The sequence below is a fragment of the Cucumis sativus genome, chromosome 7 (genome assembly GCF_000004075.3).
Source record: "Cucumis sativus cultivar 9930 chromosome 7, Cucumber_9930_V3, whole genome shotgun sequence".
In the NCBI taxonomy this organism is placed as follows: Eukaryota; Viridiplantae; Streptophyta; class Magnoliopsida; order Cucurbitales; family Cucurbitaceae; genus Cucumis; species Cucumis sativus.
In genome coordinates this window covers 16956254-17028342 of record NC_026661.2, presented here as the reverse complement: position 1 = coordinate 17028342, position 72089 = coordinate 16956254, and the positions used below count along the sequence as shown (strand labels likewise).

The following is a 72089-nucleotide window of genomic DNA, read 5'->3' as shown; positions in this document are numbered from 1 at the left end:
GACAATATGTATACACTTGGTAGAAAATCATTTTAAAATTCTAAATGTAATAAAATGGAAAATAAAAATGTTGTTTCCAATGTTATATGATGTATTTAAATGATATGTCATAAAAATATAAAAAACAATATTAAACTACTTTAAAGAAGAAGGAACAAAGGGCAGGATGGCGATGACATGATTGTTCATTGTTATTGTGTTATTTGTTATTGTTGGATGATGACTTACTAAAATTAGCTGATTCGTCATATGTGTATATATATTTTTTATTTGGTAGAGAGAAAGAGAGATTAGGATTTTTGGTATGGGTCCTAATGGGCAAAAATATATATTACGAACCTTAAATAAAACTTACTTTCTTCGTTTTGGTTAGCATAATATTAACTCTTTATTAATAGAATGATGACATGACTTTACGTAGGTTGACGATTAAGTTCGGTTCATCGTATTAATTAAATTGATAAATAACTTAGAAGTGTTGCTAATTCTTTTTATATCTTTTTATGCCAACATTGAAATACAATCAATGGTTTTTAATTAAACCTAAATTAAAAACTAGTTTGATTTTTTTTCTTCAAAACTTAAATCTTGTTTGACATCTCGTTTTGACTCTCCACCTTTTATTATTAGTTTTTCAAATAGAAATACGTTTTGACTCTCCACCTTTTATTATTAGTTTTTCAAATAGAAATATATTTTGAAGCAAATAAGAAGATCCACATTGAGTAAAATAAAAAATAAAATAAGTACAACAACAATTTTTTAAAATAAACTCTACAAATTTGTAAGCAAATACTTCCACAACGAATCATAAAACCCAAAAAAATAAAGAAACATAACGGTAAGGAAGAGGAAAAAAAATACTTGAATGAAAATCACAAAATATATCCCAATCACGAGACTCTCAAACATTTATATAAGAACGACAGATGTGTCAAGATGGCAACGATCAAAATTTAAAAGACACCGAATTTTTTTAGTTATATGATAAAACATCAATTTACCATGTTGACCAAGTAAAAACTAAAATTGTTGATGGTTAAAAGTGAATTATTTTATTTGATATCAAATTAACTTACCAAATAATATATTTAAAGGATCATAAATATACTATAAGCAAAGTGATTGGATGAAGTATTATAGATAAGTGTGCGTCCCATGACATTAATTTGAAATAGACATCCAACCGGCCATGTCTCCTTCAAACTAGCCACTGCCATTTTCTCATGAACCGTCCAGGCCGCTCCCCATTCGGTGTGTGCTCAATTTCTCCATCTTTAAACTATGTTCCTCCCTTTCTCTTTAGCTACTTTTTTATTTCTCTTCTTCTTGGATACATCATTTTATATACATCTCTCCCATAATTCTCTCCTTCAAGTTTTTAAACCCTTCAAATGATAAACTATTTTTCTGTTACAGAGATTCTCAGCCGAACTTTCTGACTTTAGGAGATTAGATTAGATTGGTATGTGTACAGTCAACTAATTAGATTTTAGGCTCTGGTTGGCCTTTTAGGTTATATTTTTTAGCTCATATCAAATATATTTTTTTTATTAATATTAAAACGGTTACAATGAAATGGTTACAATGAAAACATCTATGTCTTTATTTTTAATTTGAGACTACGTCAACTTCTAACTTTGTTTGGTTTAATTTTTTTTTGATAGTACAATTTTTTTAGAATTTTTTTAATTAATAAACGTTAGAATTTGTTACCCATTTCCTTTTGGCTTTCATTTTCTTTTTTAAAACATTGATGGGATAGAAAGAAAAGCCAATTATAGTCATCCTAATTAAAATGCATGGAGGATGTGTACGTAAAACATTAACATCTATGCAATTAATTTGATAGTTTAAAGTTTCTTTCAATTTAATTATTGTTTTTATTTTTATGTTATTTCTTTAACAATTGATATCCTGATAGTGATAAGGTTTCTCTCAAAGTTTTTTTTTTTTTTTTAAATGAAATTTAATCGAAAGTAAACTTTGATGATATATACCACATCACAAATTTGTTTGTTTGTTTTTAATCTTTTTCTATGCAGGATAAAATATCCTATAAAATTAAAGTACCAGTAAACCTTTTAGAAAAATAACTTCCTATTGACTCAACAAACCTACAATAATTCTCATTAATGGTAAGAGGACATGCATCTAGAGTAGATGAGGTAAGACAAACCAATTTGGTTTTGTGATCTGTTATTGCAAAATTATATTTTATTTAAGGAAAGTTTTTAAAATATTGTAAATTTTATCCTTTATCCATCCATATCAATATTTGTTATTATAAAATTTGTAATTTTGCTATTTTTTTAGTTTATTATGCTATATTTAAAAAGGTCTCTAATAAAATTTTTACAAGTTGGCTAGGTTGTTTGTTTGGAATTAATACATAACCCAAATATATATGTCAATTTGTTCTCTTCTTTTTTGAAAAATCACCTATTTGGCATGAACAAAAAATGGAGTAGCTTGATAAGGGAAATCAAATGTTGACAAATGAGAGTATTGTGAAGATAAAGATGAGACAAGAAGAAAAAGAAAAGACAGAAAGAGAAATAGATATTTCCTCCTTGCTATCCCTATCTCTATCCCTTTCTTCTTCTTCTTATTATTCTTATTATTTTGACATAATATTTTTCTCCTTATCCCTTATTCTAAAATCACAAAAAAGACACATACATCTTTTTACATTGGTGGTTGAGTTTCTTTCCCTCACCAACTCTCTTTATAATATAGAACATATACCTATACTCTTAATTTCCCCCTATTCTATATTTATATATACCTATATATAGAATATATTCAATTTGCCAAAATCCAAGTTGACATCATTTTGAATTGGATTTAGTTCTAGTTAGCTTATATAGAATGTTTTCATTTAGTTTTGTTTAATAAAATTTTGGCGCAAATCTAACACAATTTGATTGGTCGAACAAAAAGTGTTTGATGGTGTGAAAGAGAGAGGAAGTAACCTACAAGTTAGAGATTTGGGTAGCGCAAATAGTTTATTTGTAAGTTAACTCATTTGACTGATAGGTTAGAGTTTTGAATTGTGATATTAACCCATGTTTGATGGAATGATTTACAATTAAGCTGAGACATAAATATCTCGCATCTTTAAAAGAAATTCAAGTCCTTTGCCATGTGTATTGGATTTCTTTATATGAAACGCATTGATGTAACAAACCTTTTTTTGGCTGGTAGGATTTAACAACTCAACAAAATCATTATGTAGCTGAAACGATCCTATGTTTAGAAAGGTTTAGCTCAAAGCTCCACAACGAAAATATATTGTTTTTCTGGTTAATTGCTTTAATAGAGCTAATGAGAGAAAGGAAGAGAAAATGATATCTAGAGTATCGATTGGTACGTTGAATTGACGTTATTGGATAAACATAGATATTTATACTAAACTTAAAATCTAGATATTTACGTAATTAATGAAATTTTATCTAACCTTTCTTTACTTTAATAATGAAAATCTCTTTTTAACTTTTTGAACTTTTCTCTTTTATGAATCAAAACTCATAAATTCTTAAAAATATAACACCGACTACATCTTTTATGGTAATTTTTTTTCTTGAAATATTAAAGAAAGAAGATAGGAACAAAGGATTCTTTTGGTCTTTTTCATAGATTCAAAGAACATGTGTATGATTGGATCGAACAACTTTAGGCATGAATAATATTGGAAGAAAAAGACCCATGAAAGAGTAACTTACACTTTTAAGGAAGAAATGATTGAAGAGGGAGGAAAAAAAAAGTCCCTTTCTGTTATTATACATTTAAGGAACAAGTGGAAAAAAAAGAAGTAAATTCCATTTATTGCAAAAATAAATATCAATGATGGTATATTCAAACAAAATTTCCATTTGAATTCTAGAAATTTATTTTCATGTGAATATTGAATACGACACTTGCTTAATGTTGACATGATAGTTCAGTAAACCATAGAATAAGACAGTTAGATAAATTAAGATGAATTAAAAGAAAAAGTTTACAACATTAACCTATAGTTATTGTGATCATATTCCATGCATTTATTAATATTTGAGATTAGAGTTCATATTCTATCTCCACAAATTTGTTGTATCAAAAGACAATTAAGGGATCTGTACATGTTTAATTAGTAATTTGGATATGGTTTTTATGGATGAGTTGAAATTAAAAAAAAAACCACTCATACACATGTGCTTCTGATCATTTCCTTTTTCCAATTTTCCAATTATGATTGAGAATTTCACAAATTAATTACAACTTTTTTTAGAGAATTTTCCCTCATGGGTAAGACCAATGGACAGTTTTTTTTTTTTTCTTCCAAAATTTTCCATTAAAAGAACAACAAACCTACCCAAACAAAATGAAACATTGAAGTATAAGGCTTAAAATTGATGTTAGATTCGAAAAGTTGTATTAAGATATTGGTTAAATTGAAGACACACTTGAACTAGGGATGAAATGAGTCTCATTATATATGGAGCATTTCACTCACTTTCTAAGAGTGTTAGTAAAAATAATTCTAAGAACAAAGGATAATTACTTAAAACAATTTTTTCCGTTAATCTTAAATCAAAATAACATTATTTAGAATCTAGCCTAAGTTAAACCATTTTTGTAATTTTTTTGGACTAAATTTAAAAGTTACATCATTGTGCTTTCTGATAGCTATTACAAACTTAAGTTATGAGTCTGTTCATTTTTTGTTTATTCTTATACATATGAATGCTCTTTGTAAAGTCGAATTTGGTTTGTATAAATTAAAAGTAGTGAACCTGAAGCTAGAAGTGGTAGTTGAAGAGGAATACAACAACAGACGCGTGGGGTATAGAATCGCTTGTGAAAGCTCCTTTGATCACTCTTTTTCTATGAAAAAACTTTTTGCATCACCAGCATCATGGTATAGATTTTTATTAAATAATGTTCGTCGTTAAATATATAGTCAACGTTTCTTCATAGTCAAAGTCACGATTTTATTTTGAATGTGATAATTAGGGTTTATTATGATAAAACCTGAAAAACGGAGCATACTAAGATTAATTGGTTCTGTCACGTGAATTATGTATAAATTATTATTTTAATATATTAAAAGAAGTTTTTAAATTATATTTTACTTAATCTTTCTGTCTCTCAATTAGTGTTGTGGTTATGTTCAATGAATTAGCATTGATTTCATTAAAAAAATAAAAATAGAACAATAAATGATATAAGAATGTCAAATTAGATCCAAAGTTTTGAAAAAGAAGATAAAATTAATCCTTTTGTATCGATAACTTCAAACACGTAATCAATTAACCGACTCCACTATACAAACTAGTTTTTATTTTCCCCAATAAATAATAACAATATTCTTTTCCATTGGCCCAAATAAATAAATATATATGTTATTTTTTACACATAAATTTAAATTGGAAGTTAATTTTTCCACCAAATCATCCCATCCACTACATGAATTGATTTAATAAATACTCAAACTAAGTAAAATTTAGTAGATCGATTTAACTTTTCAAAATAATTTTGACATTTTTTATTTGAATTTTCTTCAAATAGATAATAATAAACTTATTTTTTGTTTGATCAATTTAGTTCAATTTGGTGATGATTTAGAAGTGTATATATTAATATATAGATATATTTTTATTTAAAAAAGTTGCGCCGAAAACTTTTAACAAAGACTTGGGCATATTTTATTATTGTTTGTTTCCAAATAAATAATAATAAAGTTTTTTTTGTTCTTATGGAGATAACAAAGTTTAAGTCAAAGTCTTCATTCAATATATAATAAAATTTAATAAACATGAGCTCCAATTATTGTTTGGTCCCTGTGAGTTTTGTTTCAACTTCAATTTATTAGAATCTTATACAAATATTTGTTCAAATCTACTTTATCACTTATTATTTTTTCACTCACATCTTCAACTACTCCTCTAATTTGTAGAAATAAACTTAACTAACAGGATTTGAATTACAGAGATTAATACTAAAGTAGATGATTACTTAAAAATTTCTCGAGTTTTGCACCCATTTAAACAACATAAGCAGATGTGAAATAAAGAAAATGAGATATTAAGGCAAGTTGCAAAGTTTTGGAGTTTGTAATAATATAAGTCTTCTGTTGCAGCTAGCAAGTTGCATTTTCTATATTTAATGCCATGAAGAAAAAAAGGGAACAATTCAACTAAAACAAGAAACCTCACTACTATATAAAGGAGCTTGAGTTCTTTCAATATTGGACATTATCATATCATCCATTGACACCAAAATCTTAACATCAACTAGATAGCCACTACCCAAATTAAACATGCTGCAGGGAGGTGCTAAGTTTGTATCCAATTGGGAAACTGTTGAATCGGTACCCGAAAGTTATGTGTATCCGCCGGAGAAGAGGCCCGGTAACATTGTTGTTCCGATGGCGAAAGCCATTCCAGTAATTGATCTATCTATCCGTGATCGAACCCTTCTCGTTCGTAAAATCCTTGATGCTTCGAAAGAGTTCGGATTTTTTCAGGTTTGGAAGCTTAATTTTTTTTTATTGAAATGTTTTGTTTCCCCCTCTAAACTCTCTTGTAAAATAAGTGAGTTAAAATGTTATTTCATCATATTATTTTCAAATATATTTAAAATTTTAGTTTGGTATAAAGGTTTATGATAAATAATATATACTATATGTGAATATTGACAAAATTCAAGGATCCTCAAAAGGTAAAGAGAGAAAGAAAGTAGAATTGGATTTTTCTTTCCTTTTTGTTTCTTCTTGATTGAGAATATATCCTATTTCCCATTTGGGTTTCAAGTGTTTGGTATGAATATCCTTTGGAAGCTATTTTGTATAATTTTTTATGATTTGATTTTTTTTCTGTAATCAATTTACTTTTTTTAGGCAAGAGAAATATTTAAATTATTAGTCACTTCAGAAAACAAAAACATGACTTTAAAAACTAATTTTCAGGATCGTGATCATGATTTCAGCTTTGGTTTTCTGATTTTTTTTTCAATTTATGCATATTTTCTACTATATATTTTTTAATTGTGGTTTTTATTTTGTTAAAAAGTTGAATTTCCAGTCAACTTCTCAATATAATAACATGTCTTTAAAAAGTATTTTATATTTACAAGCTTAGCTTTAAAAAACAAATAGTTATCTAAACGAAATTAATTTCTTTTATACTTTTTGATTTTTTTTCAAGCAAAGAAAACTTGTAGGTATGAAACGAATTTTAATATTAAATTGAGTAAACAAATAATGGCAAAATATATAACCAATTAAAAGACATAGCTTGAAACATGAGTGATCACCATTTTTACTCTCTTTCTTTTTAAATTAGCTTTTGGAAGACAAAGAAAAACTTGTACCAATTAATTTTGAATTATATATCATCCACTTTTATAATAATCTAAATTACTTCGTGATGATATATATATATATAAAAGAAAAACTGTCAAAACTTTAAAAATTATTTACATATTCTATGAACTATAAATAATTATTTTCTATTTCTAAAATTCTCTTATCTTCGACATATCTTCGTTTTTAACTATTTTGAAGATTTTAAATATTTTTGGTGAAAAGATGTAACATGAATATAATTTAATGCAACGAAAGAGTATGAATTAACTAAACATGAGCATTAAAAAGAGACATTAATAATGACAATAAATCAAAATGTCAACTCTATTTAAGATTTAAAAGTTGTCAATGTCATTGAATACATAATTTAGATCATAATTCATAAATCCAAAGTGTTGAAAATCTGTCATATTGATTAGTTCATTTAGTCAAAGATATGATTGACTAATTTAGAATTAAAGTATACTGATGGTATATCAATAAGCTCCACTCGTTTATCCTAATGCTTATATTGGAATACCTTCTATATATTTAATGATATTCTCTCTAATTAATAAAGAAATCTTCCTATTATCATATGTGTAGTTATCGTATGCGTAGTTAGTTTATTAACGTTATCAGTAAATTACCAAGTAAATATGTTTGTCAATTTCTTTATTGCTTATGTATTCTCACTTACTTTCGTGGTCAAATCTCTTAACATATTCTCATTTACTTTCATTGTCAAATCTCTTAACATACTCTTTTAGATAATAAACCATGGAGTGTCGAAAAAGGTATCGGAGGAAACAATGAGGATATTCAAGGAATTTCACGCGATGTCGGGGCCAGAGAAGGCGAAGGAATGCTCTAAAGACCCAAACAGAAGTTGTAGAGTTTATACAAGCAGTGAGAATTATACGAAGGAACAAGTTCACTGTTGGAGAGATGCTTTGATTTTCAATTGTCATCCATTGGAGAAATATGTTCATTTTTGGCCTCAAAAACCCCCCAAATACAGGTAAATTTTTCACAAAACCTACTCCTTAGTTAATTAACTAACTAAAATTTAAAGAAGAAGTTTTGAATTATTTATCAATATTAAAAAAAAAATTCATTTTATAAAAATGTAAGTGATCATTTGTAAATGTGTTTATGTACAAATTTTTACATGGACCTTTCCAATATGCATATCTTTATCCTTTTCCCTTATAAATTGACTTTTACTATATGTCACTTTCTTAGAATGAAAATGACTCCAATTATTTATTATTTATAGATATTTGTGTACTTCATTTTAGAAAAATAATTGGGTGGTTGGATAAGTGTTATAATAATTATGGTAGTATGATTTATTGTAGCTCTATAGTAAAGATATAGTTAGTTAGATGTACTTTTTGGTCTATTATATAGTTCATAATTGATGTCGTTCATTGGCCTGAATTGTAATTAATTTTAGCAAACACGATTCAAGTCAACCGACATATTTCAAACATTATCTTTTTCTTTTAAAAAAAGAAAATTATTAATAGACTAATTAAAAGTTATTACTATCAACTTGATTTGAAAAAAAGTTCTCTCTGTATAGATTTGCCCATTGACTAATATTATTTGTGGGCAGAAGTTTGTTAGCAAAGCTTTTGCCAACAATTTTAGCACTATGTCGATACTTTTTTTTTGCATATAAAAATAAGAAACGTAGAAAGAAATACATTTTAACGGTTAAACTGAGCTTGTTTGTAGCTTGAAAATACTTACATTTTAATAATATTGTATGCCTCTACTTGTTTTCAAGCTTATGACAGACTACTTATAGACTACTTATGTAATATTTTTGAACTTGTACTCAGGGAAGTGGTTGGAGCGTATTGTATGGCAATGAGAAAGTTAGTTTTGGAGATATTAGAGTTGATGAGTGAAGGGTTGGGACTTGGAAAAGGGTACTTTGGAGGTGAAATGAGTGAAAATCCATTGTTGTTGGTAAACCATTACCCACCTTGCCCAAACCCTAGCTTGACTTTGGGATTGAGCCAACATTGTGATCCAAGCCTTATCACTATTTTGTTTCAAGATGTCAATGGCCTTCAAGTCCTCAAGGATGGTCAATGGATTGGTGTTCAACCTATCGATAACGCCTTTGTGGTTAACATTGGCTTCGTTTTACAGGTACATTCTTCCATTTCCTCTTAATTATTAAATATGTGAAACATTTGAAGTGCATTTGATATGACTTTTAAAATAGTATAATATAACATGACCCAAAGAATTACCAAATAATAACACAAGAAAAGTGTTCTTCCCTAACTATACATTGCTAAAATAACATTACTATTGGAAGCATTACCAAGTATTTGATGGTTTTATGTAGATAATTACCAATGGGAAGCTACAAGCAGCAGAACACCGAGCAGTGACGAATTCGAAAACATCTCGACAAAGCTTAACATATCTAGTTTATCCAAAAGATGAAGCAATGATGGAACCAGCAAAATGTATGATAAACGAAGCCAACCCTCCACGTTATCGCTCCCTTAACTTCAAAGACTTTCAAAGAAATTACCTGCCCAGAGCTGTTGATACTAAGGCAGTGATGCAGTATATTGAAACCAATCAGTCTTAAACTTCTTTCATTTTCTTTCTTTTTTTTCTCTGTTACAAGAAATAACATATATATATATATATATATAGTATCATCAAATAACACTTTACTACAAAAAGACGACTAGAGATGTACACTATTACAGTTACACTTTTCCTATGTGACCATTAGTGTGTAGGCCCTTTTTTACATCATATAACAATGTACTCACATTTCGATGTCGAAAATCTAACTGTACTTTTATACTTAATAGGTAGTTGCTATGGAAGTTTTTGAATCTATTCTCTCCAAAAACACTTGTACCTATTCACTTGGTTCCAATCTAGGGTAGTTCTTCTGGTTTTTATATTCTTGTCCATTTGTCAACTTACTTTTGTTACTGGCAAACACTACAAGAAAAATGGTTTACGACGATGGTTAAAATCTGTTATTTAAAGCTTTTAACTAATTTTTCAGTCATTGTATCGCTTGTCAAGGAAAAACTATCTATGACAGTTTGGAAAAACGGTCACAACAAATGTTTTTATGACTGAAAATATAAACGTCACATATTCAGTATTATTGATAGATAATAATTGTCATTATTTTATATTTTATGACAATAACTAACTATCTGTCATTATTTGCATATTGATAACAATTATAAAATGTCACAAATTCATAATTTTTGACATTCTTTTTATCTATAAAAAATACAGACCTTGACAGGATTTTTAAAAAATCAAATGTCATATACTCCTTTATTACTACATTTTTTTCTTGTCACCTTGCAATTGCACAGACCAGTTCAATCACAAAGTACTATACAACGTACCCATATAGAAACAAACATTCAACCCTTTAATATATATACATTATCATACACTTTGTAATATTTATACAACTGTTGGTAAAAGTTTATACATCTTGTTGCTCCAATATGGATACACTTTGTAATATTTGTACATAATAGTTATCATACACTTGGTAAAAGGGTTTACAACGATAGAATAAACCTAAACATCTTTTGGTATCAACAAGCTTAAAATAAGTACAATGAAACCAAAATTTTGTTATAAATCAATTAGTTGCTCCAATATGGTTTCACTGCTCCAATGGACTTCTTTAAGGATTGAAAAATGATCATTCAGATTATGTGGAAAACACAAATTATCCAAAAAAACCGTAAGGGCAATTTCCAACAAGATGTACCTAAGCCAAAAACATGATCATATGAACAATCTAGTATATTTTAAAGCCTCTTCTAATTTGTATTTCTTTTATATGGAGGGAAGAATACAATCAAGCAAAGTTAAAGAATAAAAGAGCATCCAAAAAGTCAAGCCCAGAAAATTAAATGAATCCCACCAAAGAAAGAGACTCCAAACAAACAAAATAAGCCATGAAAAATAATTACAAAAAGATTTTGATACCGACACCCAAAGAAACATAGAACCTGACAAAATGGTTTTGTCCAAACTCACTTTCTTGTCAAAATCACTTTTAAACTACAATAGAGAGTTTTGAAGTACAATATCATATAACAAGTGTCAAAGAAAATCCAAAACTTTGCATTGAGAGTTTTGAGCTACAGTAGAAACCACAATAGGGGGAGAACACGTTAATCAAGAGAAAGCTAATAAATTAACCAAATCCTTATAAAAAAAAACGTTTAGGAACAAATGATCATTTAAGCACACATAAAATAAAATTAAAAAAATAAGACGACTATAGCTACAGAATAGTCATAACACTTCAACACACATAAACTAATCAAATCCAATAACTTTAACAAACTAGAGTTGTAAGAATACTTTCAAATAAATATTACTGTTAATTATATAGTTAGATTGTTCTAAACTTTTTTCTTTGTTAGAGGTATATTCTTGAGTTGTTAGTCTTCGTAAGACAAGCATAAAGCCCTATGAATCACATTCAGAACTCTCAAACGAAACTTAAAATAAGCATGTAACACACACAATTAGGAGGGAAATAACATAAAAATAAGCAAATACACACGATGGAGATGATGTTCTACTTCAAATCAAATCACTTACATTCACTAGAATAAGTCAACTTCCATGCACAACAAAAGCAATCAAGTTCCATTTTGAGGGAAATAACATAAAAACTTTATTTATGATTTTGGGGATATCATATTACAGCACCAACTTCAAGCATGAATCTTGGTACCCTTTTACTAACAATTGTACAAAGATTGCAAATTATATGATAACGTGTATATACTAAAGTGTTGTATAGTACTTTGTTATTGAATTTGTCTATGTAATGACAAGGCGACAAAAAAAAAAAAAAAATGTCAAGAAAAATAGGACAAAAAAAAAAGTAGTAATAGAGGAGTCTATAAACATTTGATTTTTTAAAAATAACTGACAAGGTTAAGGTATACTTGATAGTCATGCTACGTGTTTTTTGACATTTAATAATCATCATGATTGACATATTCTTGATAGGAAAAAAATCAAAATACATGAATTATTGACATTTTATAACTATCGTCAATATGCAAATAATGACAGATAATTATTCTAATATGTGTGAACTAGTGACAAATAGTTATGGTCATAAAATATAAAATAATAACATTTATTATCTGTCATGAAAACACTTATTTTGACAGTTTTTTCAAAATGTCATAGATAGTCTTTCGTTGACAGATGATATAATGACTGCAAAAACTGTGAAGAATTTTGAATATGACAGATTTTAACTGTCAACATAGGTCATTTTTCTTGTAGTGCTAGGTTAATTCATGTATGTCTCAACTAATCTCATTAGATAACAAGTTTGACTCTATGACGTTCGAGTGTAGAAGAAACTTGTAGGATATTTAATCCTAGGTAAGTGACCGCTATATACTGAATTCATTCAACCCACGGTCATTTTTGAACTGCAAAAATTTTTCACAGCAAAATGCATTCTAAAATCTCATTAAGCTCGAGGCAAAGGGAATGAAAAAAAAAATCCTTATTCCAATACATGTTACATTGGTGAAACCAAACCCCCGAGCATAGAGTAGGTTTGACATCACATGACATGATGCAAGGATAAATTTCTCTCACATAAAACTTATGCAGCTAATAGCAAACTACAAAGTACAAACTCATTTTCACTATGAATACAGATAATTTTGAAGAAACAGATTAAAAGTCACACATAAACTTATCATTATTTGAATTCAAACGAAATGATTTTGACAGAAATTTTAAAGAAACATTACCCCAAATATCAGAGCTTTTCAAGGATAGAACTTACTGAGAAGTGTCATCAGGTTCGACCACTTGTCTGGAGAGTAAAATAGCTCAAAGGACATAACTACATCAGCAGAAAATAACACAAGGATCAAATTCATGAATTCAAGAATGGCTCTTAATCGTGAACTTGTCGTTCAGTAAATGAACTCATATGGATGCAATGAGGGGTTTTCATCATGAAAATTTGATAGAAAAGCAAAACTTTTCTACAATATTTTTGCTGCCATTCAATAGAAAATGATAAGCTACCAAAGAAAATATAGAGGAAGAACAAATGATATTGGATTTCTCAATTAATATTATTGTTCATAGCCCATAACTAAGTACGCAGATGCGAAAAGTTTCTCTTGGTTATTTCAACAAAAGATCTATATTACTATGAGGAAACAAACGCAATTTTGGAAAACAGAAACAAACAAATGAAATCATTATTAAACAAAGCTTTAAGTTATTCCAAAAAATATTTTCGAGGCGCAAAGATCGTGGCCCAATTATAAGAGATCCAGATGTGCCATAAGACAGGTCTGAAGGCTAGACAGGTTAATATGGATAGTCCTTCGGACGAAAATTTGAGTGCAAGCATTCATCATATTTTCTAGGTTAATATGGATATAAAGAAGTGCAAAATATCCTCTTTTTTTAAACTAGACACTAACAAAAGATCTATGCCCTCCCATAATCTGTTCAAAATACTCAGTGACAAAATATTGATCACTTCTGTCTAATGATTCAAAGGACATTTCATTCCAAGATCCATCGCCAGCACTCACAAACTCATTATGTTGGCTTAGTCCAAATATTGTTTGACCCCCGTGAAAACTCAAGTTCTTTGACAAAAACTACTTCAATATAGTTATGGTCACGTAGGATTGGCAGAGCATCAACACATGTTTAAGCGAACAAAGTTGACTTTTCTTTATGCAGTTAAGCTAACAAAATTTCCAAATGCCGCTGAGCTGTTTTGTTTTGTTTTCCACCTTTTTATAGGAAACACTTTCATTGATATATGAAATATACGAGAGAAGAAAACTGTTGAGTAGAGATAGTACAAAGTTGTTTTTAGGTCATCATATAAATTATTAATCACATTGATTAGTTTTCTTCATTGCCATTCTAAACTACACATACACACCTTTTAAATCAGTGAAAGTCCATAAATTTCTCCTAACCTTTACCTTAAGCCATGATGGAAGAAAATATATACAAAACAACATGAGAACAACATAACCACCCATGTTAGTAGTGACAGGGAAAAGCTTGAAAGTAACCATACCTTTCTTTTGCACTATATTGTTTCAAAAATATTGTAGCATGCGCGCTTCAAATGAATCTTCATGATAGGAACCAAATGAAACCTCTACGAAGTCCTTTGTTACTGCAAACATCTGCACAACCGATTCTCTCTCAAGCTCCAGATATTCCAGGAGAAGGCCTACCTTTTGACTGTTGCTCTTCTGGAAGCTTATCAAGCAAAGCTACAAACCTTTTCAATAAATAAAGTACACTTTCAAACTCGTTCGTTGGCTTGTTTTGTATTAATATAATCATATATCCCTCTAACGCCACCATGGAAAAAATTATATATTTCCTGACAAAAATTTACTAGCAATCTCCCATCATCTCTTTCCATCCGTGTTTGTTTCCTCGAGTTTAGAGTACAATTGTGTAAATTGGAGTTAAGACCGTAGTTCTTCAATTCAAAGCTCTTTTTGAGACAATTCAATCTGCCCAATGCATTTTCATGAACTTCCAATCCAACATTAAAGATTAAACCACCCCTCAAAAGCCTCGTACTATTGGCAACTTCAACTGAATTACGTCCCAATTCAATCTCATGTATTTTCAATGCGTTAATACAAAAGGGTATCACATTCTTATATTAAAATTTGGTTTTCCCAATTCTCTACTATTCTTCTCCAAGGTTAACTCCTTAATCTCTAAACACTTTGTTTCTAACATTAGAAAAAGTTCTTAACATAGCACAACATAAATCCTCAGCACTAAAACCCTTCATATGTAATAACACTATTCAGAATCGCTGAATTGTCAACAGAACCTATGAATTGCAATGCCATGACAGGGGTTCAAAGCTCAATTTAGCATATAAAAGAGATTATTTATTTATTTAATTTATTTTCTAGGGCACTCACCATCACAATCAATTATCAGACCAATCTTCAAGGAAGACAATTCAAGACCCTTCTCCACAAAATCGGATTATCTATCTTTAAACAGCTTAAGAATTTCATCGACAGTCTTTGCAAAGCTATAGGCCTCCACCAGCTCGGATTTCCCTTTGAGTTTTCCGTCTATGGAAGAAATTTGAGTGAGTTTGTCCATAAATTCGGACATGGGTTTGGTTGAAACTGACTGAATTTGAGAAACGAGCTACGGTTTTGGTAAAGGAGAGATGATTGTTAGTGACCGGAGATGGTTGATGTGTTTGGTAACCATTTTCTTTTCTTATTTATCTTATCATATCATGTCATGACATGACATGTAATAATTTGTATTATTTTTAAGTCTGATAGATTGAATTTCTTGCCACTAAAAGTAAAAACAAAATATTTTTTTTCCTTCAAAAAATTAGCTTGAAAAAATGAAAACTCTAAAATTCAAGTGCTTAACTAATGCTTTTAAATATTTTTTTCAAATATATACTTTGGATAATTTTTTTAAACTAACAAAATAAATTAAAAAACATGATTTTAGTATTTTAAAAATAATTTTTTATTGAAATTGATTAAATAATTATTATAGTTATTATAGTGTACTTGATTTAAAATTTTATAGAAAACTTCATTAGTTACAACAACTGATGCACGAGGATTCGTTCCACACATCTTATGGTTATTAGAACAATTTTTTTTAAAAAAAAAGATAATGAATAGATCAGTATGTGCACCCAAACATTCTCACTAAATGAGCACCCTCTTAACACCCTCATCATCTCCAATAATTATATTCAATGTAGAATCAGAAAAAGAGCTGAAGCTTACCGAAATGCTAGAGATAAGCCAAAACTATAAACCATACAAAATACTAGCAAAAAAAACACTTAAGTGTTGTACAACTATAGAAGCTGAATAAATTTTAAAAAGTTTGTTTTTGGTGGACCATTAGACTGGACACTACATATGTTCTTCCATAAATAGGTATTAAAACAATCGAACTAAGTTGAGTTAAACATGTTGTAAATGATTTTATTAATAATTTATTAATGCTAATAAGCACTAAAGAAGTTTTGAAGGAGAAAAAAAGATTAGTAGAGCTATTGAAAATGCACATAAACATAAAGTAAAATTAAACAAATATGGGATAGATATAGAGCACACTAATGTTTTAGCCTAACATTTATAGAAAGTGTATATGGGTAGGCTCAAGTCTTAGCTTCATTTAACAAGTAGTCTAAAAATTCACATCTTTACCTCAGTAGTATGATTTTAGTTAGTGCACCATTTTCCTTTTTAATTTGGGATTTACTTGCACGTAGCAATTCATGTGCCCTACATCAAAATTATTGATTCAAATTGCACAATCCAAAGGTTTTGGTCCAATTTAGAAAACTAAACAATTATCATTATTATAAAAAATATATATATCATTTACGTTGAAAGGATTAGGAGTGAGCATTGATCGATCAGTCTCACTTTTAATTTATTTTTTAAAAAAGAATTGTCAATTTGGAGTGAGCAACGTCACTACTCCCTCTCATTTTCTGCGATCGTCGATTTCATTTTTGATATATTGTTATCTCATTAAAAAAAGTTACGATAATTTATTCTATAAATTAGGAAATTATCTACTCGTAATTTGTTTCAACTTTGTAATTAAATGTATGTGAATTTTTTTCCAAACAACTTAGGTTGGGATTGAGCTATTTTGTGATTTATTGTTGTGCTTTTTTTTTTTCTCTTCTTTCAATTATTTTCTCTTCTTCCTTTTTGGAATTACATTTTCGTAGAGTTTATTTTATACATGTGTTATACTTATTTTAATTTTCTTGTTTATTTCACGTTGTCATGGGTGTTAACATGAATATGTTAGTTCTATTTTATTTTAATTTTTATTATACTTAATTTTCTTCTGACTTGCTTCAAGATTCCAGTTTGAAATATAATAAATAATAGGTGAGGGGTTTAAAGGGTATATGTGAGATAATCGAGTTTTAGAGAGAAAAAAAGAACAAAATTAATTTATGGGTTTGTTTGATTCAAGTAAGTTGATTATGTTTTTAAGTTGACATAAAAGATTTGTAAAATAAATTAGCAAGAATTTTTGGTTGTTTATCAATTTAATTATTATGATGAATATAGAATCTAAACTTCTAAATATAGAAGCAACATCATCATTAATTTCATTAATGAGTTAACGAAATTATACCTTTAGAGATCAAGAGGAAGCTCTTTCAAATAGTGCGAGAACCAAAACACACATTTTTTAAAAGTTTAAAAGTCACGATAGAACAACATACACAATTTAGGGACTAAAATATGATTTGAACATAAATTTTACCTTCGACCCATAACAAATGTCCATAAACTAAAACTCATATTTATTGATATGGGTAATGACTTTCAAATATTTTAAGTTTTTCTTAATAATACTTTGATGTATTCAGTATCCTTCTTATTGGAATGTGATTTTGGTTCATTCACGTCTTTCTTCTAAACTTGAATTCCGTTACAATAACTATATAGTTTCTTTTTTAAATCTACTTTCTAATTAACTTATACCTTTATAATCATACTTCGTCCATCTTTGAATGTTATAATGAAAAAAGTCATAGTATGTTTACATTGATCTACGAACTTATAGAAAATTGAATGTAGATGTCAGACAAAAATTTAAAACAATCAATAGCACTAAGAATAAGAAGGTTATGTTCATACATAATGGATGAAAGACGAGCTTTATTAATGGAAGATAGAGAAACATATAGGGTTAGACTTCATTGATATAGGAGAAGGTCAAGAAAAGGCATTTAATGAATGTGAGTGAGAATTAAAGTGGGAGATGGAGAATTAATATTAGTATTTAATTATTTGATGGGAAGGTAGCAGTTGATCCAATGGTAAAGATAAAAGATAGAGATTAGAGAGGTTTAGTTAAATAAGAAAAATGAAACAGTTTTTAGTTTTAAATTTAGTTCCTAATTAATTACTTGGTGATTCTTCCAAGTTTAGTATCTTTTGTTTGAAATTTCTAAAATTTAGCTCTTAATATTTGTTTTTATTTAATTTTTTCTGAATTACAATTTAGTCAATTTAGACCTTCCATTTCAAAATTTGGAAAACATGCCACATCTTGCCTTTTTTTCTAATAAAAGGGTGTAGGTTTTTATCTTGACATCTTATCTAGATTTTAACCCTAATGTTTCAAATTTTAAAAATTTATTGTAGAGTACTAAATTTAACTCAAACAATGGCCTAGGCACCATATCGTGTCATGATAAAGTTTTATTTAATTTGGAAGTAATATTCTCAACGATTCTTTCCTTATCTAGTTATATGAAAATGTATGCATATTCATGATCATGTTTGTCAATGGTGTTTTGGCTCTCCTAGGGATTGTGTGTGTAGTGGTAGAGTTGAGTCTAAAGACCATTTATTCTTTGAATAAGCTTTTAGAAAGGCTATTTTGAAAAGAACATCCTAAACCCTAAATCCAGTAGAATTTTTGCATTGGGATACGAAGTTCACTTTGATATACCAGTTTAGCTATGAAAAAATCAGTTGAGGTGTATGATAAGATCATAAGAATTACTTAGGCTGTTGTTAGGAATCATATTTGGCGCGAGTGTAATTTGCACGTCTATATGGACCACTATGCATCTATTCCAAGTGACTAGCCAGATTCTGTGTTTTAGTACTCTTTAGTCATCGTATGCATTGTTTTCGTTATGTTCTTTATCTGTAAATTAACAAAGCACTTAGCCATGCATTTTCTAAAGTTGGAATACTTAATAAATTTGAGTCCTTTTTCTTGGTGATAACTAATGTATTGTTATGATAGAAAATTGGTCCACATGATAAAAGGAAAAACGGTTATTAGGGAACTATAGAGAACATGAAAATGATCAAAACAAAGCAAGGCTATAGGTCATTGTCAAACACATGCCTCATAAATCTCTTCTTTCTTGTACTTATGTTCTCTATAAGTACAAGTGTACTCGTCATAGTTATATGATCACAATGCATTCTTTTTCTTCTTTGTTTTGAAATAATTATTGTTGCTATTCCACGACGTGGGGCAACATAAATCTTTTAAATAAATAAATTTATTTTATAAAAGAGATTTGGACTAATAACTATCTTGTAATTACAGTATAACTAATCATTCAATCAAATGAGATTGAATTTGTAAGAAAAGAATTTTATTAGAAAGTGTCTCGTGTATGTTGTTGTCACATGTGTTTGAGACGACGCAAAACGGTCGACGTTATAAAAAAGGGTTAGTTGCCACCAATCTTTTTTTACAGTGGGATTGAACACCAAAATAAAGTAAACATTTTAAAATTAAAAAAAAAAAAATTGTATGCAAAAACTAAAGTTGACTTCAGGAATCATTTCTGTAAAAGGAAGTTGCTACCCCTCCATAACACCCGTTTAGAAAACGGTGGCAAAAAATTTCAAATCTCGAATTGAAAACATTCTTTAATTTTTAAAAATTAATGTCTTCTTTTATTCCTCGTTACTTTAATATTTAAAACAATGACTTCACAAAATAAGTGAAGAGCATCTCATCAATTAGATTATATTGAAGAAAAATTTCTCACCTCAATTATGTGAGAAATTGAAATGACTAAAACTTCATGAATAGTTTTCTAATAAAGATATTTTTTTAAAAAAAACTATTAATTAAAATAATTTTTTCTCCCAATCTCAAATTTTCTAGATTCTGTAGTAAGATTTTGTTGAAGAAAAACCGTACAAGTTATTAAAAAGATCGATTAAAAATTCTTATGAAATTATAGATTAAATTGTAAATGTTTGGAAAAACACGCAGATAATTAGAGGCAAATTTTCTAAATGATTAAAATATAATTTTTATTTTAAAACATAGAGAATTCTAAATTATATTAAAAGGATATTAAAGCATCCAAAGTTTTAGTTAGAAAGAGTTAAAATTTTAAAGAGAAAAGAAAATGAGACTTAATAGAAAAGTTATATAAGTAAAAACACGAGTAAAGAAACATCGCAATAAATTATGAAAACATAAAATAACGTACTAAGATTTTAATAAAAATTTATTGGAGATCTAACTTCGAAAGACTTAATTTCCACGACTAAAAAATCTTGAAAATCGGACTCTCAAATTTTGTGAATTTGTTGTAAATATTTTAGCGTTTTGTTATATTTTTGAAAATACACTTTTATAATTTTACAATTTAAAAAAAAATGATTTTGGTGAATGTTTTACCCTTTCGTTATAACTTTTTTTAGTCTTGCTTTAGTAGCAATTTTGTCATTCACATAAATTTAATGTTTGTAGTCTTTTTCACATTCAACAAAGATAGAAGTTACCCTTCATATAAAAAAAATGTTTTGATTTCATAATCGATATTAACTAATGCTCTATGTTATTAGGACTATAATGTAACTTTTCTATATTCCATAATTGATATTATATAATGCTATATGTTATTACACCACTAATAAACTTTCTATCTTCCCCTTTATAATTTGGATAATATAGATTAGATTAAAAGAAAAAGTAGTTTCAAGGTTGGTTTGTGTATATTTATTTTTTTAATAAAAATATAAAAAAATCCTTCGTGATAATGTATGATTGAAATTTAAATTAATTATGTATATAACAAACATTTGACTATTTATTAAATATGATTATACATTAATTAAGTTGTTCAAGTACTAATTATTATTAGTGACATTTTTTAGAAAAAAGGTTATGATATTTATTTTATTGAATCCTTTGTTTTGATAGTAATGAGGCATGCCTACATAGTTGAATATTCAATTTCACATTTTGGATTAGAAAAAGTGCAATTTCATTCCAAATTATAATTAAAATAAAAATAAAATTTAAAAAGTATATCATGATATTTCTAAATTTACTATTCATTTTTCACTGTAAAAAGATATAAATATGAAATATTAAAATGATTGTTCGAATTTTATAAAGTTAGGTTAAAATTATAATTTTTTTGTTTATGATTTTCACATGAATTACGTTGTTTACTAGTTTGTATGTATATATATATATATATAAAACCCTTAAGAACAATTAAAGTTATTATCAAACAAGAATTGATTTGAAAATAGAATGAAACGGAAAATATTTACACCGTGTATAGAACAATTTTGAAAAAGAAAAAAATTCACAAGTCCACAACGTGAAATAACAAAATACTCGAGATTAATCAATCATACACGCATACGAAAAGCTTTTAATTTAAATGATCGTATAATATAAGTCTAAAAGATCGTTTATATATTGGTACACGATCGTTCAGATCTTGGTAAATGATCGTTTGATTCTATTACTTATCTATCTGCGATATACAGTAATATTGCTATATCTGTCTATTTGGTATAGTTGAATGATCGTTTAGATTTTAGTACACAATCATGTAGTGAAAAAAGAATAAAAATAAAAAAGAAGCTAAGAAATGATGACCAAGAAGGAAGAAATGATGAAAGAGGAAACAATGAAGAAATTGTGAACGGGAACAAAAGTGAGTATAAAGAAGGAGAAACAATAATATGAAGAAGATGCGTAGAAATTTAATACTCGTTTCGAGAAATTCAAAACCAACAAAGAGTAAATTTGAAATTTATGAAAAAAACACAATAGTGAAACTTGATGAGTTTTTCTTTTTGTTACATGAACAGTAAATATTTTCGTTCCGTACATATAATTTAACCAATATCTAAAACCAATATGAACTATGATTTAGCTATTAGCTCACATTAATGTGGCTACTCTCTCTCCACGGAAGAATAATTACTATCAGTATGCCCATACTTTCTTTAAATTTCATGGACCTTGGGTCCATCTCTACCCATTATTACAGTGGTATTAAATTTCGTTGAAAGGTGAATATTTTAGTGGACATCATAAATTCATCGTTGATATCAAGACTGAATCTATATACTTCTATTATGTTTTAATCTTTTTTTTATCAAATGTAAAAAATAAAAAATAAACAACATATTAATTAACTTATCTTATTCATTGTAAAAATTGAATTAATTTTCTTTTTAAAAATTTAATCAATATACTTATGATTTGTTGATATTTTGATTGATATTTTTGTGAAATTTGAGAGTTCTGATAGTTTTTATTGACATCCACATTATCTACCAAAAAGAATTTTAATATTCTTTTAAAAAAATATGAAAAGGGGTAGGGGGAGAATGAGAGATTAAATTGATGGAACATTAATTGACATGAGAATAATGGAATATATAATGCACTAATACACTAGACTATTATTATGAATGGGAGGAGTGCTATAGTAATTAACTATGAGGATGAATTTAGACTAAAAGTAATATTACATATATAAAGGAGTGGAAATACCTATCTTCTTAATACATATTGAACTATGAATTTTTATACAATGAATTTATAAGTTGATCATCGCCAACAAACTTAAATCAATTAAAAATTTATGAATGTAATTAAAAAAAAGTTTTCTTATTATTTAAAGGGTAATTGATCAAATTAAAAATATTCATGCATCTACTCATAATTTTCGGATAAGAAAGAAAAAAAAAAAAGAAATTTAACAATGATTCTCCATCTCCATATGGCAATAGAAACAACATTAAATCTTTCTCATATAACCTTATCACTTTATCTTCTTTAAATTTGGTCCAACAAACTCTTTTGATTATCTAAATTAAAGTTTCTTTTTGAAGAAGTTTCTCAATGGGTATAGTCAAGTTGTTGCAGATGCAACATCTATCTTTTTCTTTCTTCTCTACTCATCGTATAGCAACCATTTCCATTCCCATCCTCAACATATGTTCATGAATCCTTTTCTTCATACCACTAATGCATTCTATTCCAATTTTCTTTTATAAACAAATTCATACACAAATATATCCAAGGAAAACAATAAACTTTTAATTAAAATAACTCAATAGGTTTAAGATGTGGGTTACCCTTTTAAATAAGGTTGATAATTCAATGCTATGTTAAATAAATGATAAAACGAATAAAATAAATTAACTATTAATTATTGAAAATTTTTATGCATGATCTTAGACATAAGACACAATTTAGTATAAGAGTAAAGGGTTTGCGTAACTGAATATAAATAGTTAATTGATCAAGCAGATCTTGTTGTCTAAATTCAAATCAAATAATAATATGAATCACAGACCAAGAATTAGTCTTATAGTGGTAAGTTTGAGTCGAACACAATGACACGTAGATTTCTCGAGTAAATAGCTTCCAACCCAAAGAGTAAATGTTAGGTAGCCAAAGAGTAAAAGTTTGAGTCGAATACATGTTAGGTTTATGCAATTGTTAGGTAGCCAACATTTACACAACAATCAAAGTTATCATCCTACCATTCGCAAGTGTCCACAACATAATTAGAACCATTAAAAAAAGAATTGAATTCCAAAGTTACGATTACTTAGTTCAAGTTCTTGCAAATATCATAAAATAAATTGAAACACTTATAAATCCAATTTAGAAAAAGTACTTTAGTCTCTTGTCAAGATGCTTGATGATGTGAGGGAATGCTTGAGTACCTAACAAAACTGAAAAGAGAAGAAAATTAACGAGAAATCGTATTTTGGTTGCCAAAAATAAAAAATCGAAGATCACATGACCTATATATAGGCAACGAACAAATATTTAAGTAAATCGTAATTGGTGTCAAGGTGCTAGGAACAACATTGTAGCGCTGATGGAAGTCCACGTGAGAGCAAGGCATGTAGTGTCGTAGGGAGCTCTAAGGCAACATCGCATGCCACTACGTGCATTTCACGGACAATAAGACTTAAATTGTGTTTTCTTCCCTCTTGGCCTCTAGTTGATGCAACTTGACTTTATATTCGCCTAATTAAGCTCCAAATCTACACCAATACCAAGTTCTACCTTTGAATAGCTCAAAACCTACAAAATAGTCAAATAAAATCGTAAAATCATAAAATGGTTTCGAATTAGACGGAATTACGTAGAACATTATGAGTGCATTCATTAATCCTAGTCCTTAGTGAGAGATCATTGCAGTTGTAATGAGTAAGTTGTTTTTATAAAAGCTGAAGTTTTAATTGAATCCCATATGTTTGCTATCATTCTTTAAATGAACAAAAAAAACATATCTATAAAATACACGAAAATAGTTTCGTTTGCATTGCAAGATTTTGAAAACAACTCATCTTAATATCCAATAAATTTATGTTAGCTAGTTTTTTATTACATTTTTGTTTCATCGTGAAAAACTATATGTTAGATAGAACAAATTACACTAAGATGTGAATGGACACTTTGATCATATTACTCGACAAATAAATTATAATGTTTAGAAAAATAATAGTAATTGTATATGATGTGAATTTGGGTAACAACTTTTTTGTTTTTATATAATTTTAAATGGATAAATCACAAATTTAAAAATGATAAAGTGCCATTCAAAAAACCACATTTTAATTTTATAAAATAAATATTCTTACTTTGAGATTGTGTTGTTCACAATAAAAAATATAAATAAAAAAAACTTCTAATTTTAAAAATATTTTGAAAATTAAAGAAAAGTTAATTTACATGTATATAACAAAATCCAAAAATACCAAGGCTTTAACAAAAAAAATAAAGGTCCACGAAGCTATCAGTATATTTTCATAAATTTCATATTTGCCTTTGTTGGTTTTGAATTTCTTGTTGAATGCTTTCACATCTTCTTGTTTGCTAAGTCTTTATCTCATTTTCCATAATTTCTTCTTTCTTTGTCATCTCCTTATTCCTTTTTCATTATCAGGTATTGTGTCCTTCATCTTTTTTTTTTTATTATAAATTTAAACAATCGTGAACTAATATCAAAACGATCTTTGTATGTACCAAAATCATTCAGATTTGGTACAAGATCGTGAGCCTAGATCGTTTTGTTTTGGTACAAGATCTTGTAGTAAGATCATTTAGATAGTGGTACAAATCGTTTCGTTTAGATTTGGTACAAGAACGTTTAGATTTAGTATAATATCTTGCACCAAGATCGTTTAGATTTAGTACACAAGATCATATGTATCAAGATCGTTTTACCAAATGATCACGTACCAAAGTTTTCACGCGCATGTGTAGTCGACGATTAATCGTGGAGTACTTATAGGCTTTTTTCATTTTCAAATTCGTTCAAATATTTTTGTTTTTTTTAATATATTTTATAAAAATAAATCAATTAATAATACTAAAAATACACATATTTTAAAAACTAGAAATTGGAAAGAAAAAAAAAAGAAGCAAATAATTATAAACGATAAAATAGTTGGATTATTTATAATATGGTGGACGGTGGCATTGGCCACGTATGGGATCTTGAAAGTGTTTGGTCGCCATCGCCATATCAAAGTAATAAATATTTCTTTCCTTAACAAGAAAAAAGAGAGTGCATGGACGATTTTATGTCTTTTCACCCATCTTTGAACCTAAACCCTATTTGAACATTGTCAAAATTAACCAATATCTTCAGACTCGTGTGTGTGTGGACATTGTTAAAACACATAATGTTTGATGTCAAAATCCAAAAGGAAAAAACCCATGTATGTGATACTGACAACAATAGTAAATTACTTGTAACTTAGAAAAGAGTGAACTTGCAGAACAAATAAAAAAGAAATTTTGGTTTACAAAGTAAGAGAGGGATAACCATAGAATTGAGAAGAAAGTGAGAAACGTAAGTTATGGTATATAGAGTCATATGGAGTATATATTTATAGAGGATTTGACCTAGGGATGTTTAAACTTTAACCCTCGTTTGAACTAGAATTGAGGTATATCAAATCTTATCATATTCTAGGATAGGGTATTAGATTGGAATTTTTTCAATGCACGTCTTTTACCATGTGATTTTTTCCTTAGACTAGATTGCAAACATAAACTTAACTAGTATTGATCTTCTTAATGTTTGTGAAAAATTGAAGAGACTCAATTAACATGGTGCTTTTAGCACATACACAACTTAATAATTGATCACGTAACAACTGAGATAAAAATAAGTAGAAAATAACTATCGAAACAACAAACATTGTTAACTCAGTTCGATCACACAACATCTACGTCTAGAGGGTCTTTGACCCATGATAAGAGATTATATATTGTCTTGTGATATAATTCATGATTGTAGACTTATGACAAATAGTACAAATTAAACATCTATACATAATATTCTTCACATAGTACAAACATCTATACATAATATTCTTCACATGTTGTACTTAGTGATAACATTTTACTGATAAATGAATCAGAAGAAAATTCAATTTGTCATAAAAGCAACAAAGGAAATACACCCTCTTAATCACACATCACCAATATGCAATGATCAACCAAGCATGATCACACTTGATCTTCAATAATCTCAATTCTCTCTCCTAATGATTGAGCAAAAAACATCATCTAATATTTCTTTTTCACTGACTAGGAGTATCCAAACTTGTCTATGACTTTTTCTTTTCGAAAACCTTTCTGTAGAGTAGAATTCTACACGCTCGAGAGCAAACAAGAATCGAAATTAGCAGCCCAACATAATTGAAAAACTAGGATCGAATCTCAACAAACATCCAAAGTTCAACAACCTAATCTATAAGAATTAATTTAAACGAAATTATAAAATAAAATGATTACATAAAGGAAGTGAGACTATAAAACACAACTGTTTGAAATAGAAAGCTGGTAAAACACTCGCTCTTACCTATGAATTAAGTCAACCGTTGTGGAAAAAAGTGGATAGAAAAAACACATTATGTCTTTCAAGTGACAACTCTAGATACATTACTTAAGAAGAAAAAATCTTCAAACAATGAAGAAGCAAAGAAATCACGAATATTTGTTGTCTGACATAGAACCTCTTATGCTAATTAAGTCAATAATTAACCAAAGGGTCATAGTACTACTCTTGAGGTGTGGAAAATTCCTTATCTTGGGAGATGCTTATGGCCCTCAATTCATAGATGGTTTTGAACATGGGATTCAAGGGTGTTATTTCAAGTCGACCATAGAGACTAAAATCATGACTCATAGAATGGAGGTTTTCATAGCATAAAAGAAGCTCGTCTCAGCTTCGAGTTGAGGTCGAGGTAGACCAAGTGGCTCAAAGAAGATACTCTCTCCTCAGTCACATCTAGCGTATGCAATTTGGCCCAACATAAACATTTGCCTCAACCTCAACTTCCAGAGGCAGAGTGGTAGACAAATTGTATGCGCCATTTTGCTGCCCAAAATCTTTCCTTTCCATGAACTCTTCCTCCTCTCCCATGGGCCTCACTTGGTTTCATTATTTCGATTTTACATTTAACTGTTTGCCCTCTTAGTTTTTTTATCTCAAAATATCCATAACACAAAATAAAATTCAAGGAAAATCATACACATAGTTTGGAGACTCTTGGTTTGTAATTTAATTGATAAAATTTCTCTCATTTTTGTTATTTCGTTCTACTTAACATTTTACAAAGCTATACAAAAATCGAAAGTATACAGGCTAACGGAATACTGAAACAACTTCATGATAAAAAGAATTAATTATGTTCTTGAATATGCACAATTATTATTCTATTTATTAAAAAAAAAACATCATAGTAATTATATATTTGATAAAGGGATGAACTCTCATTTCAAAATTGAACCCTATCACTTCGTAATTGATGAAAAAAAACGAAATCTTTGGTAATAAATAATGGAGGCTGTCCACCTACCTTTAGCAGGTTATATAAGTAAAGGGTAGTGTATTGGTGAGTGGCAGTACATAAATGTTCTGCTGAAAATGGTGGATGATTGTGGGACCATATCTAATTTTTTAACTTTAAATATTTGTACAATTCACGAGTATAAATACAAATGTGCCCTAGACTGAAGTCACAACTATACCAAAGAAAGAACAAGGAAAGAAATGGAAGGAGCATCCAAAGAAGACCCAAAGGAGATGGTGATGAGCTCTCCTTCAAGGCTCTTTAAGAGAAAAAAGTGGACAAAGTTTGATAAAAACGTTGCCTTTTACTTTCTTCTTTTACATCTACTTAGTATTTTGGCACCATTATTCTATTTTAGTTGGGGTTGTTTGTTGCTTTCCTTGGGATTAGCCAATCTAACCGGGATGGCAATTAGTGTTTCGTATCATAGAAATCTTGCACATCGAAGCTTCAAACTTCCAAAATGGCTCGAGTATTCTCTTGCTTATATTGCAGCTCATGCAATTCAGGTTTGATACTTTGAATCCCTTATGCTCTAACTAAAAATGGTCTAAACTACGAATAAAACATGAATTACACATTTTGATTTTATACTAAATTTGAGGTTGGTACTCTATGACACATTATTTAATTTTACTTCACCTTTTTTAATTAATCAATAATTTAATATGATATTAGAATAAATGTTTCACAGGGTTCTTTTGCATTCAAAACCATTGCAATGTCATTACCTCCTTAATATAATTAATATTGATTCTCACCTTTTGGATTTTGTACACACATTTCAATCCCACAAAAGTTAGAGTTAAATGATTTTGAATCTAAAAACGAACAGTGTTGATCATTACATTATACAGTGTTGATCATTACATTATACATGAAAGAATGATTTTTATACACATTACTTAGACATCCAATCATAAAAGGATTGAGTAGTGTATAGTAATTGCCTACGTACTATTAAAAAAGATTAAATTAGAGACTAATCCTATCATATTTTTTATAGCGGTGTTTTGTTAACATTTGGTTGGTTTCTTCAATTTTAGGGTGATCCAATTGATTGGGTGAGCACACACAGATGTCACCATCGATTTGTTGATTCAGAACGAGATCCACATAGTCCTATTTATGGATTTTGGTTCAGCCAAATGACGTGGTTTTTTGATTCGTATAACTTGACGAGAAAAGTTTGTCCAAACTATTTTAATAATTATCAAAAGGTGGAGAGAAACATCTTCATGTTTTACATGAAACATGGATATCCAGACAATGTGACAGATTTGGAGAAACAAAAGTTCTATAGGTTTATACATAAAACATATTGGCTTCATCCACTTGCTCTTTCACTCTTGCTCTATGCACTTGGAGGACTCCCTTTCATCATTTGGGGAGTGGTAAAATATAATTATTATTCCCTTTCCATTTACTCTTTTAATTATTAAGGTTATAAACTCCTATTTGTTTGAATGTTCAAAATTTTCTTTCAACTTTTCTAAAAGAAGGAAATTTTAATCTTTTTCATTAATAAATTAAGTTGTTGATTTTTTTACATTGTTATATTTGATTTGTTCATTACATGTTTTTAGGCAATCTACACAACAGACAATTTAAGTGTTTTTTTAAAAAATAAATGAAAGAAAAATAATATGTATACATGTATAATACTTTTTGTTTTTCTTTTTACATAAAGGTAAAAGATTTATTTGACAATTAATTATTGATTTATATTATATATAAAGTTAAAATTATATATAAGTACGTAAACCTAAACCCTGAATTCTAAAATTTATACTAATCTAATTCTTCATCTTTTAAAAATATTTAGTAGGTTTTTGGACTATTTGTATGTTTAAACAAGTCATACTCAAATTTCTTTTATCGAGAAGATTTATGAATTTAAAAATAAATAAATTTTATAGTCTCATTCGATAATGATTTTGTTTTAATTTTTTATAATGGTTTTCATTTTCTTCAAATAAACATTAAAACCTAATTTTCAAGTAAAACACTAGATCGTTGATAATCAGTCTAAAGTATTGTGTTTGATTATGATTATAATTATTAGATTATACTAGAGAGATGGATGATCTTTCCACCATATATTTGTTTAATTATATATGTTTTTCATTGAAATATATATTTTATTTATGAAGTGTATTTTATTAAACTATTGACAGTGCGTGAGGTTCGTACTGAGCTTGCATTTCACATCTATGATAAATTCAGTATGTCATATTTGGGGAAACCAACCATGGAACACTGGGGATTTATCTAAGAACAATTGGTAAGACATACACTTTTCTTATTATATCTCTTTTCTTTTTTATTCTTTTCTTTTACCATTTGCTAGTGAAAAATGGGTTTTATATTAATTAATTAATGTTGATACATCAATTTTCATATTTATATCATCAATCCAGTTACATAAAATTTGAATATTCTATATCAACCCTTTACCATTTGTTTCGAAATAATTTTGCTTTTTAAAGTAGGAAGTAAATTTTTTAAACCTTCAGGACAATTACAAAGTTTAAATAGTTTGTTTTACCACTGTCAAACTATTATAGTATTTAGATAATCTTTGACTTGACAAAGTTTAAATAGTTCATTGTTTCATTTTTAATTAGGATTGTTGCTATATTTACCTTTGGAGAAGGATGGCACAATAACCACCATGCTTTTGAGTATTCAGCACGACATGGTCATGAATGGTGGCAAATTGATAATGGTTGGTATATTATCAAGTTCCTTCAAGTCATTGGATTAGCCACCAATGTTAAATTACCTTCTGAAAAGCAAAAAATGGCTGCTTTAAACAAATCAAAACCCACCTTTCTTAGGCCTATGATTGATTGAGATTCATGTGATATTTAACATTTCCCTCATTTGAGAATCTGTTTCTATAGATAATGAATGTTCACGATCTTATTATATGGTAGGGTTTTTATGTAACCCTCTTTCAATCATGTATTTAGCTTCTCATCCATCTTATAAAAGATAATCGTTAAAATTTATGACCTATAATGCACCTTTAATAGTAGCTACATACCAACTGTTTGGATGAAACTATTTACAAATTTAATAAAAATACTTTATTTCAATTAATTAAGATGAGAAATACCTACAGGAAAATGCTTTTGAATTCTAAAGTTGCTTAGTCTCCTTTCTTACTAAAAGTGATTTTATTTTTTTCATACCATAAATGGAACCAAAGAAGTGAAAGAAATAAAGATCTTATTGTTGACTTCACAAAAGAGGAAAATAAAAGGGAGAGAAAGAATAGTGAAAGTAGAATAAAAACAGTGACAAAAAAGAGGAGATTATTGTTGAATTTAATGTGCTGCAAGTTACTGTCATTCATTAATATTCATTACTAGAAATAAGAGTGATAAGATACATTTCTAAATTGAAAAGAATTATTTTTCGTGTTATTTAAGAAATGGTTAGAATATAAAAAATTATCTATTTATTATTATATTATAATTATATCTACAAGTAATTAACGAAATCTACTTGCATTCTAAATTCTCTACCATTTTTTCTTTTAACTTTTCAAATTCTACATATCCTTGATCAAGGTATATTTTTATTTTATATTCAATTTTTAAAAATATATATAAATATTAAATTGAATGTCAGCTTATGAAAATGGTATTAGTTTTTTTTTTTTTTTTTTTTTTGTTAGTTCTAGGATATGAATTTGTTGTATATAAGGTTTTTATTTGTAAAGAAAATTATTAAAAAACACAAGCATATTTAGGATTATTTTTGTACCAATCTATCTTTTCTATCTTATATTATCTTATTACCTAAGATGGACAATCATTTTTGAACATTTTCTCTAAATGATAATTCTCTAATTTCAATAATGTTTTTTTATGTAATTAATATTTTATATTTTTATTAAAATTAATTAATTTTTTTTAAGACGTGAATTGTATTTATTAATTAAGTTTTTTTTATGTTAAAATAAAAGAACCTAGAACACCCATGTACTTAACAAAACTTTTCTTAATGAAAAAAATGCTTATTACACATAAAAATTAAAATGATTTATTATTTGATCAATATAAAAATTAAATTAAATTTTTTTGCATTGTTTTATCCTCACATTTATTACTTAAAATTATATTTATATGCCTTTAATATTGTTATTTTTTTTTATTTAATCACTCCATACTATTTATTTTTTTAGCAACAATATATATTAACAAGGTTCGTTTCACGTGCAACACACGTTAAAAATTTATAGTATTGTTAAGTAGCGATAGTCTTAACGCTTCTAAAAACATAAATAATCCACAATTAAGAATATTGAGACAACTTTAACCAAACAACGTCTTGATACAATTTTAGCGTCAAGGATAGTCACAAGCTTGACACTGATTATATTTCAAGTGTAATGCCCCAAAGGTATGTATATATATATTTTGTTTTTAATTTTGTATATATATATATATTTTTATACTTAATTTAAATAAAAAGAAAAGAAAAAGAAATTTATCTCTCCCTCTCTCGCGCGCACACAACCCCTCTCTCATTTTTCTTTTCTTCTCCTTCCTCCCCGTGCGTTCTCCTTCCCGTTCGCAGCAACCGCCGCCCCATCTATTTTCCTTCCGTTCGTGCGCAGCCGCAGCCCAACCGCCGATCCTTTCTCCTCCATTTTCTTCCCGCCGCAGCCAGCCGCCATCTCTGTTCGCGAAGCAAGGCCGCCGCGTGAACCTGTAACCGCCGGCTGTCTCCCCTCTCCTTTCTCCTCTGTTTTCAGCCCAGCCGCCGCCGATTCATTCTCCTCCGTTGTCTGCACTGCCGCGCGACTCTCCGACCATCTGTATACGGTCTCTCCGTCGCACGTCATCTCTTCGCAAAGCCACTGCTCGATTTCTTTCGCGAAGATTTGGGTAAGTTGCAAAAAGATTCACATTGGGTTGAATTTAAATGACTGATGCGTTGAAGGGAATTATTGAGAAATTGTCTTAATGTTTAGGTTCGTTCTTCATAGACTTCAACGTGGTTAAGGAGCTTAACAAATTTGAAGGTAAGGGGTTTTCTACTGGACTCACTTATGATTGTGAATTGTATGTCTGAATGATTATCTTTGACTGAGTAAAGATGTTGAGATGATACTTATGAATGTACACTGTGGATTGACTGAAAATATATATATATATGCATAGGAATTGAAGTAGACTTAATGTTGAATGCATATTGTGATCGTCATGGAATATATATATATGTGTGTGGATGTGGACAGGACGAAAATTGTAGATTATGCTTGTATGAGATGCAGATGCGATCTTGTGATTGTCGTTTAGATTGGGTGTCGTTACGCTAAAGTATGACTGTGTGCTGGTGATCTGAGGGGTGTATTGACTGTACAGTGGATTGACTGATGTATTAGTATTTTATTGACAGACATATGATTGTAGTAAAATAAGTTGACTGTTAGGATGTTGAAAGAAAGGACTTTGTGATTTGAAGTAACTGAAAGATGGGTTGAATGGAATGAGGGGATAAATTGTTAGGTTGTATTGGGATGTTTACCTTGTAGGTGTCCTACGGGATCACCAATTTATTTTGCACCTTCGGGAGCATTTGACTGATATGTGTTTCTGCAGAACACTTGACTGATATGTACGTCCCTCGGGGCGTTAGACTGATATGTACGTCCCTCGGGGCGTTAGACTGATATGTACGTCCCTCGGGGCGTCAGACTGATATGTACGTCCTTCGGGGCGTTAGACTGAAATGTGTATCCTACGGGATCACAAGACTGCGACTGTACAGGGTGTCCCAATAGAACTTTAACAATTTATTTTTCCCCTGACGAGACCAGTAGAGGGTCTCTTACTGAGTATTGTTATACTCACCCTTCTTATGTTTAATTTTCAGGCAAAGGTAATAAAGGTGGCAAACCGGCGAGGGGCAGGAAGGAAGCGTGATGCCATAGGAAACGTGTAATTGCTTCCGCTTAATTAAGATTGATTTGAAATTTAATTTACAAACGTTTGTTGTAAACAGTATTATTTTATGTTTTCTTGAATGTTTAAAAATCAGGCCTGACTTGAAGATGTTTTTTTTTTAAATTGACTTACGTTTTGTTTTATATTAATCAAAGTCTTTATTTGTTAAAAATTTACGACCTTGACTTACCCAGAAAAGTTGGGTCGTTACAGTTGGTATCAGAGCCTAAGTTTTAGGTTCTGTAGACTGACTTACGATGTAAGTCTATGTTTTTGTGTTCTATGGCTAACGCGACCCTTCGTCTCTCGTCAGGTATGCTTTATGCTTATATGTATGGTTTATGTATATGACCTTGCCTAAGTTAAACTAGAATTACATGAATGTTATGATTTAATGGTGAAATTTAGGAAAAATGTTGCCATGTAGAGGTGTTCAAAGGAGTGGTCGAGTAGTAGAAAAGTAAGACGTTGTTAGCGAAATTGTCTGTTTTGTGATTGGAAATCTAAGAAAAATAAGTTATGTAGGTGGTTTTAACGAGGACTAAATACACGGTCAAGTTTATACGAAACACATTAAATGGTTTTAGAATGGAGGTATTGGAAAAGAAACAAGGAAGATGAGCATGGTTGTCTTGATGTGACTTTAAGAAACAATTTTGAGTTTCTCGTGAATGAAAAGTTACTAGTTTGGAGTTTGAAAATTGGAATGTAGTTTAACCATGTAAACATAAAATGTTCAGCGAAAATGTAGTTTCTAATCCTTCTCCAGAGGCTAGTTTCAAGTACAAAGAGGTTGGAACTATCGTTTCGCTAAAAGTTATCCCAGCTATGAAGGTTAGTAAGTTGCTTGACCAGGGTACCTGTTGTATTTGACTAGTGTGGTAGACACCAGAGAAGTCGATGTTTCTTTGTTATTTGAATCAGTGGTGAAAAAGTATTATGATATTTTTCTAGAAGAGTTTCTAAGATTACCGTGCTAAACAGAAATTGGTCTTGTTATTGAGATAGAGTTAGACTCGTTCCTATATCTAAAGCTTCATACAAAATGGCACCAACAGAGTTGAAAGATTTGAAGGTGCAATTGAAAGAAATGTTTGACAAGGACTACATTTGACGAAGTATGTTATCTTGGGGTGCACCAAATTTTTGTTTATTAAGAAGAAAGATGGGTCGATGCACTTATGTTTTGATTGTAGAAAGTTGAATAAGGTGTCGGTTAAGAATAAATATCTTTTACCAATGAATGAGGATTTGTTTGATCAACTGCAATAAGTCCGTGTTCTTTAAGATTGAATTACATTCAGGTTATGACTTGTTGAGGATTAGAGAACAGTGACATTCCTAAGGCAGATTTTCGTTCGAGATATGGACATCACGAGTTCATTATGATGTCTTTTGAGTGGGCAAATGCTCAAACAATGTTTACGACTTGATGAACAAAGTGTTTAACGATCTCTTAGACACTTTCATGATTGTATTTATTGACGATATCTTAATTTATTCCAAAATAGAGACAGCGCATGAGGAGCATTTAACATGGTTTTAAGAGGCTCTTCGAGTCAACAAATTGTATGCAAAGTTTTCAAAATGTGAGTTTTGGATGAGGCCAAGTATCTTTCCAAGCCATGTGGTATCTAGAGATGACATTTATGTGGATCTCATAAAAGATTGAAGTCGTTACCAGTTGGCCTCAACCTTTCATAGTCAGTGAGGTTCGTAGTCTTTTTGGGTTCAGCAGGTTATTACTAACGGTTTGTATAAGAATTTTCTCGTATAGCTACTCCTTTGACTCAGTTAACTAAGAAAAGGGACTCCGTTTGTTTGGGACAAAGCCTATGAGGATAGTGTTCAGGATCTTAAGCAGAAGCTTGTACAACTCCCGTGCTTACCGTACATGATGGTTCAGAATGTTCCGTAATTTATAGTGATGCTTTTAGGAAAGTTTAAAAGGTATTCTTATTCAACAAGTTAAAGTAGTTGCTTGTACTCCTCGTGAGGAAAATTGTCCAACTTATGATATGGAATTGACAGTTGTGGTTTTTACATTAATGATTTGAAGGCACTATATGTATGATGAAAAGATATAGATATTTTCTAACCAAAAGAGTATAAAATACTTCTTCACTCAAAAGAAGTTGAGTATGAGATAACAAAGGTGGTTTGAGTTAGTAAATGACTATGATTGTGAGATTTTGTACCATCTATGTAAGGCGAATGTGGAAGTTGGTGCTCTTCGTAGAAAAGTATCACATTTTGACAGCACTCATTACTAGACAGGTACCATTGCATCGAGACTTGGAGAGAGCTGAGATTGCAGTGTCTGTGGGGAGAGTCACCTCACAGCTAGCTCAATTAACGGTGCAACCGACTTTGAGGCACAAGATTGTTGATGCTCAGAGTAATGATCCTTATTTGATGGAGAGACGTCGCCTTGTTGAAACAGGGCAGACTGATGAGTTCTCCATATCCTCTGATGGTGGGTTGATGTTTGAGAGACGTTTATGTGTGCCAGCGAACAGTACAGTTAAGATTGACTTACTAGATGAAGCCCATAATTCCCCATTTTCCATGCATCCTGGTAGCACGAAAATGTATCAGGATCTAAAACGATTTTATTGGTGGCGGAATATGAAAAGGGAAGTGGCAGAATTTGTTAGTAAGTGTCTAGTATGTCAGCAAGTTAAGGCACCTAGACAGAAACCAGCAGGTTTATTACAACCTTTAAGTGTGCCAGAGTGGAAGTGGGAGAATGTGTCGATGGATTTTATTTCAGGGCTGCCTAAGACCCTGAAGGGTTTCACAGTGATTCTGGTTGTCATAGACAGGCTTACGAAATCGGCACATTTTGTACCAGGAAAATCCACTTATACTGCTAGTAAGTGGGCAGAGTTGTATTTAACTGAGATTGTGAGACTGCATGGAGTGCCTGTATCGATTGTTTCTGATAGGGATGCACGGTTTACTTCCAAATTTTGGAAGGGACTTCAGACTGCTATGGGTACGAGATTGGATTTCAGTACAGCCTTTCATCCACAGACTGATGGTCAAACTGAACGTTTGAACCAAGTTTTAGAGGATATGCTACGAGCTTGTGTTATAGAGTTTCCAGGTAGTTGGGACTCTCATCTACATTTGATGGAGTTTGCTTATAACAACAGTTTCCAGGCTACCATCGGTATGGCACCATTTGAGGCTTTGTATGGCAAATGTTGTAGAACCCCTGTTTGTTGGAGTGAGGTTGGTGAACATAGATTGATGGGACCTGAATTAGTTCGGTCTACTAATGAGGCTATTCAAAAGGTTAGAGCACGTATGCAAACAGCGCAGAGTAGACAGAAGAGTTATGCGGATGTACGGCGAAAAGACCTTAAGTTCGATGTGGGAGAAAAGGTATTCTTGAAGGTAGCACCTATGAAGGGTGTTATGCGTTTTGAGAAGAAAGGAAAGTTAAGTCCTCGTTTTGTTGGACCATTTGAGATCTTAGAGAGGGTTGGTGTTGTGGCGTATCGCTTGGCATTACCACCATCCCTCTCTGCAGTTCATAATGTTTTTCATGTTTCGATGTTGAGGAAGTATGTGGCCGATACGTCTCATGTAGTGGACTATGAACCCTTGGAGATTGATGAGCATTTGAGCTATGTAGAACAACCTGTGGAGATTCTGGCTAGAGAGGTAAAGATGCTTCGTAATAGAAGCATTCCATTAGTAAAAGTTTTGTGGCGGAATCATCGAATTGAAGAGGCGACATGGGAGCGAGAGGAAGAAATGAGGACTCGTTATCCAGAGTTATTTCAGGATTAGAACTTTCGAGGACGAAAGTTTCTTAAGGAGGGAAGAATGTAATGCCCCAAAGGTATGTATATATATATTTTGTTTTTAATTTTGTATATATATATATATTTTTATACTTAATTTAAATAAAAAGAAAAGAAAAAGAAATTTATCTCTCCCTCTCTCGCGCGCACACAACCCCTCTCTCATTTTTCTTTTCTTCTCCTTCCTCCCGTGCGTTCTCCTTCCCGTTCGCAGCAACCGCCGCCCATCTATTTTCCTTCCGTTCGTGCGCAGCCGCAGCCCAACCGCCGATCCTTTCTCCTCCATTTTCTTCCCGCCGCAGCCAGCCGCCATCTCTGTTCGCGAAGCAAGGCCGCCGCGTGAACCTGTAACCGCCGGCTGTCTCCCCTCTCCTTTCTCCTCTGTTTTCAGCCCAGCCGCCGCCGATTCATTCTCCTCCGTTGTCTGCACTGCCGCGCGACTCTCCGACCATCTGTATACGGTCTCTCCGTCGCACGTCATCTCTTCGCAAAGCCACTGCTCGATTTCTTTCGCGAAGATTTGGGTAAGTTGCAAAAAGATTCACATTGGGTTGAATTTAAATGACTGATGCGTTGAAGGGAATTATTGAGAAATTGTCTTAATGTTTAGGTTCGTTCTTCTCAGACTTCAACGTGGTTAAGGAGCTTAACAAATTTGAAGGTAAGGGGTTTTCTACTGGACTCACTTATGATTGTGAATTGTATGTCTGAATGATTATCTTTGACTGAGTAAAGATGTTGAGATGATACTTATGAATGTACACTGTGGATTGACTGAAAATATATATATATATGCATAGGAATTGAAGTAGACTTAATGTTGAATGCATATTGTGATCGTCATGGAATATATATATATGTGTGTGGATGTGGACAGGACGAAAATTGTAGATTATGCTTGTATGAGATGCAGATGCGATCTTGTGATTGTCGTTTAGATTGGGTGTCGTTACGCTAAAGTATGACTGTGTGCTGGTGATCTGAGGGGTGTATTGACTGTACAGTGGATTGACTGATGTATTAGTATTTTATTGACAGACATATGATTGTAGTAAAATAAGTTGACTGTTAGGATGTTGAAAGAAAGGACTTTGTGATTTGAAGTAACTGAAAGATGGTTGAATGGAATGAGGGGATAAATTGTTAGGTTGTATTGGGATGTTTACCTTGTAGGTGTCCTACGGGATCACCAATTTATTTTGCACCTTCGGGAGCATTTGACTGATATGTGTTTCTGCAGAACACTTGACTGATATGTACGTCCCTCGGGGCGTTAGACTGATATGTACGTCCCTCGGGGCGTTAGACTGATATGTACGTCCCTCGGGGCGTCAGACTGATATGTACGTCCTTCGGGGCGTTAGACTGAAATGTGTATCCTACGGGATCACAAGACTGCGACTGTACAGGGTGTCCCAATAGAACTTTAACAATTTATTTTTCCCCTGACGAGACCAGTAGAGGGTCTCTTACTGAGTATTGTTATACTCACCCTTCTTATGTTTAATTTTCAGGCAAAGGTAATAAAGGTGGCAAACCGGCGAGGGGCAGGAAGGAAGCGTGATGCCATAGGAAACGTGTAATTGCTTCCGCTTAATTAAGATTGATTTGAAATTTAATTTACAAACGTTTGTTGTAAACAGTATTATTTTATGTTTTCTTGAATGTTTAAAAATCAGGCCTGACTTGAAGATGTTTTTTTTTTTAATTTGCTTACGTTTTGTTTTATATTAATCAAAGTCTTTATTTGTTAAAAATTTACGACCTTGACTTACCCAGAAAAGTTGGGTCGTTACATCAAGTGTATTAATTCTACCTATTATGTATGACAAATTAAATTCTTGAGATTTATTACTTTCTATCATCGATAAACAGTGATATTTTGTTATGTATTTGTAATAAGTTGGTTCACATTTTTATAAGGTTTTTTGCATTTCTAACAAAATAAGTTTAAAAAATTAGGTCTATAGCACAAACTTATCTATTTTTGCAAAAATGGTAAAAAAAATCAAGCTCGACCCATGTGATACACTTGTTACACCTGAATTTTAGTCCTAGTATATACTTGATACACCATTGATAGATACACTCAATACATTACTCATTAATGTACACTTGATACATTACTGATATCCACTTTAATACAATTGGTACATTTGTGATCGATATACACACTTGATATATAATTTTTAAAACACACTTGATATACATAGGTACGCACTATATATACCGAATATTAATTAGATTTATGATAAAAGATTTTGAAATTTTGTTCAATGATTGTGAAAAAATATATTTCTTTTAAAAATATAAACTAGAGAACATACTATTATAACTCAAAATAAAATAATCTATACCCGAAACTCAAACTATTATAACCTAGGACTATAATAAATTACTAATTGCCCCAACCCCAAATGCCCTTTAGAAAGGTCAAGTTTCACAATTTTTGGCTCTAAAGTCGATAAAAATCAACATCAAACACGTCACATTGTTTTATTTACTCAAATGTCATTGGACAAATTTACATAATTACTATTAACTTAAAAACCTTTAATATTTTGTCATTTTTAAGATTTATGTATATAACAAATATATGTATCACGTATATCAAGTGCATATTAGGTGTATCAAGTGTATATTGAGTGTATCAGATGTACCACTTAAGTTGAACTTGTTTATTTTTAACGCCCTGAAAAATTAAGATAATTTTTAGAGATAATTATCTTAGTTTTGTTTAATTATGTTTAATTTATTTAACGAATATTTTGAATATTATTTGATTTTGTGGACATTAAAATTAATTAGATATTTGTTGGTTGAATATTTAATTAATAAGAGGATTTGAGAATTTTATTTAATTTTACCCAGTTGTGAAAATTATTAGGTTTTATGAAAATTTAAATTTATTTAAATAATTTGGATGTTATTTAATAAAATTAAAGGGTGAAAATTTTTGTTAGAGATTTGATAATTATATGTATATGTGGTTATATATATATATAATTATCATGAAAAATAGTAAAGATAATTCTATTTGTGAAAAGTTAATTATTTATGGAAGATAATTAATTATTTGGACTAACGATATTTGTTTATGTTTAGAAAGAAAATAATTATATTTCTCTAAAATATAATTATTTTTGTAAATGAATAAAGTTGTTTGGATTTGATTTTTGAAAACGATAACTATTTTTAGAAAATAAAAGTTGATTTGATGAAATATTTTATTGAGAAAAGATAACGAGAATAAAAATATATGTTTATATTGGTATTATATATATATCCTAGAAAAGAAAATAATAATAATAAATATTATTATTTAAATCTATAAATAGTATTGAAATGCTCAAATTCGAGAGCATAAAAAAAAGTTCTTAATCTTGGAATTGATTTTGGTTGCATGCCTTTGAAAGGTCCCTTTGAGAAATCTTGAAGTTTTAAATGCCGAAGTTTTTCCATCAAGACTGAATTGGTTTCAACCTCAATTTTTGGATAAGTTAATTTGGAAGAATTTTTGGATGAAAGTCAAATGTTAACTTTATTAATTAAAATACTCTATTATGATTAGGATTGGATTAATTTGAAAATTTTTACCAAATATCACTAATAGCGGCTCTAATTGATAGCTTTCCATTTAAGAATAATGTATATCATATTTTAAAATTATCCTACATTTTCTAGATTATTTTCATGATTTTGTTATATACTATTATTTTTATTTACGAAAATGACTAGAAATACAAATAAAGTTAATAATAAATAATTATATTTATCAAAAACCTTAAAAAAGAACAATTAAAGTTATTATTAGACAAAGATTGTTTGAAGAATTAATGAAAAATGTTATTTTATTATCAATATATAAATTTTAATTCAAATTAAAATCAACATGAACATAGATTTAGCTGTGGAATCTCATTAATGTTGCTGCTGCTCTCTCTCTGTATCCACAGAAGAATAACAACTAACATTAGTGTGCTCATAACCATCCCATCTTATAATTAATTTCATGGACTTGGTCCATCTCTACCATTACTATAGTGAGATAGTGGTTTGAGACATTTGACCATGTCTCTCGTCCATCTCTGCCATTACTATATATTTTTCACGACATGCATATACATTTTTCCTTCACATGAAAAAATAAAAACACAGAAGGCTAGTGATAAATAAACACCATTGCGGCAAAAATAAAAAATTGGAGGCTAGGGTAAACAAGAACCCCTGCAACAAAGAGTGTCGAGGACTAAGGATAAACAAGTATCATCGCAGCTAAAAACAAAAGGATACATGTCATTTATTGATGTACGTATGTGGATACATGCTTATTTTAATAGTTTTCTTTTTTAAATATTCTCTATTTTCTTTTCAAAAGAAGAAAATAAGTAAAGGATGCAAAATAGTTGGTTACTGTCATAGTCTACGACGACAATTATTTTTTGTCGCGAAAAAATTTGTGACAGTTATTTACAGTCATAGTATCGCATGTCGTGGAAAGTCCTTATATGACAGTTTTTCAATATGTGTTTTCATGACAAAAAATAAATGTCATTAAATTAGTATTTTATGACAACAAATAACTGTCACTTTTTACACATTTACGACAGTTACAAAAATATCACGAATTCTTATATTATGACATTTTTTACTGTCAAGAATATGACAATCGTGACAGTTTTTTTGTAAAATTTAATTGTCATTGATTCGATATTGACGACAGTTACGAAAATGTCACGAATTAATATATTACGACATTTTTTCCTGTCATGGATAGACCAATCGTGACAGTTTTTATAAAATTTAATTGTCATTGTTTCGATATTGACAACAGAAAAAAAATGTTACGAATTTGTATATTATGATATTTTTTTCTCTGTTGTGAATTCCTCAATTCCTGTTTTTCTTGTCGTTGAACCATTACACTAACAACTTCAATAACAATAACAATTATACATCACACCCATATGAAAACAATAAGTCAACACTTTAATATATATATACACATAATGATACACTTTGTAGTATTCGTACACCCATTGACTAATAACCATTTGTTTAGTTCAAATGTAGTTTCAATAGAAAAAAAATATACATTGACATTGGAAGCAAGAAGCTTAAAATCCATACATTGGAAGCAAGAGTTTGCTACCAACCATACAAAAGATGTTATATCAATCAGTTGCTTCAAATTGGCTTCAATGCTCCAAATGGATTCTTTCTAACCTAGCAAGAAAACAAAATCTCATTTAGAGTATGATTAAAGAACATTACCTATGAGGAGGTTCTACTTAAAGCTATTTAAAGGTAATTAAGGAACATTACCATTGATGTAAGATTGGAAAAAAATAACAATATTGAGATTATAGAAGAATAACTAGAGTGCCCAAACTTCCGTGATAACATTTTCAGCACCCCCTCCCCCCTCCCAACCCTTCATTCTAGCCCCCTCCCAACACAAATACAATCCAAATACATTATACTAAGAATATGAACAAAACAGAGAAAGAAAGAAAAAAAAATGTAAAATACACAACACAATCCATAATTGTTAGGAGAGTTAAATAAAAGAGAAAAGACAGAACAAAAGAAGAATAAGCAAAGAAAATTAGTGAAAAATGTACTCTAAAAAGGCAACAATGAAACAAAGAATCTACTGACTAAGAAATGAAATAAACAGTGGTGCCATAAAAAAGTGAAGCGAAGAAAGTTTGAAATAGTACCATAAAAAACCTGGCATTAGTCTTCAGCTTCCCTTCCCCCAACCCTTCATTCCAGCCCCCTCCCAACATAAACAAAAAGCGGTGACAATGGAGCACACAATAGTTACCTAAAGCCTGCTAAAGCAATTATATCAATTATAATGTGCTTCACTGAAGTCTTTCTAATAGAGCCATTGTTTTCTAGCATGAAATGCTTCTCTCTCTGTACGAGTAAATTCTTTAAGAATTATATATAGCACATATAATAATGACTGTTTCAAAAACATTATTGGCCTAATTTTAAAATCATTGATAAAAAGTAGAGGTAAAAAAAGTGTATAAGCTTAAGTTACAAAAACCTAAAGCCAAAAATCAAATAGATAACAAACACGACCTAATTGATTCAAAAGTCCTTCCTGATTTAACTTGAATACACATAAGCACTAAACACTGATACAGATGGAAAAGATAAATAATAAATCAAACATTGCAAAAAGAATTTCTTCTCCACAACCATTGAATCACAATGGTGAAAAAGGGATTAATAAACAGAAAAAAGGTAAAGATACGGAACTGAAACTGCAGTTATAAGCAAGTACATAACCACCTACCTCGTCTGTCTTGCAAGTTTAAAATAACTCCAAATGGGAGATACCCAAAAACCAGTTTACCATTGAATATATCTTTTTTTTTTGCAAGAAAGATTCACTTCCACTTCCTAATTAATCCACAAAATTTCATTACATAGGACTAACATCTCTTTCCAATGTGTATAACATACACCGCGATTTATGTTTCAAGCAGTGGTGTATTTCAAAATTTTCAAATTTACTCCTCTCGACAAGATCCTAGCATGGTAAGTGGCAAATAAAATTCTACCATATAAAATAAATTTTTATCCAAGAATACCCAATATCAACAATAAACCTACAACACATCTATTCAAAAATGCAAATATTACAAATAAGGTTTGGGGAGCTTTGTTAAAAAGGGTATGTCATATGAAAAGTTCACATAGCTTTATAAAGAATGTCTATACTAAGTGCATTATAAATGATGACTTAATATTTTACACAACATGAAGCATTTACTCAAAAGTAAAAAAATAAAAAAACATAGCCTTCATTGTAGCAAAATGACTATACTTTAGGAATGCATAAATCATAACCATATATTGTATGTCTCAGGCTCCCACTTTAATGATATGATTTTTGCGAGCCATTTTAATTCACCACCATTTTTTTCTCTTTCCTTTCAATATAGAAGAACATGTAGTAATTTTTGTTGCTACTATCTGTATTGAAAGAAAGGGAGAGAGAACATACCTATAATTATCAATAATCACTTTCCTCTATCATTCAATCAAAGCAAGACACAATTTCAATACAAATCAAATAAAAGAATTTTACGTTTCAAAAGAAACTGTAATGCTTCCAAGATTACAAGATCATAATAGAGACAAAAAGAAAAAGAGAGTGAAGGTTAGGCTTCTTTTTCAAAAATAATCGTAGATATCGTATTTTGTTCTACATTATTTGTTTAGTTTTTTTTAAAAGAATTTGAATTTGAATTTAAATTTGAATTTTAAATTTTAAATTTTTTTAAAACAAAAAATAAAAACATAATTAAAAATAAAAAGGTTTTTTTATCTCGATATTTTTTCTCAACCATCCCCTATTTTTGTTTTCCTGGTCTCGCACTCTCTCATTTTCTCCCATGTGTGCACTTCACTTCACTATCTAAAAAAACAATCGACCTTACCCTATAAAAAGAGAAGGAGAATTCTTTTAGGGAATGATTTTTTAAAATTACAGGTACACGTAAAAAAATCTGTTCATGTGTTTGTGATTTGAACACATATAAAAGAAATATTTTTCATTGGTTTGCGACTTGGGAAGAGATTGAGAGGATCAAGAAAGAAACATTTTGCTTAACTTTAAGGTAGGTAAGTTTTTTTTTTTTTCAAATTTAATTCCCTTCAATTACTACAATTTGAATTTTTCTTTTCTTTTGGTTGTTGATTCTGATGTTAATTATTTGATACCAATTTTGGCTGGGTTAATTATTGATTTGAAGTTGTGTTGATTAAATTAGTGTTTGGATTGAGTTAATTATTTGACACCCATTTAGGTGTTGTATGTTAATTATTTGATTTGGCTCCTATTAATTATTTCATTTGGTTAATTAATTAGCATACTGGCAAGACTGTGTTAATTATTTGGCTGTTGGGTTAATTATTTGCATATGGTTCTTGACACTCATTTGACATCTGTTAATTACTTTTATGTTAATTATTCTCATTTATTAATTAATCACCGTCCTACATTCTTTATAATTATTTGTCTGTTGTGTTAATTATTTGAATATGTATTAATTAACATGTTGTCTACTTTTATTACTTGGCACCCATTTGACATTTAATTATTTGCATCCTTCTAATTACTTAGACACATATTTTACATTATGTGTTAATTATTTGTATCCATTTGACATCCTGCTTTAATAATTATTATTATGCATTTGAATTGTTTGATTAATTAATTAGCATCTTGTATTTGATAGTTTTAATTTTTGGCTAACTGCATTCTGATTTAATTATTTGTATATCCTTAATTATTTGACACCTATTTGGCTTCATGTTTATTAAATAATTAATCAGCACCGTGCTATCATTATTTGACATCCATTTGGCTACTGTCTTATTTATTTGCATCCAACATTAGCATGTTGCCTACTTTAATTACTTGGCACCCATTTAGCATTCTGCAGTTAATTATTTGCATCATTCATTCACCCGTTAATTGAAATCATATGCATGGCCTGGCTTATTCTAATTAATTATTTTGCATCCTTCTACATTAGTTAATTATTTACATCATTCTGCATTAATTAATTATTTGTATCCTTCTGCATAAATTAATCATCTTGCATCATTTTGCATTAATTAATCATCTTGCATCCTTTTGCATTAAGTAATCATCTTGTATCTTACTGCATTAATTAATCATCTTGTATATTTTTGCATATTGCCTATATTATCTCTGTATTTTATTTTATGTATTTTATTTTATCTCTCTCAACGTATTACCTTACTTATTTCTCAAGTATTTCTTAAATTTCACAATGTTTCGTCATTATCATTATTTATTTTCCAATTTAAATATAAAAATCTAAATCAGAGAAGAAGTATTGTTTTTTTATGGATTTTATAATTTAAATTTTATTAATACATGAAATTTCTCCATTTGAAATTTAATTAATAAATTGTCTTTAAAATTATAAATACATTTCATATTTTAAATGGGTCTATTAATTTTTTAATTCTTAGATACATGAAATTTCTCATTAGACACATATGATAGAGATTAAAATATCGATTTTTGGTATCTTAATATTCTTAAGGTGAATAAAAATATTTTTAAAACAAAAATAAACTTCATTTTTCTAATGACTCCTATGTCAATCATAATTATCAATTCATGCCTAGGTTTTACTTTATTCGATATGAATTGATAAATGTGGGACATTTAAACAAAACCTAAATAAAAAAACTTTATTTTGTGAACCCCTATAATTTAATTTAAAAGATAAAATTGGTAACTATTTTGTAGGTGTTGTAGGGTGCTTAACACCTTTCGCTACGCATAACAGACTCCTGAACTTAAATCTCATGAATTTATGCATACCATTTTTTTTCTTTTTTGGGGTGACTAATCACACCCTAATATGGTTGGCGACGACTCTAAAACTATTTATTTATTGAAATTATATAAATGAGGAGGTCGGCCACTCTGCGTAGCAATCACGTCGCGACAATAATAACAATGGAAAATGGAATTCAATAATACATTTAGGTTTAATAGCAAATGTCTTACGTCATAAATATCATATTTCTCTCTACCTAAGAGAAGTAGGACCATTATTGCATACTGACTTCCAACATCAACAAAAAGAAATAGAATTCACAACTATAACGAGGCCAAAACAATTGCTTAAATTGATGGTTTACCAGAGCTTCCTATAAATTAAGATAAGTTCATTAGCAACATAAAAAGTTTATTTCTGGCTCATAGTGAAAACGTTCATAACTTTTTTTTTAATCTTCAATCATTAGGAAATCAAGAGTAACCAAATTACAACACTTTAACTTTAAACTCCTTTTAAGCTCAAAGGTATTTTTTAAACAAAAATTTTAACGATTTTCATTTAAAACTAACCGTAGGGATATTTTTCTTAATCATTTTCAAAAGTTTAATGACAATATTTTAACTTTTTAAAGTTTATGGGTATTTTTCATGACTTAGACATAAAAATAATGTCTTTTATAAAAAGTGTAAATAGTTAGTTTTGTTTTAATTATTAATTTTGGAAAAACTACAAAATATATATTGAAATTATAAAATAAAAAAATTAAAATCTTATTTTGTTGCATGAACTTTTCTATCTTCTAATATTTTCGTCCCCTCAATTTTTTAAAAGACTTACTTTCTTCACAACAATAGAATTCAGTTAACTCTTTAATAGAATAATGACATGACTTTCTACGTTTGGATAATTATGCTCTACTTAATCATATTTATTAAATTGATCGATAATCAAGAAATCTTGCTAATTTATTCTATAAATCTTTTAGGCCAATATAGAAATATAATTAACACACTTGAATTAACTAAACTCGAATTAAAATTAATTATGTTTTTTTCTCCAAAAACTTAAATCTCTCCATCTCCTCTCTGACTTCCCATCCTTTATTTATTTTTCAAATTGAAATAATCTTAAATCAAATCTTATGAACGACATTGAATACCATAAATATAATAAAATAGAATATATGTACACATTGGTGTTTAATATTCATCATAAGGTAAAATAAACTAGAAAAATGAAATAATTACAACACTTATTCAAAATAAACTTTACAAAATTGTAAACCAATATTTTCATAATAACTCATAAAATTTAAAAGAAAGAAAGAAAAAATAATTAAAAGGAAAAGAAAAAAAACACAACAAATCTCAAAATGTGTCAAACTTGAGGTATTAAATAAGATTACATGTGCATCAGTGTATAATTCGAAGAAATGATGTAAAATAACAATACTCGATAAAATATCAAATAATCATGTAGCCTTGTAGAAATTAAAAAGATATTTTAGTTTATTTCTTTGAGTATCAAAATAAAAGTTTGAGAATTAATATAAAATTTAAACCAAAAAAATTAACGTTTCAAAATCCGAGGATATCACATCGTAATTGATGAAAAGACTTGGAAAACTTTGGTAATAAATAATGGAGGCTGTCCACCTAATTCTTTCAATAAATAAGTAAGGGTACTGTGTTGGTGTGTGGCAGTTCATAAATGTTCTATTGAAAATAGTTAAAGATTGTTAAAGATTTTGGGACCATAAACTAATTTTCTAACTTTAAATGTTTGTATATACTTCACAACTATAAATACCAACTATCCCCTACATGCATGAACTCACCACTAGCTATACTATACGAAAGAAAGAATAAGAGGAAAGAAATGGATGAAGTATCCAAAGAAAAGCCAAAGGAGATGGTGATGAAATCTCCTCCAAGGCTCTTTAGGAGAAAAAAATGGACAAAGTTTGATAGAAACGTTGCCTTTTACTTTCTCAGTTTGCATCTACTTTGTATTTTGGCACCCTTCTATTTTAGTTGGACCTGTTTGTTGCTCGCCTTAGGCTTATCTTATTTAACAGGTATGGGAATAAGTGTCTCGTATCATCGAAATCTTGCACATCGAAGCTTCAAGCTTCCAAAATGGCTTGAGTATTCTCTTGCTTATATTGCAACTCATGCAATCCAGGTTTGATATTTTGAATTCTTTGATTTTATATTTAGTTTAAGACTATTTTGAATTCTTTGATTTTATATTTAGTTTAAAACTATACATGATGGATAATACAAAATATTTAAATTTTTTGTCACACATTAGTATAAACTTATAAATCAATAAGATGTGTAACATGATATATATGGGAGTAGGTGGTTCATTATTGATTTTTACATATGGTAACCCTACAAGTGAGGATTTATTAGTGTTGCCTTAGCTACTTTGGATTCATTTGTCATGCCAAAATCATCATTATTTATGGTTATGCCATATTTTGTGATAATTTGTATATACACTACTTAAAACACCAAAACATTATTAAAGAATGGTGTAGTGTAATTATTGCCTACATGTGATTTAGAAGGGTAAAACTAGTGACAAAACCCTAGTGCATATTTTTTTATATCTACCGTGTTTTGTTAAAATTTCGTTTACTTTTTTCTTTCTTAATTTTAGGGTGATCCAATTGATTGGGTGAGTACACATAGATGTCACCATCGATTCGTTGATTCAGCACGAGATCCACATAGTCCTATTTATGGATTCTGGTTTAGTCAAATGACTTGGTTTTTTGATTCGTATAACTTGACGAGAAAAGTTTGTCCAAACTATTTTAATAATTATCAAAAGGTGGAGAGAAACATTGCCATGTTTTACATGAAACATGGATATCCAGACAATGTGACAGATTTGGAGAAACAAAGGTTCTATAGATTTCTACATAAAACATATTGGCTTCATCCACTTGCCCTTTCACTCTTGCTCTATGCCATTGGAGGACTACCTTTCATCATTTGGGGAATGGTATAATTATTCCCATTCTTTTTTAGCTTTTACTCCTACAATTTGTAAGTTGTGATTAAATTTATTTATGAGTCCTCTAAAAATTAGTTTACATTCATCTTTTATAAATTCTATTTGTTTGGATTTTTGACATTTTAACTTAACTTTGGTAAACTAGCAAATTTAATAATTTTTTTTGAAGGAAAGACTGTATGTTTTTGTATTGACATAACAAAGGTAGTTGAATTTTATTTTTGACTATTTTACTTAAATGTTTACTCAAATATTATTGTTTATCTTTTATGAACTGTGACAGACCAAAATAAACTATTATTTAAGTTCTATTGTGATAGACACATGTAATAGTCTATATTTTGATCCGTCATACCTAAATTGTGCTATTTTAATATATTTGTAGTAGTTTTGTCTTTTTTATTATTATTTTATTTTACAATTAATCATTGATTAACATTATTTATTTGGTTAAACTATAAAATTTAATTAGTCTTCAACGTTTGAAACTTGTTCATGTCTAATTAAGTCTAAGTCTTTATAAAAGATCTAGAAGTTATACTGTGTATTTAGTTAAATTCAATCTTATATTTAAGAAGTTTGTGAATTTTAGGCTTCTTTGATAATAATTAATTTGTTATTTTTTTCTTCTCTTTTTTGTGTAAAACTTATATATACTTTTTTTCTCCCCATTTTTAATCTATGGTTTCAAATTGTTTGCAAATAATAATATTTTTAGTCAATTCCAATCAACAACCAAAATTTGTAAGATATATGTATTTTTTTATTTTACTTTTCAAAACTTGATCACTGTTTAATATGATTAGCCATAAATATAAGTAGAAAAGGTAGTTGAAATGTATTTTCTAAATGATGTAAGTTCCTTTTCTTCATAAATAGTTTTACCATCTAGTTAATTATTCTAGATTTAATGATTATAAAATAATAATTATAATTTTATTAATTATTTTCATTGAAATATTTTACTAAACTAAGTGTTTTGTGTTTATTAAACTTGCGTATATAGTGCGTGAGGTTCGTATACAGCTTGCATGTGACATCTATGGTCAATTCAGTATGTCATATATGGGGAAATCAACCATGGAATACTGGTGATTTATCCAAGAATAATTGGTATGACATTTATTTTATTTTACTTTCCTTTGAATCCCTCAAAATTCAATTTTACTCCCTACATTTTCAAAATACTTTTCACAACCCTAATTTAGATAAAATCATATTTGAATAATATATGTTCTCTTTTCGTTGTTCTTTTCTTCTTTTATAGGATGGTAGCTTTATTAACCTTTGGAGAAGGATGGCACAATAACCACCATGCTTTTGAGTATTCAGCGAGACATGGTCATGAGTGGTGGCAAATTGATTATGGTTGGTATCTTATTAGGTTCCTTCAGGTCATTGGATTAGCAACCAATGTGAAATTACCTTCTGAAAAGCAAAAATTGGCTGCTTTAAACAAATCAAAACCCATCTTTCTTAAGCTTATGATTGATTGAGATTAATCATATTTAATCTTTATATATATATATATATATGCATGAATGCTTATGTACTCTATCATGGTAGGGTTTATGTAATCCTTCTCTCAATTATATGTATCCTTACCTTTCATCTTATAAAGATAATAGTTAATATATTTTACAATAAGATCGTTTATGATTTTTTTAAAAAATATTTGTAGGTGTTTGGACCATCTAATTTATACGTCAACTAATCTCATAAACTCATTTATGAGGGTTTAGATTATGACTTTTTTTATGTAATTGCACTCTTTAACAGCTGTAAACCCATAATTTGGATTGAATAATTTTAAATTTTAATGAAGACATTTGTTTGAATTAAGATGAGAATACCTAAAGCTATTTTAAGATAACTCAATAAAAGATAAAATAATACTCTTGAACTTTAAGTTTATTTCTATTATATCCTCAAAGTTTCTTAAAATTTTATCATAATCTAAAGTTTAAAGTTTGATTCCTATTATAAGTGTACTTGTAGTAGCGGCTTCCTCCATTCACAACTCAATCAGGCACCAAATTTTCAATTATGCGTTTATATTTTTTTTTCTAACCCTAACCCTAACTTTAAAGCTTACTTCTGATAAGAGTATGTTCACATATATAAACACACCTAAGCAGATTTAAAATGTTTTCGTCCATGTATTGAATGGAAAAAGCCTACAAAGATTGTTTTTGAATAAAGACATCCAAATCCTACAAGGCTCAAAAGGAACTTTATAGAGTTTGGGGATGTTGTATAATTGAAACCAACCCAAAAATTTAGTCTATAGTGTGTTTTTATTAATTAATCTTATTTTTATATTGTAAGTGTTTGAAGTTTCAAGATTGGGGTTTGAAAACCCCTATCCTTTCATCTATATAACAGATAATATTAAATTAAATGTACATAAATATTATGATCAGCTAAATTATGTAAAGAAAGCATTTTAAATTATAAGGTTTTCTACAGCATGAAGCCCTAACAAATACATAAAGCCTTCTACCGATAGAATATGGGAAAAATATATAACCATTCTGCACATATTCTGACAGCAATCTTTTGTGGTTTGCCATTTACAAAGAATTGAGCCTATCAATAAGCCTGCATGGGCTGCCATTGTTGATGAATGAGTTGAGGTTCTTCATAACTGTAAACTTAATCAGGTGATCAAGGTAGCTGAGGTTTCATTACTCCACCGCCTAACATAACATTAAAGTCTCATTGATTCATTGGATGAGTCTTAAAATCATAGATGAACCTAAAAGTGTAATTTGGTGAATGAAAGGAAATTTAATATGTTATGACATCCTTTCTTATCCTATGTTTTGATCATCTTAATTCATAGTACATATTGATTCAGTTTAATTAAGCTGATAGAAAATGATGGGAAATTTAATATAATATATAGTACTAATGGTTACTCGAGCATGTGGGTCATTTGTTTGGTCTTCAAATCTATATGATCTCTACTATTGTGAATTATATGAAAATTTATTTTCCTTCCCATCCATAGTGTCTTTTATTAGATATTATATTAAATTTAGTCTCACCTATCGGTTTAAGTTTTTGGATGAATTGATAATTTCATATAGTATTAAAACAAGTTGTTGTATGATGTTTCTAAATTTAAATCCCGACAGTTTTATTTTCATCCTTTTAATTTTCTATTTAAGTCTTTATATTTCAAACCCTTTCAAGGAGGAATATCGAATATTATATAGCTTAAGCTTTTGGATACATTACTCGATTTAGGAAGTCTTTCAATTTAATCAAAATTGCAAACAGTACTTTTTCCTTATTCGACTCCTCTTCTTATTTGCATGGACAAACTCCTAAAGTGCTTTTAATCGTAAAAGGTTCTGGAAAAAAAATTCATTCATTTTGTCTCTAAACGTCCAAAATGTCATGCTTTAAATTTTTAATGTTTTTTTTAAAAGATACGGTTGGATCAGTAAATGAACTAAGACATCTTTCACTAAGTCCAAAATGTCTTTAAACGTCCAAAATGTCATGCTTTAAATTTTTAATGTTTTTTTTAAAAGATACGGTTGGATCAGTAAATGAACTAAGACATCTTTCACTAAGTGGACAATCACTTAGCACCCTCATCATCTCTGTTTCATTGATATAATACAAGAGAGTACATGAAGCAAAGTGAAACCAAAAAGATCTAGAGAGAAGCCCAAACAACCCAACAATACAACACTAGATCGTCATACAAAAGTCGCTTTCTATAGCATCTTAATATAACATTTTGTAAAACATGCTATGGTAAATGTTCAACGCGCCTTTTTTTTTTTAAAAAGGATACTAAGGGATAGCTGATGCAAGAATATCTCCATATGGGGGACATATCAATGCATCAACTACTGCTCACTTCATTAATAATAATATGTAATTACAGGAAGCGGTGGAGTAGAAAGGCTAGAGAGCAGCCCGATTATTCCGAAACGAAAGCATGTAAATTTAAAGCAATAGAATTGGGCGTGTAGTTTTTGAATAGTGAATTCAACGCGCCTTCTGATAAAATGTTAAAAGTTAATAAGCTTCGTAAGTCAAAAATAATTTGCCGCTGGATTCTGTGAAATATCCTCTAATATTTCTCTATCACACTGACTTTCCTTTCTATTTTAACTTCCTCTTCACTTCTCCTCTATACAACTCCCATCTTACTGCTTATTATTAGTAAAACTAATATGTCGTGTTTGAGTTCTTTCTAAACAATCTCACTTTTGTTTCTTGCACTTTTTATCAGTCTGGTTTAGATAATGTTGGTGGTTTTCATTTTCGTCCGTTGTAGAGAGAACATTTATGCTAGTAAGTGGTCTAATCATTCTTTTTTTTTTTCTTTTTCTTTTTGGGTTCACGGATTTCATTTTTATCAATATAGATAGAAGATTTTGTATTTCCATTTCAATCTTTCTTGGTTCCGTAGGTACCACTACAACCTTGATTTCTATTTCTTTTTCATGCAGAAGAGAGAGACTCGTTTAGAAATGGTTGGAAACGTTTTTTGAAAAATTTCAATGTGAGTTAGCATAATTTAGTACTCTTCATATGAAATTTACTTGCATATATGTCCCAAATAAATACATGTTGAGTTTTGTGGAAGTTATGTAACTTGTTTTGTATCATTCTTTTAGATATCATGATTGCAGTTATGGAAGTTCTGCATTTTTTGTGACATAGTTTGAGAAATTACATCTTTGTTGACCCATTCCCTTATAAAATGTATTGCTTCTTCTCTGTGTACCAATGTATATTCTTCTATGTTATTTCTACCTTTATTTATAGTTTCTTTAGTTTTATTTTGCTTATGCCATTGCCTTTCTATATATAGTTTCTTTAGTCTTAGAATTAGAAGTTAAAGTTCTTAGTTTTAATGCACTCTTATTTTGTTTGTAGATTTCAAGGAGTTGAGGATAACAATTTAGTGAAACTTTGATCAGTTTAGAGTTATCTAAGAGTGTTGTGGTGCTTGGAAGGTGATGTCTCTATTTCTTATTATTACATATACTTCCGTGTTTAATGATTAAGAACGATGTTCATAACTCATTTTGTAATATGAATAAGAACGATATGTTTCTATGTTGTAAGTATGTAAATGACCAACTATATGTATATGTTCAATGATATATATGCAATTTGTATTAGTTATTTGATTGGAAATTTGGGCTAATTCAAAAAATGTAAATAGTTCAATTGATCATGTTGTATACCATTGTTAGACTTCAAAACAGATGTAATATAATTATATGGGTATTTCAAATCATACAATTTTCAATTTGAAAGGGAAAAAAAAAGTCTTGACAAGCAAAACGTATCAAGAATAAACATAATTTTTTATGTTTTTAAATTGTCAAGTATAATTTTACTTGACGCGTAAAAATTGTCAAACAAAAACCCTTCTTATTCTTGACACTAGATTACTTGACATTTAAAAAACGTCAAGTAGTTTCATATACTTGACGCTTTTTACATGTCAAGTATAATTGTACTTGACGCTTAAAAACTGTCAAGTAAACTTTTCTTATTCTTGACACTAGATTACTTGACGCATTGAAAAATGTCAAGTAAACAAATAAAACGTCAAGTATTGCTAGTTTTCTAATCTAGTAAACAAATACTAGACAGTTACAAAGTGTCAAGTATTGCTAGTTTTGTAGCAGTGAGACAAAAGCATTAAGATTTAAAGCTATGGTTCCAACCGAATTATTAGAGAATTTTTTAGATCTATTTGTTCATAATCCAGTAAGCGCCTTTATGTCATCCCAAAGTTCATAATGTGGTTTTTCTTTGTCGTTGAAGGTTCTATTATTTCTTTCAAGTCAGATGCTCCACAAAGTGATCGTAAATGAGTTGAAAGCTATGATCTCCTTTTTGCTTCTTTGTTTCACCCTACACACTTCTATACACAAAGAGGAGGCATTTTGTTGATGTGTGTACCGTCTGAACTGCATTTCCAATTTCTGCCAAATTGATAAAGCAAAGGAACATTTTAAGAAGAGGTGATCCCTGCCTTCTCCATTTTTTCTACACAACGCACACCAGTTTGGATTTAATGTCATGTGAGGAGCCTCTTTTGTAGGATCTCAATCGTGTTGATGCTTTCATGTATACGAGACCACATAAACAGTTTACACATTTTCGAAATGTAAGATCTCCACATATTATGAAAGATGGTTGGATCAAATATATTCATACCTTGATCAATGGTGTGAATCACCTTTTTTTTATAGATGCCACACTGAAGCCCCAGTTTTGTTAAGTTTTTAAGTTCTAATTTACCAAATATAGCAACCAAAAAAACTTAGATGGTGATAGATTTTGCTATATTTTATACCTAGTTTAAATATTTACTATTTTTTTAAAATGTTCCAAATTTTTATTATTTTTCATCACTACAATAATTCAATTCCCAATTTCACTTTTCGTAAATAATTTAGGACGTCTATTATTATTATTTAACCGCTTTTAGTAAAAAATAACTTTGAAATGAATAAATTTCATATTTGTTTAAAATACTTGTACTAAAATTCAACATTTAAAATTATATAAACTAAAGTTGAACAAATTTTAAACTATCGACAAATCAACCTAATATTTTAATTGACTTATGAAAGAAACCTAAACAAATAAAACTTGTTTGTCCTACCCTAAAAGTGGAAGTCTTTGAACTTGAGCACCACTCTGTTTTAATATAGGGGTTCTTACCCATTGCATTTCACATATCAAGAAATCAAATCATATTGCTAGAATTGAAGAGATAATTTAGGACGTTTTATTCTAATTTAGGAATTGTTTCAAAATTATTGGATTCCTTAAATTTCTAATCTAATTATATTTTTGGGGTAACTATGCTATTTTTTGGTGGCTAAAAATATGATTTAGCTTCTCTCTCACAATAAATATAGTGAATAATTAATTACTATAAAGCAAGAAAGGATGGGAACAAAAGTCTCCTAAAAAAAGATAGGGAACAAAAAATCCCCATCCTCGAGATAGCTCACCTAATTTAATTAAGACATATTATACGTTATAGACAAAAATAAAGAAAGAAAGAAAGAAAGAAAGAAAGAAAGAAAGAAATAGATTTTCTAATTTCAATCTCCACACACATTATTATTTATACTAGACTAGTAGGGAAAAGAAACAAGTCTTTCCATAATTTAAATAAAAAGGTGTCTTTTGAAAAACACTTTTTCTCATGTCAATTTCAACGGAGACCTTGATGTTTTTGCTTCTTAAAAATCAAAGAGACGTGTTAGGATTTAGTTCTAAGCAAGATAACTAATTGAGCTTGAGAGAGCCAATTTAATTAGGTTTACATTTGTGGCTCATACATATATAATTTTGGATGCATGATTATTGGTTTGATTCAGTAATTTAATTAATTAAGCATAAAAAAGATTAATGTCTCCACCTATCAAAGGGTTAAGTTTATTTCAATATATCTTGAAAAACAAATTAAGTGCTATTATCTACGTACGTACTGAAAAATCGATTTTGTCGATAGTTTCTATTGAGACATCAATTCATGTAGGTTCTTCTCTATGTCATATGTTTGTTCGAGTTGATTATGCATAAAGATTTTCAGTTTTTGAGAGCTCGAATAAATTAAGAACAATATAGTAAATTTAGTTTTGTTTAGTCTTTTGAATTCAAAGCATAGTTTAAAAAACATCTCATAAACAGATCTACATGAGAGATTCTTATATTAATAGAAATAATTATCCTCACTTATATATTCTATGAATCACTTTTTTCTTAGTCGATGTTACGGACTCTTGATAGCGTGGGACCTATGTATATTATGAATGAGGAAGAGAGAGAGAGCAAATGAAACAGGAAACCTAGCCAGATCATCTATTGTGTATAAAGGAGCTGCTACCTCAGACCTCATTAATTATATTGATCATATTAGTCACTCAATCATGGCTCAAATGAACTTTGTGTCCAACTGGGAGGGTGTTGAATCAGTACCTGAAAGTTATGTTTGGCCGCAGGAGAAGAGGCCGGGCATTGCACTTAAGAAGACGATTCCCGTGCTTGATTTTGCAACACAGGATCGAGCTCTTCTCTTCCAAAAAATTCTCGACAGTACTCACGAGTTCGGAGTTTTTCAGGTTTGAAAGAGCTCATGAATCCCTTTTTTTTTTCCAAACAACGACAGTTTGTGTGATCTTCTAACTATCTTAAATTTTGATTTTAAACTTTTTAGTTTTTATCGTGGGGATATCAAATCTTTGATTTCGAGGTTGTGGAGTATAGTACTATATGGTGATATATAGTTGAACTATGTTTATATTGATGCTAAATTTTGACGAATGAAAATTATGAAAAATGCACTTGACCCTCACTTGATCCTCACATGATACCAATAAGATAATTATAGAAGTGGGAAAAGGTCAATAAGATAATCATGGATGAGATGAGAAGTTAATACAAGATAATTATGGATGACATTTTGTGGCCGTCAATTTGTTATAGGTGATAAACCATGGAGTATCAAAGAAATTAGTAGAAGAGACAATGAGTGTTTTTAAGGAGTTTCATTCGATGCCACCACAAGGTAAAAGAAGGGAAGTTTCCAAAGACAATAAAAGCTGCAAAGTTTTCACAAGCTCAAACAATTATGAGAATGAACAAACACACTTGTGGAGAGATTGCTTGAGTTTAACTTGTTATCCTGATCTGCATCAAAACATTCATTCTTGGCCTCAAAATCCTCCTAAATTAAGGTAATTAATTTTAAAATAGCATGAAATAATTCTCTTCTAATTAGTTTACCTCATGAGCTAATAATATATATTTTTGTACAACATTTTGATCTATGCCCTAAAAGTTGTTCTCCAAACATGAAATAATTAATATTGTTTTTCTTTTCTTTATTTGTTTATAATATAGTATGATGTTATTGTTTATTAGTAATAATAAATGTATTATGATTGGTTGTTTATGAATATTATAGACACTAATAAATTATTTCCATAAAATATCTATAATATTTCTAAAACTAACTATTCAACTACGTAGGGTAACATTATTTGTTGATAAACAAAATATACAATGAGGATCAAGATTTTGAATTTACCTATATAATCGATTACAATCAATCAATATGCATCAATATTGAGTGTCTGATCATTTTAGTATTATAGTAACGTTACCAAACACTTTAATAACCGTTAAATTATTGTTTGATCCAAAAGTACGTTTAAGTTGTGGGATAAAGATAAATTTAATATCATATTATCTAACTACAACCAACAAAACTTAAAATGATGATTATTATTATTGCAGAGAGGTGGTCGGAGCGTATTGTATTGCAATGGAAAAGTTTTCTCGAGAGATAATAGATCTGATAAGTGAAGGGTTGGGCCTTGGGCAAGGCTACTTCGAGGGAGAAATGAGTTCGTACCGAAGGTTAACAGCAAACCACTATCCAATATGCCCAAACCCTAGTTTGACTATGGGATTGAATCAACATTGCGATCGGGACCTCATGACCATCTTGTTTCAAGATGTCAGTGGTCTTCAAGTCTTCAAGGATGGCCATTGGATTTCTATAGATCCTATTGATGATGCATTTGTGGTTAACTTTGGCTACCTTTTAGAGGTTTGTTAATAATTCACGAAGAATTTTTAAAAATAGTAGATTTTACAAAATATTTACAATTTATAGCAAATTATATCACTCATAATCATTGATATGCTATCGTGATAGAATCTAAAATTTTGCTGTAAATATCTTATTTTATTTTACTATTTTAAAAAATGTCTCTTATTTTAATGGTATCTCGGCTTTCAATTTAGTTTTCATTTTGTTAAAATTATTTTTAGTAGTGGTGAAAAAAATTAAATTATTCATACCAAACCATTTCAATTAATATTATATGTATAATTTGATATGATAGGTTTCACTGAATAGAGAATAAAATTTATTTAGTATATTTTATAAAAGAAAAACCACTGTCACCCTGTCTCAATTTTTCACTTTAAATTTTTAGTTGTATCGAATAATCGCTAGATTTAACTAAGCGGTATTTTTAAAAATAGCAAAATAAATTAAAATATTTACAAACTGTAGTAAAATTTTGAATTCTATCACTATAGCATATTAATTATTAGAGTGATTGCAATTTTTACCCTTGATTTAATTTTTACTAGCTAATATAAAAAAAATTATTTTAATAAAAAATATCTACAAACTCACTAGCTTCTATACTATTAAGATTTTCAAAACTTCAAGTTTGATTATTCAACAAACTAATTAATGAAGTAAACTCCACAAAAAAATTGCAAATTTTAATGATAGAATATACTTATGTTCGTTTATATAATTAATTTTAGTGTTTGTATTGTCATTAAAAACCCTTTTGTTTTTATGTATAAAAAGTATTAATATAGTCCCAACCAAGTCATAGAAAGCACTTTAAAATACTTTTTGGTGAAGCAATATTTATTCTAATACTATGATCTATACAAGTAGATTTTGTGTGATTACCTTATAATATATATAGGTCATTAGCAATGGAAAGCTCAAGGCAGTAGAACATCGAGTCGTGACAAACGCAGAGGCATCTCGACAAAGCTTTGGGTATGTTATTTTTCCTGAGAAAGAGATGATAATAGAACCAGCAAAATGTTTGATAAATGAAGCCAATCCTCCACATTATCGTTCCTTTAAGGTTGAAGACTTCAATAGGCATTTTTTTGCTGTGTCAAATAATAATGAGGAAACAATGAAGTTTATATTAGCATAAACATGCCACGTTTTAATAAGTTGTTCAGTTGATTACTACTTTGTTATATATCTAGTTGTAATGTAAAAGAAAAACTATACCATATATGCTTACTAGGAAATGGAATTATTGTTTTTCAGAAGAGTTCTAGATAAGTCGAAGGATTAGAGTGGCTGCCCTTGAATGTTGACATGTTGATGATTTCATAATGAAAAAATCAAGAAAACTCACACTTCTTATAAGATATATAGAATGGAATACTTCTCTTATTGTCAATTGATCATTTTGAGATAGAATATCATACTATCAAATACATTAGACATCTCTGTCTAATGTTTGACATCCACTTATAAGATTGGAATAAAAACATCTCCCCACAAGTGGATGGTGGTTTTTCTTCATCTTGAAAAGTACAAAGGTGATATGGAATAATTATAGAAGCCTTTGGTGGCTCATAATTGGATGAGATTGGAATGGAATGTGTTTTAGATTCGATTTCTAAGACTACTCTCACATTTTACAATCTTTTATCCATTTGAATTTTCATTAACTCAGATGCTTTCTAACACCAAGGACGGATCGATTAAGGGTCACCCAGAACGTGTCCCCTTTACATTATTTATTTTTGTTTTTTAATATTGATTTTTAAGTGTTAAATTACAATGTATATTAAATTTAGTTCATTTTGCCTAATTTCTGCTTCTATGTTAGTAGTTGTGCCCCTCCTGCACAATCTTTTGGTTGCGAGTTCAAATCCCGTATACTACAATTATTTTTACGAAATAGTTTTTATTCTAAATATGAATAATTTTTTTTTCAAATATCAAATTTCTTCGTAAATTGTCACGAAATAGTTTTTATTCCAAACATCAATACTTTTTTTTTCTCAAATATTAATATTTTTTTTTCCAAATATCAAATTTCTTCCTAAATTTCAATGATTTCCTAAAAGAAAAATAATTTGATTTCCTAAAAGGAAAATAATTTTTTAAAAAGAGGAAAAAAAATTATTTAAGATAAAACCCTAACTTATTTTCTAGCTCTCATTTGTCATCTAACAAATTTTTTTAAAAAAAAATAAACAAAAGTCGATGATTCAAACTTTCACTTTCTCAACAACATTCTAGGCAAAAGGTATTAAACTTTCTTTTTTTGTTTGTTTTTTTCTATGATAATTTTAAATTCACATATTTACATTACAAAAAATCACGTGGAAATTGTCGGTATTTCCTTATTGCTACAAATGTCGTGAATGTTATCAGAGTATCACTGAAACGTCGTGATATTTTTTAGTGTGTTTATTATATAGTGCCCCGTGTCCCCTATATAAAATTTCTGGATTCGCCACTGTTCACCACCCTTTCGATTTTCAAATTACTTGATTGCATTCTAGCTCTTTATGAGAACCAATCGAGAAAACCCACCTCAAGTAATTAAAAGTACTCAGTAAAGAATAACTACACAATTGGGGTGAGACGACGACCGTCAATTTGATTATGTTTAATTCACCTTCTTAGAATATTTTGCTTCATATACCATAGTTCCAAATTTGATCTATTTTGCACAACTATATATCTCCCAACTTATTAATACTTTAATTAGTTCCATATTACAACTTGTGACAATGTGCAGTTATATTTGAAGTACCATTTTTTCTAAGGTGGATGTCTACTTTATATAAAAGTAAATCTCTAATTCATATTTGGTGGTTGGATTCTTTTATGCACAACAATCTATTAAATTTGGAACACTTATAAAATAACGTTAACCCTATTATCCCTTCATCAAGTGCATGTATTGACATATTATTCAAATTTCCATAAATAAAAAGAGATTTTTTTACACATTAATGTATTCATATTTAGAAATTAAACAATGACTTTCTAATAACCCATTCAATCTTCTTATTCTTTTATTATATATTTTTTTTACTTACAAAAGTAAAAAAATTTCAATTGATCTATGTATGAAGGATATATATAAAAATGGAAAGAATCTCTCCATCTCGTTTTCACATCAAATGAAAATGATTTGATTGAACAACTATGATTATCAAATCATAGATATCTCATACTTAAAAGGGGATTTTTCCTAAAAAAAACAATACAATTAATGAATACACATCATAATTAAGAACAAATTTAGCTTCTCCTACACGCATTTAAATGAAACAAATCTATAGAATATATAAAAGTTTGGATGATATTTTTTTTTCATTTATAACCTTTCTAGAATTAGCTTATGTAATTAAGTAAATGGTAATGTTGTTTTTTTTCTCTTATATTTTAATTATTCTAATTGAAGAAAAAATGAGATAATTTTACAATTAATTACGGTAACTTATGAATAACTAATAGCTTAAAAAAACCAAAAGTCCTTCCAACTTCTAATAACTCAATAAAACCAAAAGCCTTTCCAACTTTTAATAGCTTAAGAAAAATCGAAAGTTTTTCAACTTCTAAAATGTAAATAATGAATAATGTATATGCCCTATCAGCTAATTATGCTAATTGTAACTATTTTATAGCTCACGAAATCAAAAAATTCATTGTTCAAATGAAAAGTACGAAAGTTTTCGATTTACCACATTCTCTTAGTTTGTGTTTTTTAATTCATTCATCAATTCTCTTCTCTAAAGGTTTCTAGAATTTAGTAGGTAAACCAATATACTATAGTTAATTTAATTTTCAAATTGTTGCACAATACGTAGAATTGTCTAGCAATCATTATAACATTACATTTTAAGAACTATTTATGAGTTTAGTCTTAAATGACAATCAGGAGGAAAATTAATCAATTGAAAATGAAGATCCTTAACAAACAAAAATAAAATGTTGTTATGAGAAAAAAAATCAAACAAAACAATAAAATAAAAATGGAACACAAGTTAAGACAAAAACACATTGGTGGTGGATCCAAAAAATTTATCGGGCACTGAACAGTATATAACAAACATACTAAAAAAATGTAGATTTAAAAATTGTATAAAAAAAAAATAACACATTTTTCATGGAATATTATTGAGAGTGGCAATTTTGTTGCATTTATTTCTAAATATTTGTTAGATAACAAATGAGGGCTAGAAAATAAGGTATCTTACATATGTTTTTTTTTTTTTTCTCTTTTTAAAAAATTGTCTTCTTTTCAAGAAATCAAATTTTATTTCTTCTAGGAAATCAAATTATTTTTGTTTAGGAAATCATTTAAATTTAGAAAGAAAAATCAAATTATCTTCATTCTAGTAAATCAATCGGGGAAGAAAATTCTTGATATTTTGAATAAAACTTGGAAAGAAGATAATTGATACAAGATAAAGTTTTATCTTATATAAATTTCTTACTCTTTTTAAAAAAACTATACTTTTTTTAGAAAATCAAATTATCTTCGAAATAATTGAATTTTATAAAGAAAAATAAGATTATCTTCATTTTAAGAAATCATTTAGAGAAGAAAATTGTTGATATTTTGAATTAAACTTGGATAGAAAATTATCGAGAAAAGATAATTATTGATATTTGGAATAAAAACTATTTCATAAAAATAATTATTGTAAGTAAGATAACACATAACCCCATGATTTTACAGGTCCACCAGAACTAAAATTTAGCTAGATTGGAGCATTATTTAATATATATTGTAATCTGTCACTTTAAAATTGATGTTAAAATATAAAAATCGAGAGGGTGAAGGAGACACGTGCCCTCGACCCCTTAATAAATCCGCCGACACTTAATCTTATAATTGGAAAAATATTTACATTAGACATTAATTGAAGGTCATAAATGACAATCAATTTTATTCTTGGAAAGACATTACCTACTCATATAATTTGTTTTTTCGCACCAAAATAATCACTTCAACCAAATCTTAAATCTCTCCATATGCTTTTTTGTTCAATGAAAAGCGATTCGATTATGGTGTATGATTATGAAATATTAATTACTGCTTGATTTAAAGGGAAATAAACAATAAAAATAAATAATTTTAATTTATGACCAAATTATGAAATAGTTGTAGAAAATTTGTGGGTATTGTACTCACTTATTCTATTTCATTTAGCCTTATTTTAAATTGATTTGACTATAAGATTAATTTTGGAAACGGTATTAGATGGCAAATTAGTTTAGTATTTTTTATAAAAATATCTGTAAGGTTTGTGATTTTACAAATATAGCAAAAATAATTAAATTCAGACTAAATTATAACTTTATGTGTACCTAAAAACTAAATTTGAAAATTAACCATAGTTTTTTTTTCTGAAATTGTGTTAAAAATTTGTCAAATCATAAGAACCAAATTTATAATTTAATCTAGTTGTGTGGAAAAGAAAAGTTTTTCTATTGATAGTTGAACAAGAATGTGTGAGATATGAAACCTTCTATGTCAAGGAATGCATGATTATTGCTTAGACAATAAGCTCTCATCATATTTTGTCCATTATAAAGTATTTGCTACTATATATTTGTTACTTTTAATCCAAAATGATAATATCAATCAAGATGATTATATGTTTTACACGTCAAAGGATATTTTCTTAAAGAAAAACAAAGTGGATGTATGCTTTTAGGTTAGAGGTACTTGCAAAAAAATTTGCTCACAAAGTCTAGCGTTTGGTGTTTACAAAAATGGAAAAAAGAAATAATCACACTCAACTCACCTATAAAAGATATTCTATATAATGTGACAAATACTCTGGTTATTGCTAATTTATACTTATACATCTCTGGTACATTTTGATATGCTTGATAAACGTTAATCATGTGAAATCATTTATACTAATAATAAATTTTACGGATATATATATATATATATATATATATATATATATATATATATATATATATATATATATATATATATATATTTGATAATGATGTACTATAATGATACATTGTTGATATACTTGTTAATCGTTCACTCTTCTATATTGTTGATAATTTTGATATACTTGACTGATATACTGTTGATACAGATAATTGATATACTGTTGATAAGTTGGAAAAGCATTCCACGTTCCTTAAATAACTCTTACGAGTTATTAATTTAATTTAATTTAAATTAAATTAATATTTAAATAAATAAACAAATAATTAATTAAGATTTCATTTAAATCATATTTAAATAAATATCTCTCACATAATCTACAGATTTAATTTCATTAACTTAACAATCAAATTTAATTAATAGAATTAAATTAAGGGACATTTTTAAAATAGAAAAATAAATTAAAATATTTACAAGCGATAGCAAAATTTTGGGTTCTATTAATGATAGTCTTCTATCACTATAGCATATCAATGACTATCAGTTATAAAATTTATTATTTGTTAAAAATATTTCAAAAATTTGCTATTTTTTAAAATCTTTTTAAATTAAACTATTAATTATTTATCCAATTAATTAATTTCTAAATTAAATATAAGACCCAAAGTTGAATCATATTAATATATAAATCTCTCGTAGCCTATAGTTGTAATGTGTATCATATACACATTAAATTTTAACATATAGTTTTAATATGAATCTAATTTACATTAAAATAATATTTGAACTATATTTTATTTTTTCATAATTAATTTTGAATTCTATCTAAAATTAAATTTATATAATAAAGTTTAATTAAAAAATATATAAACTTTATATTGACCCTCATACATTATATTAAGGATGTTTGCAAAAATAGAAAAAATTATAATAATATAGTCCATGCCATTATATTTTCTAAATTGCAAAAGTAACAAATTTAAAGTCGATAACCCTCCAATAGCCCTCTGATCACTAATTATTTGTCATATTCACAATATGCAAAAAAGATGTGTCGTGAGCTGATTTGTTTTTAAAAAATGTTTTTGTCTTATGATGTAATTTCCTTATATTAATTTCTAAAGTAAATTTAAACATTTTAACTTCATTACCTTTTACGAGTTAGGAAGGGAATCTATGGAGCTACAGATCTACAATGATATGAGATTAATTGGCTAAAACTCATTAACCAAATAATCAATATTCGTTAACTATGTGTACACACTCCACTAAAAATTCACAGTTGAACTATTCTCACTATAAATATATTTTTGTATCTACAAATATAAATACCAATAACAGTAAGTTAGTTATTCACAAGTGTCTATTACACTAGTTTGGTCAAATTAGTGTTTTACCCTAGGTTACTTCTGGTCCTTAATTAAATGTCAGTGCTCCTCTGATAAACAACTTATTTATGGCCCAATCAATAATAAACAAAAACTCTTCTCATGTCATAGAGAGAGAATAGGGTCGTTTGTTCAAGTCTCAAAGACACCATTTAAGAGAACACTCGTCTACTTACCCTAAAGTTGAGAAGAAATGAATTTCTTCTTGTGTGATTATGCTCCAAGCTCTTCACTTGGTCTTGTCCCCAAAACAATAGTAAAAAAAAAAATGTCAAAAATAGATCACTAATGACAAAATATTTATCATTCGTCAAAAAATTAAGTGTAATAAATTTTGTCTTTTAATGATTTTGTTCTATAAAATATAAATAGTTGGTTAATTTTTCTATTTTCGAAAAACTTCTTCAAAACATACCATAAGTATATTTTCTTTTAAAGTTAGATTAAAATATTCAAGAGTTTATTCAAACACAAATGACAAACAAACAAAAAAAAAGTTACCAACCTCATCACAAAGCCTATTAGTAGAAATCTTATACTTTAGCAACTTGCCTATCTGTTTAAACCATGAAAGAAAAAGAGAAACCTCAGTATTGTATATAAATTAGGGAGCTACTCCATTCTCATATTCTCAATCAATATTATTAGATAGATAATCGCATGATGTCTCAAACGAAGTTTGTGTCTAATTGGAAGGGTATTGGATCAGTTCCAGAAACTTATGTGTGTCCTCCAGAGAAGAGGGTTGGCGTCTCGGTGAAGAAGAAGATTCCAGTGATCGATTTGGCAACAGAAGATCGAGATCTTCTCTCCAAAAAAGTTCTCGATGTCTCTCAAGAGTTTGGGTTTTTCCAGGTACGAAATGCTAATGAATGTCAGTTCTATAGATTCTTTATGTGATATTACCCTGAAACTCATAAATGTATTTTGAAGTCAAGTTCTTAATTCTAATACTGTGTTAGACTACCATTGATACACTGGAATGAGTGTGTAACCAACTCAATCTAATTTAAGTTGATAGACCGAACTCGCATTATATATTTTGAAAATTAGTACAAACCACACCAAGTTGACACTTTCACGTGGAAAAAGGATATAATAACTTTGCAACAGTTTTCAAAATATCATGAAATAAAATCTTAAATGTTATGTTAAATCGCCTTTTAATTAATAATTAAAAGAGTCTATATGTGTTAACCAGTTGAGCTGAGTTGAGTTACGTTTATATGTATATATATACAACATTTTAAACTGTATCACTAACAAATTAAACAACATCGATTCTACTGTTTGTTTAGGTAATAAACCATGGTGTCTCAAAAGCATTAGTAGAAGAGACAATGAGGGTGTCGAGGGAGTTTCATGCCATGTCATCAGAAGACAAAGAGATGGAATGTTCAAAAGATCCAAATAAAAGTTGTCTAATTTATTCAAGCACTCCAAATTATGAAAAAGAAGAGCTTCATCTCTGGAAAGATTCTTTGAGGTTAATATGTTATCCTAATTTGAACAAAAATGTTCAGTTTTGGCCTCAAAATCCCCCTAAATTCAGGTAAACACAACGTAAAAGCTTTCACTTATAGCCATCATTCGATAATCATCATTCTTCATTTTCTCAAAAAATTAGCTGATAAAACCTCTCTCAGTATCGATCACCTTTAAGTTTCATTATTTTGTCGTTATCTACTTTCTCTGTTGATGCTTTAAACAACTGCACCCACAACACAAGATCCGAAGTATGAGTGGTTCACTATTATTGATCTCTAAAAAGAAAAAAAATTATTGTTTTCAAATATATAGAACAAAAAAATATATATATATACAAACATAGCAAAAAGTCCATCTATATTAATGTCATGAATTGATAGACAATGCACAATATACTAAATATCATTCATTAATAGATGTCTATTGAAATTTTTGTATATTTATAAATATTTTCAACTATTTTATCATTTAAAATGTTGTTTCAAAATTAACTAAAAATTCATATGTTGGTTTTAAAAAATTGAAAACTAGTAATAAAATAATTGAAAGAAACTGACATAAATTTAAAAAAAAAAACTAAAAAGGAAATGATAATACAACTCAAATCCATTTCTTTTAAGGACATTCTCCAATTTAATTATTTTAAACTAAGAAAGATACATTTTCAAAAACTTAATTTTGTTTTTGGAAATTGGATATAAATTTAAATATTTTTCTTGAGGAAAAATGAAGAAAAAAAATTGCAAAAGAGTTGTAAGAAAATGAAACAAACACAAACATAAACAAGAGGCCAATAACAAAAAGATTAAGAGTAGACCCTACTGTTTGGTAATCAATCTGTTTTTTATTTTCAAAACTAAAATTTTGAACACTTTCACATCTAAGTTCTTTCTATGTTTATGGTATCCACACTGTTTACTCATATTTTCAAGAACTCAACCAATTCTGGTGAACTAAAGACAGTTTTCAAAAAATATTCCTTCCTTTAAAAGAAAAGAAATTGTAATTTGAAATTCAAGTGTATCTCTATAATGGGTGAAATCTATACTACACAAGTTGAAAAGAAATATGTATAAATCACAAAAAAGACAAAAATAAAATTAACAATAATGAACTTGTTATCAGTTTTAAAAGAAACCAAATAATTAGCATACCAACCTAAACTTTAAAATTTCATTCTCTTTCTTGCATATTTATTTAGACAAACCAATCCATTGTGTACTTAAACAAAATTGATAGTTTTTTTTTTCTTTTTTTGGAAAAAGGATACTATTAACTTTCGTTAAACCGGTTACAAAAATAGGCATCAAGTTTCTCGCCATATCTCTTCAAGAATTTGTGTTTAATTTATCATGTTCACATGTAAACTAACCTTTTATACATAAAATTATGTTCCATTGGTATAAACTTATCAACATCGATTATTAGCTTGTTGGATCTTTTTAGAATAAAAATAGAGGTAGAGGATTCAAACTTCTGATCTCAACGTTGATAGCTCACTTTTACGATTAATACTTTTTAAATAACGTAGAACAACATGATCGGTGTTGTATTAACCTACAACACGGATAAACTAAACTACTTAAATTACACTAAACCCTAAACTATTTACTTTAACTTAAAATGATGATTATTTTAGGGAGGTGATGGAAGCATATTTAGTGGTTATGAAAAAGTTTTCTTTAGAGATATTAGAGGTGTTAAGTGAAGGGCTGGGGCTTGAGAAAGAATATTTTAGTGGTGGAATGAGTAATAACCCAGAATTCTTGGTACACCATTACCCACCATGCCCAAACCCTAGCTTGACTCTGGGGTTGAACAAACATGCTGATCCAACAGTCATCACCATCTTGTTTCAAGATGTCAATGGCCTTCAATTCCTCAAAGACGGTGAATGGATTGATGTTGATCCTCTTCCTGATGCCTTTCTCGTTAATCTTGGCTATGTTTTTGAGGTACGTACAGTTTCCAACACTACAGTAAAAATGACTTTACATGACATTTGTAAATGTTAAATAACATGCATTTTAAAATATGGTAATTCATTTAAATAACAAAACTATTAAAAGTATTTCAAACGTAGAAAAATGTCACTATCGACATTTTGTTATATTTGTAAATAAGTTAGCTCGTATTTTCCTATATTTGAAAATTGTCCAACAACATGAGTAATAATGCAATTTTGAATTTTTCTTTGTTCTTTTTTAATGTCACTTAGTATAAAAATTGTGGGAATGGGGGATTGAACCTCCCACCTCTGGAAGGATGTCATGTCAACTACTCCTTAGCTAATTAGTTGACTTTGACGTTTGTGATTTTTATACGTAGGTGATTAGCAATGGGAAGATGAAAGCAGCAGAACATCGAGTTGTGACAAATACGACAACATCTCGACAAAGCTTAGCATATGGAGTTTATCCTGAAAATAATATGACTATAGAACCATCAAAATGTTTCATAAATGAAGCCAACCCTCCACATTATCGCACCCTCGAGTTCAAAGACTTCGTCAACAAACTTAGGTCTAAGCATCCTGACAGGGAGATGGCAATGAAGTTTATTAGCTTCAACCAACCTTACTGAGTTACCAAAGTAAAATTGTTAACGTTTCTTTGGTGAATTATATTACTATATTTTGTAATGTAATAGATGAACTACTTTATGTTACTATGAGAAGTGGGGTCATTATATGTTGTTGTAATGTACTACAAAAATAAAAACTTATGACATCACTACACTATTCTTATGTAAGAAAAAAATTGTAAGAAACATCATATACGCTGTCATATAAATTATGAAAAGAAAAGTTCTATATCTCTACACCCTTGACTTTCAAGGAGTGAGTTTAACTTTTACTATCTTATTAAAACTTGATAACTATTAATTGTAAAGTTTTCAAACTTCAACAAATCTCACCTTGGGAAATGCATCGAAATGTACTGTAAAACAATTAATCTGATACTCAACAATGTTATAACAGTGGTTATAAAGATCAGAAGGACAAAGTTAGGTGCAAAATATATATAACATTCCAATTTGAGGTCATTTTTTAAATTTCTTGAATTGATTAAGTGATAAATTGGTTTATTTAAGATTAATTTGGTATAGATGTTAAATAATCTAATTTGGAGGTTTAGAAAAAATCTGTGTGATTATATGAATTTGGGTTGAGTAGTTATATATATATATATGTATGTACACATTTAGTTGAGGTAACTGTGGGAAATTGATGAGAAAGAGGAATGATTTGGATATATATATATTATATGTATTAAATAAAATCTAATTAATAATTTGATGCTTGTTCCGATCAGTTGACAAAGATACATTTTAGACCATCTACACGAGGCCGAGACGTCAAAGGTAGCATGGGACAAGCTCCAATCAATTTAGGAGTTGTTAAAAAGGTAAGATTACAAACTTTATGTGATCAGTTTGAATCATTACAAACACTACAAGAAATTGTGAATCTTTCGACGCTATT

General features: G+C 29.0%; 6 protein-coding genes and 2 long non-coding RNA genes across 8 annotated transcripts; 7 read left to right on the top strand and 1 right to left on the bottom strand.

Annotated features, from left to right (window-relative positions):
* Positions 1-6226: 6226 nt before the first annotated feature.
* Positions 6227-10272, top strand: LOC101205362 (hyoscyamine 6-dioxygenase). Its single transcript, XM_004146937.3, has 4 exons — positions 6227-6508; positions 8098-8348; positions 9178-9493; positions 9696-10272. Exons 1-4 carry the CDS (start codon positions 6302-6304, stop codon positions 9945-9947), a joined length of 1026 nt encoding a protein of 341 aa, XP_004146985.1. The 5' UTR covers positions 6227-6301; the 3' UTR covers positions 9948-10272.
* A 473-nt stretch (positions 10273-10745) lies between these two features.
* On the bottom strand, positions 10746-15652 carry LOC105436156. Its single transcript, XR_004217969.1, has 2 exons — positions 14454-15652; positions 10746-13241 (listed from the first exon to the last, which is right to left on the bottom strand). It is a non-coding gene; the product is annotated as an uncharacterized LOC105436156 (long non-coding RNA).
* A 12605-nt stretch (positions 15653-28257) lies between these two features.
* On the top strand, positions 28258-31074 carry LOC101205118 (palmitoyl-monogalactosyldiacylglycerol delta-7 desaturase, chloroplastic). The gene is made up of 4 exons (XM_011661468.2): positions 28258-28574; positions 29112-29459; positions 30243-30349; positions 30693-31074. Exons 1-4 carry the CDS (start codon positions 28266-28268, stop codon positions 30919-30921), a joined length of 993 nt encoding a protein of 330 aa, XP_011659770.1. The 5' UTR covers positions 28258-28265; the 3' UTR covers positions 30922-31074.
* Positions 31075-32603: 1529 nt separating this feature from the next.
* On the top strand, positions 32604-34121 carry LOC116405201. Its single transcript, XR_004218364.1, has 3 exons — positions 32604-32966; positions 33053-33103; positions 33958-34121. It is a non-coding gene; the product is annotated as an uncharacterized LOC116405201 (long non-coding RNA).
* A 3749-nt stretch (positions 34122-37870) lies between these two features.
* LOC116405264 lies at positions 37871-38624 on the top strand. Its single transcript, XM_031889238.1, has 3 exons — positions 37871-37881; positions 38058-38367; positions 38454-38624. Exons 1-3 carry the CDS (start codon positions 37871-37873, stop codon positions 38556-38558), a joined length of 426 nt encoding a protein of 141 aa, XP_031745098.1. The 3' UTR covers positions 38559-38624.
* Positions 38625-49034: 10410 nt separating this feature from the next.
* Positions 49035-51892, top strand: LOC101204869 (palmitoyl-monogalactosyldiacylglycerol delta-7 desaturase, chloroplastic). The gene is made up of 4 exons (XM_011660959.2): positions 49035-49377; positions 49861-50208; positions 51227-51333; positions 51488-51892. Exons 1-4 carry the CDS (start codon positions 49072-49074, stop codon positions 51714-51716), a joined length of 990 nt encoding a protein of 329 aa, XP_011659261.2. The 5' UTR covers positions 49035-49071; the 3' UTR covers positions 51717-51892.
* Positions 51893-58023: 6131 nt separating this feature from the next.
* LOC101211297 (hyoscyamine 6-dioxygenase) lies at positions 58024-61266 on the top strand. Its single transcript, XM_011660958.2, has 4 exons — positions 58024-58346; positions 58711-58961; positions 59524-59839; positions 60744-61266. The coding sequence occupies exons 1-4, from the start codon at positions 58038-58040 to the stop codon at positions 60984-60986; spliced, it is 1119 nt and encodes a 372-aa protein (XP_011659260.2). The 5' UTR covers positions 58024-58037; the 3' UTR covers positions 60987-61266.
* A 6441-nt stretch (positions 61267-67707) lies between these two features.
* LOC101221249 (protein DOWNY MILDEW RESISTANCE 6) lies at positions 67708-71419 on the top strand. Its single transcript, XM_011661466.2, has 4 exons — positions 67708-67972; positions 68416-68669; positions 70245-70560; positions 70934-71419. The coding sequence occupies exons 1-4, from the start codon at positions 67778-67780 to the stop codon at positions 71186-71188; spliced, it is 1020 nt and encodes a 339-aa protein (XP_011659768.2). The 5' UTR covers positions 67708-67777; the 3' UTR covers positions 71189-71419.
* The last annotated feature ends 670 nt before the right edge of the window (positions 71420-72089 follow it).

Excerpts from the sequence above, each read along its gene's own strand:
- LOC101205362 (XM_004146937.3), top strand. The coding sequence starts at position 6,302 with ATGCTGCAGGGAGGTGCTAAGTTTGTATCCAATTGGGAAACTGTTGAA. Across the intron at positions 8,349-9,177 it reads CAAAAACCCCCCAAATACAG|GGAAGTGGTTGGAGCGTATT; the intron begins GTAAATTTTTCA and ends ACTTGTACTCAG. Across the intron at positions 9,494-9,695 it reads ACATTGGCTTCGTTTTACAG|ATAATTACCAATGGGAAGCT; the intron begins GTACATTCTTCC and ends GGTTTTATGTAG.
- LOC101205118 (XM_011661468.2), top strand. The coding sequence starts at position 28,266 with ATGGAAGGAGCATCCAAAGAAGACCCAAAGGAGATGGTGATGAGCTCT. Across the intron at positions 29,460-30,242 it reads CTTTCATCATTTGGGGAGTG|TGCGTGAGGTTCGTACTGAG; the intron begins GTAAAATATAAT and ends AACTATTGACAG. Across the intron at positions 30,350-30,692 it reads GATTTATCTAAGAACAATTG|GATTGTTGCTATATTTACCT; the intron begins GTAAGACATACA and ends ATTTTTAATTAG.
- LOC116405264 (XM_031889238.1), top strand. Across the intron at positions 38,368-38,453 it reads TTTCTTTCGCGAAGATTTGG|GTTCGTTCTTCTCAGACTTC; the intron begins GTAAGTTGCAAA and ends CTTAATGTTTAG.
- LOC101204869 (XM_011660959.2), top strand. The coding sequence starts at position 49,072 with ATGGATGAAGTATCCAAAGAAAAGCCAAAGGAGATGGTGATGAAATCT. Across the intron at positions 50,209-51,226 it reads CTTTCATCATTTGGGGAATG|TGCGTGAGGTTCGTATACAG; the intron begins GTATAATTATTC and ends TTGCGTATATAG. Across the intron at positions 51,334-51,487 it reads GATTTATCCAAGAATAATTG|GATGGTAGCTTTATTAACCT; the intron begins GTATGACATTTA and ends CTTCTTTTATAG.
- LOC101211297 (XM_011660958.2), top strand. The coding sequence starts at position 58,038 with ATGAGGAAGAGAGAGAGAGCAAATGAAACAGGAAACCTAGCCAGATCA. Across the intron at positions 58,347-58,710 it reads ACGAGTTCGGAGTTTTTCAG|GTGATAAACCATGGAGTATC; the intron begins GTTTGAAAGAGC and ends AATTTGTTATAG. Across the intron at positions 59,840-60,743 it reads ACTTTGGCTACCTTTTAGAG|GTCATTAGCAATGGAAAGCT; the intron begins GTTTGTTAATAA and ends TAATATATATAG.
- LOC101221249 (XM_011661466.2), top strand. The coding sequence starts at position 67,778 with ATGATGTCTCAAACGAAGTTTGTGTCTAATTGGAAGGGTATTGGATCA. Across the intron at positions 67,973-68,415 it reads AAGAGTTTGGGTTTTTCCAG|GTAATAAACCATGGTGTCTC; the intron begins GTACGAAATGCT and ends CTGTTTGTTTAG. Across the intron at positions 68,670-70,244 it reads CAAAATCCCCCTAAATTCAG|GGAGGTGATGGAAGCATATT; the intron begins GTAAACACAACG and ends TGATTATTTTAG.